Below are 72,089 nucleotides of genomic sequence, written 5' to 3'. Positions count from 1 at the left end.
TAGCATGGTCTTGTGAGCTAGACCTCCACTAACGGCGTGACCCAGGCATAGTCTTATGGGCTAGGCCACCTCTAGTGGTGCGGCCCATGTCTTGTCCTGTGGGTACCGGGGGTCATATCCCCACAACTAGTCCCTGAGCACCTTGTATCCGCTGAGCAACACCGTCTTGAGCTTGTTCGAGCTATCCAACTTGCTGCTGATCATCAGAAACAGGTGTCTGACTAGTTTATCTAGGAGCCAAGCTGTTGAAGCGAGTATCCAAGCAGTTGAACAGGCATCCGAGCAGTTGAACAGCCATCCGAGCAATTTTTGAGCAGTAGGAACATCGTCTGAGCAGTTTCATTATGAGCAAGCCTAGACTTACTCGAAGCTAAGGTTTGCCAGAAGGATGTAAGGGGCTCATGATAAAATTTTTGAAGTTTCCATCTTGGATGAAGTGTGCCCACTTAGGTTTTGGGCGCCAAAGTTTGATGCTTAGCGTCGTTGACTTAGCCAGCTCGGCGGAACGTAGTCACTTTGTAGAAGATTAAGTTGAAAAATAGGCACATTCACCATGAGGTGAAGTGTGCCCACTTAGTCCACGAGCCTAGCAGTAGGTGAAGTAGTCACGTGGTGCCAGAGTCCAAAGTAGTAGTCTTCAGGTGCTTAACCAGTCCCTAGTATCGCTGGAAACTAGTGTAGAAGTAAATACAGTCATCGTGAGATTACGTGTACACACGTAGTCCTTGAGCCTGCTGGAAGATTAAGAAGAAATTTTGTAGTAGGGTCAGAGAAAAAAATATCACGTCGTAGCACACTTAGTATTGAAAAGCAGCTTGTATTTGTCATGGTGTAACGCAAGGGCCCACCAGGCCCATGCGGTGGCCCAACAGAGTGCGGAGATATCAGAGGAGAATACGGTGCGGTGGGTACAGAGACATCGGAGGGGATCACAGCATGGCCGGTGCGGTTTCCCAAAAACCCTGGAAGGTAGAGGGTCAGGGGTTGAACCATTATAAATAGCGCCGCAACCCCAACGCACATTCCCCACTTTCTCTCCGCCACTTCATATTCTTCGATGCGCCTTCACCGCTCCGCCTAGCAACTGCTCTGCCATTAGAGCAACCACAAACACAATCCTCATCTTAGCGGTGAATCGGCGAGATGGCACCTAAGAGGAACCGCGACGGCATGAGTAGGAGGCCACGCGAGCTCAATCGCACCGAGGAATGGGTGGTGTCCATCAACAACGAGGCAGCGCTCAATCAATTGGTGGAGGATGGCATGCTTCCTGATAGGGTGATGGCAGGATGGCTTCCGCCTTGTGGTGAGAGCTTTCCTCCTCGCCGTGGTGATGAACTTGTAGTTTTTGAAGATTATTTCTACTGTGGATTTGGCATTCCAATCCATCCGTTTCTCCACGGATTGATTGACTATTATGAGATTAGTTTGTGCAATCTGAGCCCAAATTCCATCCTGCACGTCTCTATATTCATTCATTTCTATGAGGCATATCTTGGCATTCTTCCTCTTTTCGATCTCTTCTGCCACTTCTTTTGCTTGAAAGCCCAGGAGGGATCCGGATCTAGAATCGTTGGCAGCGCATACTTGCAGCTACGGGACAAGATGGTTGGGCAGTACATTGCCACCCCATTGAACATGAATGTAAAGTACTAGGTGCAGTGCTGGTTCTACATGCCATAGGGGGAGCACTATGTGGCATGCGACATTGACTAGATTCCCATGAGCAACTCCAAGTGGTCAGAGAGACCTAGTGGCAATGGGATGGCATAGGTGATGGAGCTATTGGCACTGATTGACCGAAGAAGGGTAGATGGTATCATAGTGGTGAAAATTTTTACTTTCCAGTGGTGCTAGCCCAGCAAAGAGAGAGTGCACCCCAGATATGAGTACCGAGGAGACACAGACGGGACCCGTGAAGTACTCAAGCTGATTAACCAGGATGAAGTCATGCGGTGAATCAGGGTGTTGTTTAACCTCATGGGGCATCATAACATCGATGACCAGCAGAGGGCCTTTAGTGTAGGGTCCCTCCCACCACGGGTAAGATCTTGTCTTTTTAACATTGCTTGATCCCTTGTTTGCTAAAATTTCAATATACTCATTTGTTTTCCTGAAGATTTGTGGGTAGGATCGATCGATGTACTTCTCGGTAGTACCATCGGCTGACTGGCCAAGGTGCGTTGATGCCCGATTGAGCCGTCCTCAGCATCGATCCAGCCTAGAGGTTGGTGAGGATAGCTTGACCAACGGTGATGGTGAGGATGAAGATGCGCGGACGCCATACATCCTTGAGAAACTTTGAGGGAAGAGATTGGCTGGCGAGGAGCAATCCCCAAAACAAGAAAACCACTACATCGACCTACCAGGAAGAGAGGCCAGTGACCATTGGCGCATCCACCCATCCCCGAAGGCATCAAGTGGTGATGTCGAGCTCATCGGATGATGATGGTCAAGCGGCACCTCCACCACCGAGGGTCATGACACCCTTGCCGCCTATGCCACAAGGGGTAGAAACACGGGAGAAGCAACGGACGTGGGAGACCATAATGACAACACCTATCAAAACGCATCTAGCACCAGCAGCAGTAGCAGTTCAAGTTGCGCCATCGACAGCAGACCATTCGACCTCCGCAGTCCTTGAGTTCGTGCGAACAGCTCTAGTGACGGTGGCACAGGGGACCACCATAGTCCCCAAGACCACACGGACAACACAGGCAGTTGGGATGGAAGTGCCGGACAGCTCAAGGACTGGTCAGACCAGTCCCAAGTGTGGATGCAGGTTCTGGGTTGTGCAGTGCGAGTCCCAATTGTGAGTACTTTATACATTTAGCATATTCCTTTGACACGGTGGTATGCTTCTTAAGAGTTCTTCTTTTTTTTAGTGTGGAGTCAACAGAGGTCTAGTAGCCATCAACTGTCAATGACGGAGGGCACATGGAGGAGCCAGCAACTCTCTGTGTCGAGCAGGCATAGGTAGGGATGGTTCTGGTCACCACCACCATAGAGCGACCGTCAGTTGCAGAACCGACTGCCTCAGCTATGGAGGAGCCTTCAACAATCAGACTGACCTCTCCTGGTGGTGGATTGCATGACGAGGGTGATCCCGGTGTAGAGGAGCCATCGCATGGCCCTACAGGAGTAGGTGCAGGTCCTGTGGGAGACACCCCGAGCAGTGCGACATAGGGTTCGCCCTCGGTCACTGAAGAAGCGTCGTCTACATCGTTGCCAACGGTAGGAGAGGTGCTCGGACACTCTGGCCAAGCACGACGGCAACCTAGGTGGGCATCTTTGCTGGTGGCCACGGTGGAAATCAAAGAAATAGAGCGAAAACCCACCCCACCGCCCCAACTCCTCTGCATGGTCATTCAGTGTGGAGAAGAATTTGAGGTACTAGAGGAGGTGGAGGCGAGCGTGGAGATGAAGAAACTAAGGGCCAATCTGACATCGATGATAGGCCACATTGAGGTAACCCAAAAGAGATCTTCTCTATATTTTAAATAGCATAGACTATTAATCTATTTGCTCACTGCAGAATGTAATGAAGGTGTCTGAGCAGCGCTGGTGGCAGTTGGTGGAGATGTCCCTTGTGTTGGAGGAGAACAAAAGCTTACAAGTGATAGTGAATGACCTCCAGGCGTGCATGCTCCAAGAGCACCACCGCAGGGAAGACCTAGAGGTGAGGGTTCTGGCATTGGAGTCAGAGCATCGGCAAATGGAGATGGAGAGCCAATCAATGGCAGAGCAGCTCAGCCGTAGCACTGATTGGCAGAAAGGTAGGCCTCATGATTTTGCTTTTAGTGGTATTCAGCATTGTAAGATATCTAACTGTTGTGCATAGCATTGTAGATGGATCTCGGACCTTCCCAAGAAGCATTCGACTAGATGCAGGAGGTGAAGGAGAAAGCGGAGGAGAAGGTCAAAAAAATCTCTGAAGATCTTCGATGTTAGTGCCCTTCATGCTATTTTGACTGGTGCAGCATTGAGCACATGCTTCTCATACATCTGTTTTGTTTGTAGAATATCGGTGTCAAACCCAGGCATAGTTCCAAGTACTTGTGGAACAAGTGAAGGCTTGGGATGAAAAGTTGGTGGTGATGATCGTAGGGATTCAGCCTGTGCTGGACTACGTCAGTTTTGAGCCACCCGGACGGGTGCCTGGAGATGGTCCGTACCGGTCGATCGTGGATTGTTGCCAGATAGTATGGGTGGACTTCAAGGAGTTCACACACAGCACTACCCATGGGGCCATGGTTCACACACTCACGCAGCTGCGGTCGCACTACCCTTTAGTAGACCTTCGGTGGGTGGCATCCGGGTATGCGTAGGGCACGGACATGGAGAAGATCGCTAAGCTTGAAGATGATGCAGAGGAACTAGCAAAGAGGCTGGCCAAGGATGTCGAGCTATTCAATGAAGGGGGAGTAGCGCCCCATAGCTAAGATGGAACTTATGTAGAAACGTTGTGTGATAGTACTTGACAATTTATGATACCTTTATGTTTATATTTGATATAAACCATCCTAGCAGTAGTGTATAGCTGAGTCCCCAGCCCTAGCTATCCTGTTAACCGGAATGCAAGGCATAAGGACCGTGTGTGTGTGGGAAGAATAGGACATTGCTAAGGAACTATTGCCGACCACCCATGACGTAGAGGTTGAACGCTCATGCACACGCAGGGAGAAGTCGGAGATAGGGTCTTTTCTAGAGGCGTCCGAGCATCAACCTGTTTGCTCAGGCATTTGCTTTTGATGTAGTTGGCATGTCATTTTTAAGATGTCGTACGTGTGAACAAGATCGCTTAGAAAAAAGCACAGAGATAACAATATAGAGAATTATTAGAACAAAAATGTTATTGAATACTTGAATACAAATGGTACATATCTTTGAAAGGAGACCCTTCAAGGGTAGAAGCGCCTAAGGAGATCGATGTGCCAAGAGTTTAGAACATCTCTCTCATCCATGTCCCATAGCCTGTAGGAACCTGGTCAAGTGACCGCCTTGACGATGATGGGGCCTTCCTAGGGTGAAGATAGCTTGTGCATCTCGTTAGTCTTCTGCTTCTTGTAGAGCACTAGATCCCCAACCACGAAGAACCGATCATTGACATTACGGTTATAATATCTTCATACACTATCAAGGTACTTTACTATTCGGACACATGAAACCAAGCGCTCTTCTTCTAGACTGTCCAACTCAATGAGCCGAGCTTGGTCAGAGTCTTCTTCATTGTAGTTCTCCACCCTAGGAGCTCGAAAGGCAACATCGGCTGGCAAAATGACCTTGGAGCCAAAAACCATGAAGTACGGGGAGACGCTGGTGCTGTGACTGGGATAGGTCCTTAGCCCCTAGACCACAGCTGGCAATTCCTTAAGCCATTTGCTAGGGTGCTTCTGCTCCTTCGTGTAGAGCCTTTTCTTTAACATGTCGAGAATCATGCCATTGGCACATTCAACTTGGCCGTTAGCCGTAGGGTACGTGACCGAGACGTATTTAGCTAAGATGCAACTTTCATCACAAAAGTCCCAAAAATTGGTGCCGGTGAATGTGGAGCCTAGGTCAGTGATGATGCTATTTGTAAGGCCGAACCGATGAATGATGTTGTCAAGCAGCTCGGCCACCTTCTTCGCTGTGGCTTGGACCATGGGTTTGTACTCGATCCACTTGGAGAATTTGTCAATGCAGATGTAGACCTAGTGGAAGTCCTCCCGGTGTGGGCTTGAAGGGTCCGATCATGTCGAGTCCCTAGCATGCGAAGGGCCAAGACATGGGAATCGCTTACAAGGACTGGGCCGGGACATGGATTTGCTTGGCGAAAAACTGACAATTCTCACGCCGGTGAACGATGGCCTCGACATCGGCAACTATAGAAGGCCAATAGAAACTAGCTCAGAAGACTTTACTGACTTGTGTTCTAGATGCTGTGTCAACAGAATATCATCGGCAGTCCTCTAAGGGGTATCCCACGAAGGTAGATTGATCGATAGAGATGCGTGTAATCGAGAACAAGAAGGCAATAGAGACACACGAGTTAGATAGGTTTAGGTTGTTAGTATGACATAATACCCTACTCCTATGGTCTGTTGGATTGTATTGGCTATCGTATGATATTGCGTAAGTTTGGAGGGGGTCCCTGCCCACCTTATATAGTCCGGGGGTAGGGTTACAAGTCGGTTAGATCTAGGAGATAACCGGAAAGTAATAACAGATTACTGGAATCTTGTAATCATATGTATCCTAACAGATCTCATAGTATCTTTAGGATATCATCCTAGTGTCTTGCGAGAGGCGCTGAGCAGCATCGTGCCCTGCAAGGCTTTATCTTGTGGGCTAGGCCGCCCCTAGGGGCGCAGCCCATGTGGTCTGCCATGGGTATCTAGGGTTGTACCCCCCACAACTAATCCTCGAGCACCTTGTATCCGTTGTGCAACGTCGTCTTGAGCTTGTCCGAGCAGTTGCGAACAAAGCCGAGCAGTCAAACTCATGGTCCGACCACCGTGATGAGTTGCCGAGTAGTTGTGAGCCATCACTGAGCAGCGTGAACCGTCACCGAGCAGCGTGAACCATCGCCGAGCAGTGTGAACCCAAGTATGGCTTGCCATATGGGTGTAAGGTGCTCAAGTTTAGAATCGAAATTTCTTTCGTAGTGGACCAAGTGTGCTCACTTAGAGTCTGGCCATGAGTAAGGGAGATAGTCTTCTTCAGCTTTAGGAGGTGCGGAGTCTTCCAAATTAAAGCAAACACACTCACCGCAAGGTGAAGTGTGCCCACTTAGTCCCCGAGCCTAATAGTAGGTGATGTAGTCATGTGGTGCTAGGGTCCAAAGTAGAAGAAAAGTAGAAGACCAGCCGAGCAGGTAGCCAGTCCCTAGGCATAGCCCCAAAATGAGAAAAGCACATTCACCGCTAGGTGAAGTGTGCCCACTTAGTCCCTGAGCCTAATAGTAGGTGCCATATTCACGTGGTGCTAGGCTCAGAAACAGTAGTCATCAAAGAAAGTTCCTAATGCGGTGAGGATCCAAGTCGTATTGTTGACGGAGTCCCCGAGCCATAAGTGGAAATTTTGGAGAAAACAAATCGCGAAGAAAATACTAGAGTAATGGCTGTACAGTAGTAATTACTGAGCCATAACGGTTGGCGGAGAAAGTTGGCAAATATTCGATGAGCAGTAACAAATTGCGAAGATAAATGGGCAATACGGGCCGCAGTAGCACAAAAGCCTAGGTAACAGCCCACCACGCTGTTGCAGAGAATTCGAAGAGGCGCAAATTGTGGGACCGGTTTCCCAAAAACCCTCAAATACAAAGGTGGGGGTGCTTTATAACTGCGCCACCGCACCCCACGCTCCCACCTTTGCCACTTTGCCATTTCATCTTCCTCCTTAGCTCTCACACTTCTAGATTTATATCCACACGTGCTTTTGCTACCAACCCCAATCTAGATCTGAGAGATGGCACCGAAGAGGGGAGCTGTGAACCCGAAGAAGGCGAAAGCCAGAGCCAGCTGTGACGAAGAGTGGGTGCCATCGCGCATAGGGGAGGCGGAGCTCAATAGATTGGTGGAGGTAGGCGTTCTTCCTAATCGCGTCACCACCAGATGGTGGCCAGCCCTTGGTGAGCCCTACCCAATGCCTCATACCGATGAAGCTGTAGTATTTGAGGACTACTTTTGGCGTGGATTAGGATTTCCTATTCATCCATTCTTGAGGGATTTGTTGGAGTTCTGGAGAGTCAGTCTATGTAACCTCCACCCAAACACCATATTGCACATATCTATCTTCATCCATTTTTATGAGGCATATCTCAGAATCCTTCCCCACTTCAACCTCTTTCATCACCTGTTCTAGCTGAAGAAGAAGGGCGGCGGTGGTTCCAAGGTGGTCGGCGGCGTGTATCTTCAGCTACGCGATGGAATGGCGGGTGAGTACCTTACTATGCTGCTGAACATGTCACTGAAGGGGTGGAACACCAGGTGGTTCTACATGAAGTAGAGCCACCCTGCCATCCGCTACGACGCCGACCACATCCCAGAGAGCTAGAAAAGCTGGTCGGAGAAGCCAAGCAGTGCCGATATGGAGTAGGTGAGGGAGCTCCTTGACCTAATAAAGGGCATGAAGACCAATGGTGGACTGGTGGTGGCGAGCTTCATAGTGTGCCGCGTCTAGCCCTGCAAGGAGAGGGTCCATGTGGGCTTTGACTTCAAGGGCGACATCGATGGCACCCGAGAGAGGACAGAGATGATGTTGAGGGACGATGTGCAAGAGCAGGCCACAAAGCTATTCGCTCCATTTGCCTTGTTCAATGTGTCAGGGATGATGAGACCCTTTAATTGCAAGAACCCACCCCCTCAGGTAAACATCTCAATTGTGTGTTCCTGATCCTTTTTTATCCTGTACCATTGCCGAGTAGTGAACTGATTCAATTATGGAAAGATCCATTCATAGGAACGAGTGGTATACTTCTCAGCCATGCCAAGGGGCGATTGGCCATAGGCAGTAGACGCCCGGCCACCAATGCAGCCTGAGGAGGGTGCCGTCAGCGCCTCGTCAGAATCTAGAGGCATCGACACTAGTCAGACGGAGATTACCCCTTGATGTCAGAGAAAGTCTAGGGGAAGAGGGCAGCGGCAGATGAGCCAGCCCAGAAGAAGAGGAAGACAGTGGGTGCTGTCCCTGCAAGCCAGGCGGCATCTCGCTTGGCGACGACCAGACCACTCGAACATGGGTACCGCGATGTTTGAGTGGTCGGATGACGACGAAGTTCTAGTGGCTCCTCCACCGAGCATGAAGGCGCCTCCACGCACCACGCGTGCGGAGGAGCAATCGAAGGGAGGGGAGGGAGTCCCCGGATAGTAGGCGATGGGAGTCCGCGAGCAGCAAGCATGGGGAGTCCTAGAGCGGCAAGCGGAGGAGAGGCCGATGGTGGAGACTACAAGACCTCCACCCCAAGGCACGGGAATCAACCCCAAGGTCATGCCTAGGGGCTCAGGTAGGCAGCGCCGGTTTAGAAAAGTGTACCGACAGGCCGACACATAAGTATCCTTGCCTTTGAGTTATTTTGCTGTCGTATCCTTATCTCTTTCAGTGATTGACGAGCCAATTTAATGCAGAGCGAGGCGTACGAAGGAATTGAATCCATCCGCCCAGACCGGAAAGCAGCCAGGGGCTAGTCTTGGCATGGAGGCGACGCCGGTAGATCCCATCCCGGAGTCCCTGGGTGCTCGGTAGCCTGCAAAGGAGTCAACTGCCACTGCTGATGTACTTGGCGGCGGTGAACGGTTGGCATCGATGGCGGATGGGTCAGCAGCGATGCCCAGAGCAATGACGGGCACTGCCAGGGCTTCAGAGGCGGTTGCTGGAGTTGATGTCGCCGCGCTGAAGTCTAGAGCAGAGAAGCCTGTGGTGCTCAAGGAGCCGTCGGTGCTCCCTAAGGTGTCAGAGGGCGTGGTTAGACATGCTGTGTGGCCATGGAGCCCCCTGGTGGTGCCGCTAGCTACGGAGGAGGAGGAGGAGGTGGAAGAGATTGAACATGAGGAATCACGACCACAACTTGTCTGAATCCTCCACAAGCGTGGTGACGAAGTGGTGGTCATTGAGGAGGAGGACACCACCAGGGAACTCAGAAGACTAGAGTCCACCCTGTCAATGGCGGTGAAGCAGATTAAGGTCAGTATTGCATTGGCGATGACCATCTATGTTGTTAGAGACTAGAGTTCTTCATAATCTTGTTGCTTTTATAGGGCATAGCTCGGACTACTGAACAACGGTGCCAGCTGATCAAGAGGATGGAGCCCCTCACCGAGGAGAATGAAAAGCTAAAGGAGGCATTGAAACTCATGGAGAAAAACATCCAAAGGGAACATTGCGAGTGGGATCTTGCTGAATCCAACGCGCGGGATCTGGAATACTAGAAGGGCGTCCTATTCGAGCAGCTAGCAACCACGTTTGAGCAGCTACAGGGCAAGTCTAAAAAGCTAGAATGCAGCTCTGAGCAGGTGACGAGTCTTTCCACGCAACTAGAGCGAAAGTCTGAGCAGCTCAGGATCGTCTCCGAGCAGAGAAAAGGTATGGCGTATCGACAATTTTGCTTTGCATTGTTGAACAATCATATTATTGCTAACGATAGTTGTGCTTGTAGAGCAAGATGCAGAGCTTGGCTAGCTACGCCAAACCATCGAGCAACTCCGAGAGGAGAAGGCGAAGGAATCAGGGTGAGCGGAGAAGCTGGCCAAGGAGCTGAAAGGTGAGTACTTCATGGTCGGAGTTATTGTTGGGATAATTTCCTTGCTTGATGGAACCTTGTAATGCCTGCAGACTACCGTCGGAGGGTCAAGGCATAGTTTGATGTGCTAGAGCAGGAGGCCAGAACCCAGCAGAGCAAGCTCAATGCCATAGTTGCTGGAATCAAGCTGGTGCTCGACTGTGTTGACCTAGAGGTGGCTGCTTAGCCCGATGGTAGGCCACCACGTCCGAACACCATCATCGAGAGGTGCAAGGCGGTGTGGGAGAACTTCAAGAGCTTCAACCACGACGCCACTATCACCACTGTTACACATGCCCTAGTGGTGGTCTGGTCCCACTATCCAGCCATTGACCTTCAAGTGATAGGGGCTGGATTCACCAGAGGGATAGAGGCGACGGAGCATGAGCAGTTGGAAGATGAGGTGGAAGACACAGCGAAAAAGTTGAACGACAACGTCGACCTATTCAGCGAGATGGACGGCGATGGCGAAGCCCGATGATCTGCTCAGAGAACATGCTGTAATAACTAAATAGGGTAGTTAAAACGCGCAAGGGCGCATACATTTATGTATATGTATAAATGTTGACATGTGCATGTTTATGCAGTTTGCTAGTATTGCGGTGAAGAAATCATTATAGTGTTAACCCTAATGCAATTATATGTAGTATAGGTAGCGTCCGAGCAGTTAGTTCATTACTGAACTCTTGGCCTTGGCTAGCCCATAGTCCATAACGTCGAGCGCGGAGCCCGTGCACATGTAGGAGGAATAGGCATGACCAAGGAACCGCAGTCGACCACCCATAACGCAGAGCGCAGAGCCCGTACCACGTGTAGGGACAGATCGAAGACTGGGTCTTCTCGATAGAGAACAGAGCAGAACGTGCGCTGCTCGACGGTTGGTGAAATAACTTGGAGATATACATAGTATAAGTGGCGTCTGAGCAGTTAGTTCTTTTACTGAGCTCTCGGCCTTGGCTAGCCCATAGTCCATAAGGTCAAGCGCGAAGCCCATGCACATGTAGGAGGAATAGGTGTGACCAAGGAACCACAGCCGACCACCCATAACGCAGAGCACGGAGCCTATAACACGTGTAGGGAGAGATCAGAGACTGGATCTTCTCCATAGAGCATAGAACAGAACATGTGTTGCTCGGTGGTCAGTGAAATATTTTGGAGATATGGAGAAACATGGCGAAGCGTTTATGGCGATCACATATTAGAGTTCGTTAAGGAGTAGCTTAGAGCTTGGTGACCGCAAGTGGAGATTAAATCATAACAAAAAAATAATGGAGACAAAGTATGGTGATGAAAACTTTATTCATTATGGAGTGGAGAATACATATCTGGAGCATTTCAAGAATAGAAACGTATAAGGTAGTCAATGTGCCATGAATTGGGGACATCTAGTCTGTCCAAGTCACATAGCCAGTAAGACCCTGGTCGGGTAACCTCTTTAACTATGTAGGGCCCCTCCCAAGGGGAGGAGAGCTTGTGCATCCCATCGGTTTTTTGCTTTCTACGAAGAACGAGGTCACCGACAGCAAATGAATGACCTTTGATGTTGTAGTTATAGTATCTCCGCAAGACTTCTAGGTATTTGGCTATGCGAACATAGGTGATCAGGCGTTATTCCTTGGCTCGGTCGACGTCCTCTGTCCGAACAGCTGTGGCTTGCTCTTCATCATAATGTTCTACCCTAGGTGCTCAGAAGGCAATGTCCGCTGGTATTATGGCTTCTGAGCCATAGACCAAGAAATATGGAGACACACCGGTGCTACAACTAGCTTGAGTGCATAGTCCCCAGACCACAGCTAGTAACTCTTTGAGCCATCTGCTCGGATGCTTTTCTTCTATCCGATATAGCCTCTTTTTGAGGGCATCAAGGATCATGCCGTTCGCCTGTTCAACCTTGCCGTTGGCTCTGGGATGGGCAACGGAGACATATTTGACGGAGATGCATCGGTCTTCGTAGAAGTCCCAAAAATGATGACCAGTAAATGTAGTTTCGAGGTCGGTGATAATGCTGTTCGAGAGACTAAATCTGTGGATGATATCTTTAAATAGCTCGACTGCCTTCTTTGAAGTAGCTGAAACAAGCAGTTTGTATTCGATCCACTTGGAGAACTTGTCGATGGTGACATACATGTACCGGAAACCACCTAGCGCTGGCTTGAAAGGCCCGATCATGTCTAGTCCCTAGCAAGCAAAAGGCCAGGAAGCTAGGATAGTCTGCAGTTCTTGTGCCGGCACGTGGATTTGCTTGGTGAAAAATTGGCATCCTTCACAACATCGGACAAGGTCTTCTGCATCGGAGATGGCCATGGGCCAGTAAAAACTAGCTCAGAAAGCTTTGCTGACCAGGTTTCTTGAGGCCACGTGGTTGCCGCAGGAACCAGAGTGAATTTCGAGAAGTAGTTTCACTCCTTCTTGGGTGATGCATTTCTACAGTATCCCTTCCTTGGCACTTTTCCTCATCAAGTTCCCATCCACCAGCACATAATGCTTGCTTCGACGGATTAGGCATTCAGTTTTAGTCTTATCGGCGGGTACTTCGGCGTTGGTGAGGTACTTGATGAACTGTTCCCTCCAATCGACGGCCGATGAAGGTACTATAAGTACCAGCTGCTTAGCAGGGGGAAATTCTTGAACTTCCTTCTCTTCCTTAATGGATGGTGCCAAAAGATCTTTAACGAAGACCCTAGGTGGAATCACGGTGCAAGAAGAGCCTATCTTGGATAGGTGGTCGATGAGCTGATTTTGATCTCGTACCACGTGGTGGTACTCAATACCGTAGAATTTTCCTTCAAGCTTCCTAATTTTGATACCGTAGAATTTTCCTTCCAGCTTCCGAGGTCGATGATATGCATCCATCTTTTCACTAGAGCAGGACCAGTCTTTGTTGAGCTAGTTGATGACCAGCGCAGAGTCCCCATATACCATGAGGCATTTGACGTTGAGCTCAATGGCTATACGGAGTCCGTGGAGACACGCTTCGTATTCGGTGGCATTGTTGGAGGCCGAAAAATGTATTCGGAGAACGTATCGGAGCTTATCCTTGGTTGGCGTAATGAATAGAATGCCCACGCCTGCACCATTGATGTTGAGGGCGCCATCGAAGTACATCACCTAGTGCTCGGGGGAAGTAGCGGTGATGGGCTCTTGGATCTTGGTCCACTCAGCGATGAAATCAGCGAGCGCCTATGACTTGATGATAGGCCTGCTTCTAAATTCGATGGAGTAAGTGCCGAGCTCGACAACCCACTTGATGATGTAGCCGTTGGCCTCTTTGTTGTGGAGAATGTCCCCTAGAGGGAACTCAGTGACCACGGCGATCTTGTAATACTCAAAGTAATGGCGGAGCTTGCGCGATGTGATTAGAATAGCATATAGCAGTTTCTAAACTTGAGGATAATGAGTTTTGGGCTCGTTAAGGACCTCGTTGATGAAGTGGATCGAATGTTGCACCTTATAAGCATGCCTAGCTTCCTTGCGTTCGACGACGATAGCTGTGCTAAAGACATGAGAAGTGGCGGTGATGTAGATCAGTAGAGTTTCATCTAGTCGAGGCACCGTCATGATCGGAGGCTTTGTTAGAAACAACTTGAGCTGCATTGAAAGCTGTATCTGCCTCCTTCAACTAGGAGAAGCGCTCGGTGGCCTTGAGGAGTTTAAAGAACGATAGTCCCTTTTTTGCTGAGGCACAATATAAAGTGGCTTAGAGCAGCCATGCAGCCTATAAGCTTCTGTATGTCCTTTATGTAGGTCAGACGTTTCATGTTGGTGATGGTAGAGACCTTGTCAGGGTTGGGTTCGATGCCACAGGGCGCTGACGATGTAGCCCAGGAGTATACCGGATGGAACTCCAAAGATGCACTTTGAAGGGTTCAGCTTCCATCAGTACCTTTTCAGGTTGGCGAACGTTTCTTTGAGGTCGGCAATGAGATTATCAGCGGTCTTGGATTTGACGACCACATCGTCGATGTAAGCTTTGATGTTGCGGCCGATCTATTGATCGAGGCACATTCGGATGACCCTTTGGTATATCGCCCTGGCGTTCTTGAGTCCGAAGGACATGGTGGTATAGCAGTACGCACCGAAAGGCATGATGAACGATGTCTTGATCTAGTCTTCTTCCTTGAGGGAAATCTGGTGATAGTCGGAGTAGCAGTCGAGGAAGGAGAGCAGTTCGTAGCCAGCAGTGGAGTCTACAACCTCATCTATTCGTGGCAGACCGAAGGGGTCTTTAGGGCAGTGTTTGTTAAGATCAGTGTAATCAACGCACATTCTCCATTCTTTATTCTTTTTTTGAACGAGAATAGGGTTTGCTAACCACTCAGGATGATACACTTCTTTTATGAATCCGACAGCTAGGAACCGTTTTATTTCTACCCTAATAGCCTCCTTCTTGTCTGGCGCAAATCATTGGAGTTTCTGCTTGATCGGTTTGGTGGTCGGCGAGACATTCAAGGAGTGCTTGATCTTCTCCCGTGGTACCCCCGGCATGTCTACAGGTTTCTAAGCAAATACGTCGGCATTGGCACTTAGGAAGGAGACGAGCATGCTTTCCTATTTGGGGTCGAGGTGAGACCCAATCTTCACGGTCTTGGAGAGGTCATCGAGGCCGAGGCCGACCTCCTTGGTTTCTTTGGATTTGGCGGAGGCACAAGGAGGCTCCAGCGATGGGATCTCTGGATCATCGGCGGGCACCGTCTTGGTGTTGGTGACCACACTAGCCATCTAGATGGAGAGGTCGGTGGCTTCGGCGAGGGCAAGACTCTCTATCTCATAGGTGTAGGTGATGGAGAGGTTGGCCCGCAGGGCCAGGACTCCTACAAGCGAAGGCATCTTTAGCACCAGATAAGCATAGTGCGGTACAGCCATGAACTTGGCCAGAGCTGGCCGACCAAGTGTGGCGTGATAGGCGGTGTTGAAGTCAGCGATGTAGAAGTTGATGTGCTCGAAGCGGTAGTTGCTTGCCGTGCCAAACTATACTGGTAGGGTGATCTCTCCAAGCGGCTTGGATGCCCTACTAGGTACCACACCCCAGAAGGAGGAGTCAGAGGGTGTAACACCCTAAAATTAGCTACTTTCTAAAAGAGTAAAATAATTTCTGTTAATTATTTTGTGCTCATAAAAACATAGGGAAAAGAATTTTTTCTTTAAATTAAAATCCAACATAAGGGTAGCAACATGTTTGCGCATACATGCTGTTGCATTGGTACTTTTATGATGAGTCGAAAATAAATTCAAATCTCAATCTTTAAAATATAATTTTCAAGTAGTGGTTTAAAAAGAATTTGAAAACTTACAAAAACAAAAGTTAGATAAGATGCTTTGTTTTCAAAATTCTAAGGCTTGGAAAAGGTTTTAAGACGCGTTAGAACGATGCCTCTCTTTCTTGGAATCTTTCCAACCTTTTTTGGGATTAAATTCTTATTTCTTGGAGCTTTGTTTTTTTCCTCGATCAATTCAAAAGTCTTTTCCAGGAGCTAAAACCACTTTGGTTGTGTTCCTTATCCTTCCATCTATCCCCAGAATTTTTTTTAGTATTTTTCGGAGCTCAGAGATATTTTTCGGAGCCTAAATAGTAATTCCCGACTTTCGGTAATTATTTTAATTTCGAAAATCAATATTTCCTAAAATATCTTCACTTTTCAAAATCTCCAAACCCTGCGTATATATATATGCCGGTGTAGTCCTCGATGCGTGGATTCTAGAAGTACGATCCGTTTCCCCAGCCGTCGCTCGTAGCCTCCCAGATCTAAAGCCGAAGTTCTACATCGCGTTTCCGACCAACTTTTCCGGCGAACCTTCGGCGAGCGTTTCCGGCCATCTCCGGCGTCCTCCGCGGAAACCGTCACCACCACGAGGTTCGTCTTGATCTCCTATATGCCGTCATGCCTTCATTTTCACAAATACGTGATCCACTCATCGTTTTCTAAATCTCCCAGTTTCATCTCCGGCGAGAAACCTCCATTGCCGACGAGGTTGACCTCGCTTCCCTGTGTTCTTCGTCGTTTGGGGTCCTTCCCCGGCCATCCCTTCCCACGGTGCCGCCACCCCCTGGTGCGCCATGCATCCTGGGGCCACAGCTCCATGCCCAGGTCAGCAGCCGCCGACCCGGCATGGGCTGCGCGTGGTTGGAGGCGGCCAGCTTGCCCTGGCCGAGTGGGCCCCGCCCCGCCCCTCGTAGCCCTGGGCCCCTACGCCGTGCGGTCCCGTGCCGCCACTGTCTGGCCGACCAGGCAAGCCTCAGCCAGGCCCTCCCTCCCCATGCAAGCCGGCAGCAGCAATTAGCCATGACCACATACGTACTGCACGCGAAGAACATAGAGGTAGAAGATGAGGTATTCATGGTTTTGCCACTGGTTTGTAGTCTCCGTAGTTTATCCATTTTAATTCCGTTTTAAGTTATTCAAATTGTGTTAGATTCGTGTCGCCGAAATCTACGGGGTAGAGTTATTATTTTTCATATCCCATGTTTTTTATTTTGATTCAATTGCGCGAGTTTCATCGTAGTGTGTGATACGTGTTAGCAGCGTCATCCAATATAACAAATGTTTCTGAATTTTAAATAAGGTATTAATTTAATTTATATTTATTCAATAGCTTTTAATTAAAAGCAACTACATAGGGTTAACTTTGATCTTGTCGTGTTAAATCGTGCCAATGTAAGGTACGCGTTAGTAGCAACGTTTATCATGTCACATGTTTATAATATTATAATTTAAATATTAATTTGATTAATGATTATGTAAACATGTTTCTAAATGATAGCAACCAAGGACAGTATTCACCTTTTATAATTACTTGTTAATTAATGTCAACTTAAATATGTATTTATTAATTATAATTTGCCTAGTTTAAACATGATTTATATAAAGTTAGTTAAGATGCTTTCACATGCATTTTTCTCTTGCAAAGTTAAAGTTTAATTTGATTAAATGATGCGTGCATGTTTATGTATAAAATATGACTAGTTCAACTCAGCTTTTAAAATAAAATGTGATTTTATATAATCTGAATTAATATGCTTCATATAGTTTTGCTCAATTAAAATAAATCAAGCATATTTTCGGTTTTCTGCTACCGGAGTATACGAGCCTAGGTAGCCTGTCCCTTAGCTCTCTGTCCCAGTCAGTTTGAGCGAGCTCAGCTGCCCTTGCTCCTGCTGCTGCCGAGAGACCTGCCATCCAGTCCACATGTGTATGCCTACGTACATCACGCAAGGCATGGAGGCTCACATGCATATGGGCAATTAACGTCATCCCGTGCCCTGTTCCAGTTAGCTGTTCCAATTAGCTTGATGACATCACATGACATCATGTATATGTTTTATGGCCGTTTTTATAGAAAAACAAATCCAACAATACTATAGAAATACACCACTTACAATCAATAATTGATCCCCACCATTTCTTCGTTCTAACTCCGATTTGATCCGTTCAACTTGCGCTAGGTTCGTAATTTCATAATCTACATGTTAATACTACAGTTAAGTAGGTTTTCAACTTTTCAAATTCGTGATTAGATTTAATCTATTATTTTATGAAAAAAAATCTTGTTTATTTCATATCTTTTGCGTTTTAACTCCGTTTTAGACCATTCAAGTTGCATTAGATTCATAGCGATGAGATCTACATGTTAGTAACAGTGTTTACCATATTACTATTTCTGAAATTTCATGGTTTAAATTATATCTTGATTAATAATTATGCAACTAGGTTTTATAAATAGAACATGATCTATTTTACTTTAGTTTTATACTTCAAATCTAAATTTGACTTAAATTATAATATCTATAAAATATCTTATATATGTTTTTATATAATTAGAACACATGAAACTAATAGTTTTATGAGTAGATCTTTCGGTAGATGTATCTTTTTCACCGTAGCTCCGAATTAGCGTGCTTTTCGCGTTTGTGTGTTCGTAGCAATGCGTAGAATCGTATTTCAAACTCTTTTACTTATTTTTCTATGATTGGTGTACTGTTCTAATTTACATCTATTGTTTGCTTCGTGTATGATTGTATGGATGCTTCTGTGGTGCTTTATGATTAAGTCCAGTCGGTGAGATATACGTGGTGATCCAGAAGAAGAAGAAGAACGTTGAAGATTAAAGCTTACCGAAGGATCGGTGTTTTAAGGCAAGTATAGCATGGGATCTTCCTTGTTCTCCTATTCACCATTAATCACTTAATACATATTGCATGTGTCTACCTTGACTGCCACTAAGGATTTCCTAGTCTTTTGTACTTGTGCCTTGACACCTTTCGGTTATTGCATTGGGTAGTTTTGCTAGTGCTCAACTACAACCATGATCTTGTAACTTGACTAATGGAATATGCAATAAACATTAAAAGATGCTTCTTAGCAACATGGAACAAGAGGGCTAGAGCATTGGGCTATTTTATGGTGCTCTAGATTCCTCTCCCTAAGGACTTATCTGTAAGTGATCATCCGGGACTTACAGTACAACTATGAGGGCTACATGGCTCTGGCTTTAGCTCAGTATGAGGACCTTTTCTAGCTTGTTAGTGGTTACCTTTATTGGTGTAAGAATGGCTTGACGAATCAGGTATAGGACAGCCTCTACTCTTATATGTATAGCCGTGATGGAATTGTGTCATTTGACAGGGGGGTTCCTAGATCTGTTTGCCGAGTGAATCTAATAGCCCTAACTTGTTAGACAAACCTTTGAAAGGCTTCATAGTGAACCCTACCGACCTTCCTTGGCAGTGGGTTAAGAGGCTGATCACCTCGGGCGAAAGAGTAAATCACAACTCACAGTGAAAGTGTACAACCTCTGCAGAGTGTAAAACTAGTATATCAGCTGTGCTCACGGTCACGAGTGGCCTTGGAACCCTTACGGACTAGATGATGAACACTAATGATATAGATGATGAAGATGCTCACTAATGGTTAATTTTTATGCTATTCATTATTCATGTTTACCTGATCATGTGTTTATGGGCTTGTGATACACTTGTTGCTACTCGATTGCTAAAATCATGACTTATTAAAAGCTAATTGCAGTTAAACCAGTGTCAGCCCTTTGAGCCTCATGAACCCCATGTTATATTTGTTGAGTACAACATGTACTGACGCTTGCTTTACTTTTTAAACCTTTGGAAAAATCCTGGATGGATACCAGATTGCTAGAGTTTGGAGGAATTAGGCTTGTGGTCAACCAGTCAGTTGTCCCTGTGGAATTGGAGTCTTTGCCTAAAGATCGGAGTTGTCTTTCCGCTATCTATACTCTGAGGTTATATTCTTTATACTAATACGCTATGTATTTAAGCATTGTCTTTTGATATTACTCTTATTTATAGCTATATGTGAGATTTGACTTCCTAGGCTCACATATGGTGTGTATCTGGTTTTGTTCTTAAAACCGGATGCTACAGAGTGGTATCAGAGCAATGCTGACTATAGGATGCAAGCCTAGTTAGAAATTGGCCGTCTTAAGGTTTTGAAATTGCTATAAAATCCTTGTTCTATAAATCTTGATATTTTCTTCTCTACTATATATCTATCCTTGATATTTATCTCCTCCTTGCTGCTTGTTTTGAGCCTTTGTTCTCATCTTCACACCTTGATTTGATATGCTTTTAGAACTGTTCCTCACCACTTTCTTGCATAATCTGAAGATAAGTCTTAGGATTGTTACCCCTGGTACAATGAGGATGATAGTATCGCAAGTTGAGTCAATGATTGAATTGTGCATCTTTATTGCTTGTTGAATTGTCATTATGCTTATGATTGTTTTGAATCTTTGTAATGATTGCAATGATCTTGTTGGGTGTTCCCACAATTTCATTTAGTTTATAGGCCTTAAGGTATAAGGATCAATAAAATAAATAGTTGGGCTATGGTTTTCTTCTAGTTCTCCCTATCCTGTCCTTTCGGAGCAGTCTGCACTCTTCGGCTTATATCTCTAATCTTGGATGACAAAAAAATCATGAGAAAATTTTGGACAATAGTATACATCAATATCTTTCTCTGAGCGTAAGAATTAGCCTGATATCTATTTTGGTTATGGAGATACGAAAATCACAAGCCGATGCATCTGTGCTGTTTGGAACCCAGAACAGTTTCTGTTGTGAACTAGTTTTCGACCACATAGACTGCATAATTTGGAAAAGTGTTCTATAAGGAAGTTGTGGAGAATTTTATAAGATTTCCAACGATATAAGCTACAACTTCATTGGATTAAGCAGAATGGGAGTTAGATCTGTTTTACTGCACTGCTTGTTTTTCATCTCGCGAGGAATTCCAGATTTCTTGTTCTTGTCCATACACAAGAGTCTCATTGGGATGTCAGGACGTCATGATACTAGTTAGCTCCTCTAGAAGAAGGTGCAAACTACCCTTTTTGTGTCCCCTAGTTTATCTTTTCTTAAGGGGGATAGCCAAGTTGAAGAATTTGTAAGATGAAGTATCCTACGTTCTAGTTTGCACAGCGGAAGCGTGGTGGTACTCAAAGATGTGAGAGAAACTCAGAGTCTCAATGAAGTTTGATTAAAGGTTCAAGAGAGGTTGAAGTAAAACCTATGTATTAGCTTTGTTAGATCCAGACAAGAGTTTTATAGCTACAATGATGCTCCTTGTCAAAGGTGTGGGATGTGTCCTTAAACCAGAAGAAAAGTAGTGGCTTGTTCATTAAGTCAACTAAGGAAGTGTGAAATGAACTACCCAATATGCACCTGGAGTTATCCATTATGGAGCATGGTGGTAATATCTTCTTGGAAGTAAAAGTGTCATCTAGGAGGATCACAGGAAACTATAGGACATCATCACTAAGTTGGTCTTGAGCTTGTGATATCCTCGTTGGAATGAAATTGACTACTGACTTGGAAAAGTGCTATCACTTGGAGAAGCAAAAGTCATGGCTGATGATCTTAGCAATGGAGAATTATGCTAAGAAGGTTCGGGTGACACCAAGGATCAAGAATCGTATCCCAAGTTCGAGCTACTTAACCAGAATCATTAATGTTTTGAAGATTGGAAGTAGAATTTCTTGCTGACCAAGAGATTTGTCAGGCTTCGTTGGAAGATGGATATTTTAAGAAAGAGAATTGATAGTTTGGACTAAAAAGTAAAGGTGGCTTAGTAATTGGAGATACCTGAAAGTTGTTCAAGGTACCTGTCAAAATCTTGGAATCAGTTTAGCAAGATACTTAGAGTAAGATTGACAGGTATGCAAAGTAAAGTGGGATCCTTATCGAGAAGATGGAATTACACGAGGAAGTAAAGAAGAATCCAAAGACGAAGTATCCCTATCTCTCAGTCGACATCTTCCGAATCTCGAGGACGAGATTCATCTTAAGGGGGTAGAATTGTAACACCCCAAAATTTGTCACTTTTGAAAATAGTTAAAATGATTTATTTGTGAATTTTTGTGCACATGAAAACATAGGAAAATAAAAAAAATCATTAATTTAAAATTTATCATAATGTAGAAATGTGTTTGTTGCATTCATGCCAGTCGCACCTCGTGTTTCTATGTGCAAAATGTGTGTTTTTTTATACGTTGAGAAGACGAATATCTATCTCTAGGAATTTTCCAGCTTCTTTCTGGAATTTAATTCCTACCTCCTTCACCTTAATCTTTATGTTCCATGTTCCCAACAATCTTTTTATGAGCTCCAAATACTTTATTTGGGTTCATCATGTTCCAAAGTGTCTCTGAGAATTTTCCCCGAATTTTCGGAGGTCTCGGAGTATTTTTCGTGGCTTAAATATTAATTCTGGACTTTTCTAGAATTATTTTATCCATGAAATTAATTAATTCCAAAAACAATAAATCTCTCATTTTTCCAACGCTCAAAGCCCATATGCAATATTCCTAGTAATTCTCAAAGGCCCGTGCATTTATTTACTAATGGGCTTTAATGTTTATTTAGGTCCATTAGGGCAGGCAGATGGTGCAACGTCAACTAGTACCATATCGCTAGTTGACGGGGACGTGGGGAGTTTTTCTCCCTATATATATCTACCAACCCCTTGAGCAAAGCATACCAAAACTACCGTATGGGGAGCCCCTAGTTTGGGAAATCCCTCGTGTAGTAAATTATATTTTTCCCTCCTTCCCTTGCCGTCGTCGTCGCCGTCGCCATCGCCATCACCGTCGCCGCCGCACTGCCCGTTCGTAGTTGTTCGTTGGTAAGCATCCCCACATTTTCCTTCCTCTTTGTTAATTACACCATGCCTGTTGATTACCTTTGCTGCAAGCTGCTTTTCCATGTGTGATATACGTCTACATGCCAACCATGATCTATACCGCATAATACACAAGCAATCACGCCACCATCTCTGCCTTGCTGCCGGCCATGCATGCATGTTCATCACGTCCAGGCCATTCTTTGGTTCATCTCAATCTCTTGTGGCATATAGCACTGATCTCACCTCCGCCGTTGCAGCTCCTGTGCCAAGCCGAAGTAGCTCCTGTGCCAAGCCGAAGTAGCGGAGCCGCCGGCCATGCGTTGCCTGGCACCATGGGGACGGCCCAGCCGGGCGAGAGTGGGCTCTTCCTCTGGTCGGCCAGCAGGCCAAGCTCCTGGGCATGGCCCTTTTCCTTCCATGCGAGCTCCCTGTGCAGCAGCAGCCATGACCATGGAGGCCACGATATTGCCGAGCTCTTGTAGAAAGCCGTCGTCACCATTTAGTTGGATGAGCCTAGCGAGCGGTCAGCTGCTGCGACTGTTGGTCTAGCTCCAAGAAAACGCCGTTGCCAGCGAACCTGTCCGTCGACCAGCGCTGGTGAGTCTCAACAAATACTCCTTGTTTCTTTGGTTCATGTCCCGATGTCATTTTAGCCTGTAGTTGCTGCGTGCGTCATCTAGTTTGGCCATAACCGTGGGTAGTACTGCAAGTTCTGCAAGGCATGCTACCGCTCTGCTGCATTGCCGCGCACCGCTGTTTTCTGCTATCGGAGTATATGAGCCTAGGTAGCCTGTCCCTTAGCTCTCTGTCCCAGTCAGTTTGAGCGAGCTCAGCTGCCCTTGCTCCTGCTGCTGCCGAGAGACCTACCATCCACCATGTCCACATGTGTATGCCTACGTACATCACGCAAGGCATGGAGGCTTACATGCATATAGGCAATTAACGTCATCCCGTGCCCCGCTCCGGTTAGCTGTTCCAATTAGCTTTGACATCACATGACATCATGTATATGTTTTATGGCCGTTTTTTTATAGAAAAACAAATCCAACAATACTATAGAAATACACCACTTACAATCAATAATTGATCCCCACCGTTTCTTCGTTCTAACTCCGATTTGATCCATTCAACTTGCGCTAGGTTCGTAATTTCATAATCTACAAGTTAATACTACAGTTAAGTAGGTTTTCAACTTTTCAAATTCGTGATTAGATATAATCTATTATTTTATGAAAGGAAATCTAGTTTATTTCATATCTTTTGCATTTTAACTCCGATTTAGTCCATTCAAGTTGCGTTAGATTCATAGCGATGAGATCTACATGTTAGTAACAGTGTTTACCATATTACTATTTCTGAAATTTCATGGTTTAAATTATAACTTGATTAATAATTATGCAACTGGGTTTTATAAATAGAACATGATCTATTTTACTTTAGTTTTATACTTCAAATCTAAATTTGACTTAAATTATAATATCTATAAAATATCTTATATATGTTTTTATATAATTAGAACACATGAAACTAATAGTTTTATGAGTAGATCTTTCGGTAGATGTATCTTTTTTACCGTAGCTCTAAATTAGCGTGCTTTTCGCGTTTGTGTGTTCGTAGCAATGCGTAGAATCGTATTTCAAACTCTTTTACTTATTTTTCTATGATTGGTGTACTGTTCTAATTTAGATCTATTGTTTGCTTCATGTATGATTGTATGGATGCTTGTGTGGTGCTTTATGATTAAGTTCAGTCGGTGAGATATACGTGGTGATCTAGAAGAAGAAGAAGAATGTTGAAGATTAAAGCTTACCGAAGGATCGATGTTTTAAGGCAAGTATAGCATGGGATCTTCCTTGTCCTATTCACCATTAATCACTTAATACATATTGCATGTGTCTACCTTGACTGCCACTAAGGATTTCCTAGTCTTTTGTACTTTCGGTTATTGCATTGGGTAGTTTTGCTAGTGCTCAACTACAACCATGATCTTGTAACTTGACTAATTGAATATGCAATAAACATTAAAAGATGCTTCTTAGCAACATGGAACAAGGGGGCTAGAGCATTGGGCTATTTTATGGTGCTCTAGATTCCTCTCCCTAAGAACTTATCTGTAAGTGATCATCCGAGACTTAGAGTACAGCCGTGAGGGCTATATGGCTCAGGCTTTAGCTCAGTATTAGGACCTTTTCTAGCTTGTTAGTTGTTACCTTTATTGGCGTAAGAATGGCTTGACGAATCGGGTATAGGACTACCTCTACTCTTATGTATATAGCCGTGATGGAATTGTGCCATTTGACAGGGGGGTTTCTATATCTGTTTGCCGAGTGAATCTATTGGCCCTAACTTGTTAGACGAACCTTTGAAAGGCTTCATAGTGAACCCCACCGACTTTCCTTGGCAGTGGATCAAGAGGCTGATCACCTCGGGCGAAAGGATAAATCACGACTCATAGTGAAAGTGTACAACCTCTGCAGAGTGTAAAACTGGTATATCAGCCGTGCTCACGGTCACGAGTGGCCTTGGAACCCTTACGGAATAGATGATGAACACTAATGATATAGATGATGAAGATGCTCACTAATGGTTAATTGTTTATGCTATTCATTATTCATGTTTACCTGATCATGTGTTTATGGGCTTGTGATAAACTTGTTGCTACTCGATTGCTAAAATCATGACTTATTAAAAGCTAATTGCAGTTAAACCAGTATCATCCTTTTGAGCCTTATGAACTCCATGTTATATTTGTTGAGTACGACATGTACTTACGCTTGCTTTACTTTTTAAACCTTTGGAAAAATCTCGGATGGGTACCAGATTGCTAGAGTTTGGAGGAATTAGGCTTGTGGTCAACCAGTTAGTTGTCCCTATAGAATTGGAGTCTTTGCCTGAAGATCGGAGTTGTCTTTCCGCTGTCTATACTCTAAGGTTATATTCTTTATACTAATACGCTATGTATTTAAGCATTGTCTTTTGATATTACCCTTATTTATAGCTATATATGAGATTTGACTTCCTGGGCTCACATATGGTGTGTATCTGGTTTTGTTCTTAAAACCGGATGCTACAAGAGTTTGAAAAACAAAGCTTAGGGTATTTTCCTAAGTTTCCAATGATTTGAAAATGGTTGGGTTTATTTCAAAACCTTAAAAACATTTATTCAAAAGAGTTTCAAAACATGGTTGAAATATTTTATTGAGTTCTAAACATAAAACATATTTTGAAAGCTATTTCAAAAGGAGTTGAAAAAGAAAATTGTTTGGTTTTGATTTAAAGAACACCCTCAAAATGCATAAAAATGACATAGCTAGTTCCATTCTAAGATCTTCGAAGCTAACATATGGATATAAGATCATTGTAACAATTGCTTGATAGATGGACAGAATCGCAGAGTAGCCACGTGTGATCATACAAGGTGGTATCAAGAGGTGTTGGGAGTGAAAGTCTCAATTGAAGTATCTTCTTGCTCTTCTCTCCGAATCTTGGGACGAAGATCATCTTAAGGGGGTAGAATTGTAACACCCTAAAATTAGCTACTTTCTAAAAGAGTAAAATAATTTCTGTTAGTTTTTTGTGCTCATAAAAACATAGGGAAAAGAAAATTTTCTTTAAATTAAAATCCAACATAAGGGTAGCAACATGTTTGCGCATACATGCTATTGCATTGGTACTTTTGTGACGAGTGGAAAATAAATTCAAATCTCAATCTTTAAAATATTATTTTCATGTAGTGGTTTAAAAAGAATTTGAAAACTTGCAAAAACAAAAATTAGATAAGATGCTTTGTTTTCAAAATCCAAAGGCTTGGAAAAGGTTTTAAGACGCGTTAGAACGATGTCTCTCTTTCCTGAAATCTTTTCGACCATTTTTGGGATTAAATTTCTATTTCTTGCAGCTTTGTCTTTTTCCTCGATCAATTTGAAAGTCTTTTCTCGGAGCTAAAACCACTTTGGTTGTGTTCCTTATCCTTCCATCTATCCCCAAAATTTTTTCTAAAATTTTTCGGAGCTCAGAGATATTTTTCGGAGACTAAATAGTAATTCCTGACTTTCTATAATTATTTTAATTCCGAAAATCAATAATTCTAAAAATATCTTCACTTTCCAAAATCTCCAAACCCTGCGTATATATAAATGCCAGCGTAGTCCTCGACGCGTGGATTCTAGAAGTACAATCCGTTTTCCCAGCCGTCGCTCGTAGCCTCCTAGATCTAAAGGCGAAGTTCTGCATCTCGTTTCCGACGAACTTTTCCGGCGAACCTTCGGCGAGCGTTTCCGGCCATCTCCGGTGTCCTCCGTAGAAACTGTGACCACCACAAGGTTTGTCTCGATCTCCTATATGCCATCATGTCTTCATTTTCGCAAATACGTGATCCACTCATCGTTTTCCAAATCTCACAGTTTCATCTCCGGCGAGAAACCTCCATCGTCGACAAGGTTGACCTCGCTTCCCTGCGTTCTTCGTCGTTTGGGGCCCTTCCCCGGCCATCCCGGCCGACGGCGCCGCCGCCCCCTGGTGCGTCGTGCGTCCTGGGGCCACAGCCCCACGCCCAGGTCAGCAGCTGCCAACCCCTCCTGGGCCTGCGCGTGGTTGGAGCCGGCCAGCTTGCCCCGGCCGAGTGGGCCCTGCCCCGCCCCATGTCGCCCTGGGCCCCTGCACCGTGCGGTCCCATGCCGCTGCTGTCTGGCTGGCCAGGCAAGCCTCGGCCAGGCCCTCCCTCCCCATGCAAGCCGGCAGCAGCAAACAGCCATGACCACGTACGTACTACACGCGAAGAACCGAGAGGTAGAAGATGAGGTATTCACGGTTTTGCCACTGGTTTGTAGTCTCAGTAGTTTATCCGTTTTAATTCCGTTTTAAGTGATTCAAATTGCGTTAGATTCGTGTCGCCGAAATCTACACGGTAGAGTTATTAGTTTTCATATCCCATGTTTATGAATTTATTTTATTAAAATATTAATTGTGTTATAATTAATTAATCGTTATTTAAGAAAAATCGATTTAGGTTTTTGATTTTGATTCGATTGCGCAAGTTTCATCGCAGTGTGTGATACGTGTTAGCAGCGTCATCCAATATAACAAATGTTTCTGAATTTTAATATAAGGTATTAATTTAATTTATATTTATTCAATAGCTTTTAATTAAAAGCAACTACGTAGGGTTAACTTCATTCTTGTCGTGTTAAATCGTGCCAATGTAAGGTACGCGTTAGTAGCAACGTTTATCATGTCACATGTTCAAAATTTTATAATTTAAATATTAATTTGATTAATGATTACGTAAACTTGTTTCTAAATAACAGTAACCTAGGACAGTATCCACCTTTTATAATTACTTGTTAATTAATGTCAACTTAAATATGTATTTATTAATTATAATTTGCCTAGTTTAAACATGATTTATATAAAGTCAGTTAAGATGCTTTCACATGCATTTTTCTTTTACAAAGTTAAAGTTTAATTTGATTAAATGATAATTAAATGATACGTGCATGTTTATGTATAAAATATGACTAGTTCAACTCAGCTTTTAAAATAAAATGTGATTTTATATAATCTGAATTAATATGCTTCATATAGTTTTGCTCAATTAAAATAAATCAAGCATATAGGCTTTTTCTCTCTTTTATAATATAAAATCCTGATAGTCGTTTCTTTTTAACGATAGTTCCGTTATCGGTGATTCTTGCGTTCTCGTGATTGTAGCGACGATCCCTCTCTTTTAGTATATTGTTTTAAAGCTTTTGGTTATGATTGGTGTATTATTCTTAGTTGTCTTTGCTTTGTCTATTTGTATGTCTCCTTGTGCTTGGTGTTTGTTATGAGTAGAAGTGAACCATACGTAAGCATTGGAGACCAGAAGTTGAGTGCCAGAAGCTGCAATATTGAAATATAAAGTCTAAAGATTCTCTAAGCAAGTTTAAGGCAAGTATAGCATATGACCATCCTTGTTACCTATTCACCTTTAATCACTTAATTCATATTGCATGTGTCTACCTTGTTGCTAATAAGGATATCCTATATATTTGATATCTTGTACCTTGATACCTTTGAGATATTGCAATGGATAGTTTTTGCTAGTGCTTAACCAAAACCATGATCTTGTAACTTGATTAATGGTATATGTAATAAACATTAAAATATGACTTTTTAGTAATATGAAAACAGAGGGCTAGGAGTGTTTAGCTATTTTCTTCAGATTCCTCTCCCTAAGGACTTATCTATAAGTGATCATCCGGGACTTACAGTACAGCTGTGAGGGCTATATGGCTCTGGCTTTAGCTCAGTATGAGGACCTTTTCTAGCTTGTTAGTGGTTATCTTTATGGTGCAAGAGGGGCTCCAATAGGTATGATCTCGGCCTACCAAGAGGGTGCACTTTGTTAGTCACTCCTTGGAGAGGGGTTTATGCTTATTGATGGGGAAACCTTAGTAGCCCTAACTTGCTAGACGAACCTTTGAAAGGCTTCATAGTGAACCCTACCAACCTTCCTTGGTAGTGGGTCAAGAGGCTGATCATCTCGGGGGAAAGGGTAAATCACGACTCATAGTGAAAGTGTACAACCTCTACGGAGTGTAAAACTATTATAACAGCCGTGCTCATAGACACGAGCGGCCTTAGAACCCTTATGGAATAGAGATAATCACTAATGGATAATTGTACCAATGATTAATTGTTTATGCTATTCATTAATCATGTTTACTTGATCATGTGTTTGTGGGCTTATGGATAAACTTGTTGTCAGCCAATTGCTAAAATTGTGATAATCAAAAGCTAATCACAGTAAACCAGTGTCAACCTTTTTTAGCCTCATGAACCCCATGTTATATTGCTGAGTACGATATGTACTTATGCTTGCTTTACTTTTCTATACTTTGGATAAAAACCCCAGATGGGTACCAGATTGCTAGTCTAGAGGAGTTAGGCTTATGATCAACCAGTCAGTCATCCCTATGGATTTGGAGTCTCTGCCTAAAGATCGGAGTTGTCTTTCTACTGTCTATACTCTAAGGTTATATTCTTTATACTAATACGTTATGTATTTAAGCATTGTCTATTGATATTACCCTTATTTGTGGCTATATGTGAGATTTGACTTCCTGGGCTCACATATAGTGTGTATCTAGTTTTGTATTTAAAACCGGGTGCTACAGAGGGTGTGAGATTTGTTATCCCGAGGCCCAGCTCCTTTATGGCTCCGGCGAAGAGGAGGTTTAGAGCGCTCCCACCATCGACGAGCACTTTTCTGAAAAGCACTTTCTAGACGGTTGCATCAAGGACGAAGGGGAAACACCCTGTGTAGGGGATGTCTGCCCACTGGTTGGCCCTGCTGAAGGTGATGGGGACCTTGGACCAGGGACAATAGCTGGGGTTGGTAGCGACGTCTTCTGCATTGACGGTGAGCACCTGGTGGGCGGTGAGTTTCTGTTCTCTTCTGCTCTTGATGGAGGTGAGGCCCTTGAAGATGGTGGCAACCACCTTGTCATGATCCTGGAAGGCATTGTTGTTGCCCCCAGGTGGCCGGTAGCCTCTAGCTCCGTCATTACTGTCGTCGTCTAGCTTTTTATCCTAGAACTCCTTAGCCAAGCCGAGGCAGTCCTTCATCTTATGCTTAGCATTCTTGTGGAGAGGGCATGGGCCATCGAGGATCTTCTTGTATTGCTCGTCATAATTGTGCTTAGCGCAAGGTTCATCAACGGTGGCGACGATGTGGTTTGGTCAGCGGCGGTGATATTGACTAGACTTGGATCCTTCTGACCGATCACGACCACTATCCTGATGGTGACTGCGGTCGTCGTAGCGGTGGTCGCTGTGGCACCGATCGTCGGGGCGATCGTGCTGTGGCGAGTTGGGCGATGAGTGCCCGCATCCTTGTTAAAGCGCACTTTAGCTTCTTCGGCGTCGGCATACTGGTTGGCGGTCGTAATCATCTCGCCAATCCCCATGGGCGGCTTGTGGTTGAACTTGGAGTGGAGATCACGGTGATGGAGTCCTTGAACAAAGGCGGTGATTACCTTAGCTTCCATGATGTTGGGAATAGAATTCCTCATCTCGAAAAAGCGTCTGATGTAGCTATGGAGGAGCTCAGACGGCTTCTGGTAGATGCGATTTAGATCATGCTTGGTGCTCGACCGAGTAAACGTATCCATGTAGTTGTTGGTGAAGACCTTTTTTAGCTCTTTCGAGGATCTGATGGAGTCCAGGGCAAGGCTTGTGAACCAGATCATGGCGGTTGGTGTGAGCATGATGGGAAGATAGTTCACCATGACACTGGTATCTCCTCCGACGGTGCGCACAGCAGTGGCATAAGCTTGTAGCCACTGTGTGGGGTTCATCCTTCCCTTATAGGGCTTGACCCTAGTGATTTCGAAACCATGGGGCCACTAGAGTGTTTGGAGTGCCATCATGAATGCTAGGGGCCCTTCAGGGTTGTCGGCGCCATGATCTGCAGCATTGCCAGCATTGAGCGGCTCGAGAGCTGAGTCTAGGTTACCGAACTCTTGCTCGTACTCTTGACGGCGATGTACTTCTTCATCATGGTGACCAAAGCGGCGCTCATCGATACGTCGTCGTGCATCTCAGAGATTATTGAGATGCACTCGGACGTCCTAATCGACCTCCTAGTTGTGTTGGCGAAGGTGTTGCCCTTAGCTCCCCCTAGAGGGGTTGCCTGTCGTCGCGGTGCTGGTCAGTGAAGCGACTTAAGCAGCGATCGGATCTTGGCATGGCTGATAAGCGAATTGAGCTTGTGGAGTATGAAGGTCTCTGATCCTGGTGGATCTCGTTGACCTAACAATGCGCTGCTTTAAGCATGGCGGTGACCTTGGCGACCTTCGGTGTCTGTGGGAGCCGAGCGAGCTCGTTGGCGGCCACGGCCAAGTTGGTGCTTGGGGTCTTGCAGATGTCATGGCCGTCAACATGGACAAACTCATCATCGAGGTTGCGTTGGAGTTGGCGTGGCCTTCCTTGTGAGTCGAGCTGAGCCTCGGCCATCGCAAGGATAGCCTCATTTGCTTGGCACTGCGCACGGTTGACATTCCTGTTGACATGGGTGGCGCGGTCCTCCTTGTTTCCCCTTCTTGTGGGGGGCTATCAACGCTGACGTTGAAGATTGTGCCTCCACCGAAAGGAGGGAAGGGAGATTGCTCGGAGGTGGTTTCGGTGATAGTCTCCATAGAGCCCTGGAACTTAGAGTCTGGATTCTCCTCCAGGATGGTTTGGAGGGATGCTCTAGGGCATCAACTAGCATGTAGCATGTTGACAGTCGACAGCAGCTGGTCGGCGATCTGGTCAGCGAGAGGATGGACATCTCCAACCTAGTCGGTGAGTTTGCCCCTTAGGGTGTCTTGATAGGCGACGACGATGTTGGTGAGCCTAAAGGGTAGGGCCATAACCCCTGTAGTTTCCCAAGCAGCCTCCAATAGATCAGGATTGAAGGGTGGTCGGTGCTGAACCAGAGTGGTCAGAGCCGATTCTGTGATGGAAAGGCAATCGGTGAGCTTTTGGCCGACCTGATCAATGGATGCGATTAGATCATCATTGTTGATTCACCTCCTCTGGTAGTGAGGGAGCGGGCGGTGAGTTGTCGATGAAGATGACCTTGGAGGTGGTTTCGAGATCGGATCTGCAGTCACAGGTGTTGGGTTGATTGGCGCAGTATGGATCTGCATCGGCTCGATGAGCTCTCTAACTCTATTAATGTTGATGATCCATGAGATCGATTCAACCATGAAGATCTAGCTAGGCTATGGGAGGGACGAAGAGCCTACAGAACGTACCATCTTGTTCGATGTAGAAACAGCATGCACACCCCTACCTGGTGTGCCAACTGTCGATAGAATATCATCGATAGTCCTCCGAGGGGTATCCCATGAAGGTAGATTGATCGGCAGAGATGCGTGTAATTGAGAACAAGAAGGCAACAGAGACACACGAGTTAGATAGGTTTAGGCTATCAGTATGACATAATACCCTACTGCTGTGGTCTGTTGGATTGTATTGGCTATTATATGATATTGCATGAGTTTGGAGGGGGTCCATGCCCGCCTTATATAGTCCGGGGTAGGGTTACAAGTTGGTTAGATCTAGGAGATAACCAGAAAGTAATAACAGATTACAGGAATCATGGAAACATACGTATCCTAACAGATCTCATAGTATCTTCAGGCTATCTTCCAAGTGTCTTGCGGGAGGCACCGAGCAGCGTCGTGCCCCGCAAGGTTTTGCCTTGTGGGCTGGGCCGCCCCTAGGGGCGCAGCCCATGTGGTCTGCCGTGGGTATCCAGGGTCGTACCCCCCACAGGCTGCATGATTGCCGTAGGTGCCAGCGTGGATCTCCTTGAGTATCTTTGCGCCCTCCTCCATAGAGACGCACTTCTGAAGTAGCTCTTCCTTGGCATTCTTGTGATATAACTTCCCTTCAACTAGGATGTAGTGCTTGCTATGACAGGTGAGGTGTTCTCTCTCTATGTGGTCGGCTAGGACATCTGTCGTGGTGAGGTATTTGATGAAAGGTTCCCTCCAGTCACTGCTCGGACCAGGGACTACTACAACCAATTGCTTGAAGGGTGGCTTTTCTTCAATGCCTACTTGCCCCTGCTTGGTGGATGGCATCACAATGTCTTGGATGAACACTTCGGTGGGAACTTTGGCCAAGGTCGACCCTAACTTTAACTAGCTCATCGGTTGCTTGATTGTTAGCCCAGACCACATGGTGGTACTCAAGACCGTAGAACTTGTCTTCTAACTTTCTTATCGCAGCGCAGTAAGCATCCATCTTCTCGTTGGTGCAATTCCAATCCTTGTTGAGCTGATTGATAACAAGGGTGGAGTCTCCATATACCTAGAGGCATTTAACGCTGAGCTCGACAGCTATACGGAGACCATGAAGTGCCACCTCGTATTTAGCGGTATTGTTGGATGCTTGGAAGTGTAGGTGAAGAATGTATCACAACTTATCCCCTGATGGTGAGACAAAAAACATGCCTGCCCTAGCCCCATCGAGGTTGAGAGACCCATTGAAGTACATTGTCCAATGCTTAGGATGGTCGATCGGGATAGGGGTCTGCATATCTGTCCACTTGGCGATGAAGTTGGCGAGTGCCTATGATTTGATCATGTGGTGAGGCTTGAAGTCGATGGTATATGTGCCGAGCTTGACCACCCATTTAATGATGTGGCCGCTAGCTTCCTTATTTCGAAGGATGTCGCCGAGTGGGTACTCAGTGACTACTGCTATATGGTAGGCATTGAAGTAGTGATGAAGCTTCTAGGATGTGATCAGGGACTCGTTTAAGACCTCGCTGATGAAGTAGACTGGGCGCTGGACTTTGTATGCATGTCCGGCCTCTTCTTGTTCAACAACGATGGCAGTGCTAACTACCCGATTAGTTGCTGCAATGTAGATTAGCAGAGTTTCATCCTTTTTGGGGGCGGTTATGATCGGAGGTGTGGTGAGGAATCGCTTGAGCTCGGCGAATGCCTTGTCAGTGTCTTTTGACCAGACAAATTTCTCTTGAGCCTTAAGCAACTTGAAGAAGGGGAGTCCCTTTTCACCTAGATGAGATATGAACTGACTTTAGGCCGCCATGCACCCTGTTAACTTCTAGACGTCCTTGACACTGGCCAAAGGCTTCATGTTGGTCACCGCCGCTATCTTCTCTAGGTTGGCTTCGATGCCACAACGACTAATGATGTTGCCTAGCAGGATACTCGACAGAACGCTAAAAATGCACTTGGTCGGATTCAGCTTCCATCTGTACACTTTTAGGGCTTTGAAAACTTTCGATGAGGTCGATGATGAGAGTGTCAGCAGTCTTAGTCTTTACCACTATGTCGTTCGACATAGGCCTCGATGTTCTTCCTGATTTGGTCCTTAAGGCAGCACTAGGATGGCTCTTTGATAAGTCGCACCAGCATTCTTGAGCCCAAAGGACTATGGTCGTGTAATAGTAGGTGCCGAAGGGCATAATGAATGACTTCTTGATCTGGTCTTCTTCCTTCAACGTGATTTGGTGATAACCAGAGTAGCAGTCTAAAAAGCACAGGAGCTCACAACTGACTATAGAGTCGATGACCTCATTAATGCGAGGTAACCCGAAGGGGTCTTTAGGGCAGTGTTTGTTGAGATCGGTGTAATCAACGCACATTCTCCATTCTTTATTTTTTTCTTACAAGAACCGGATTGGCTAACCACTTTGGATGATACACCTCTTTGATAAAACCGGCAACTAAGAGTCAGGTTATTTCCACCCTAATGGCCTCCTTTTTGTCCTACATGAATCGTCGAAGCTTTTGCTTGATCAGCTTGGCGATCGCCTAGACATTTAAGGAGTGCTCGATCAGCTCTCGAGGCATGCCAGGCATGTCCATCGGTTTCCATGCGAACACGTCAACATGCTCCCGTAGGAAGCTGATGAGTGTGTCTTCCTATTTGGGGTTGAGGTCGGCCCTAATCTGAGCAGTCTTGGATTGGTCGCCGGGGATGAGGACCACTTCCTTTACCTCCTTGGACTTGGTTGTTGCCTAGGTAGCCTCCATGGTTGGAATCTCTAGGTACTATAGGGAAATCTATCATGAAGACGCGAGACAATCCTACATGCGGATGGAGATGCCAGTAGCCTCGGTGAGTGTGAAGCTTTCCTTCTCATAGGAGTAGGCGACGTCGAGGTTGGCGTGTAGGGAGAGGACCCCCTGCTCCGTCGGCATCTTCAGCACCAAATACGTGTAGTGCGGCATGGCCATAAACATTGGCTAGAGCTAGTCAGCCAAGGATGGCATGGTATGCCCTATTGAAATCAACAACCAGGAAGTTGACGTAGTCAACACGAAAGTGCTTGGCAGATGTCGAATTAGTACTGGTAGTGTGATCTGTCCTAGAGGTTGGGATGCTTTACCTGGAATGATCCCCTAGAACAGAGAGTCCATGGGGTAAGGTCTTCTTTCTTGATCCCTAGCTCCTCTAAGGATCCAGCAAACAGGATGTTGAGGGCGCTCCCTCCATCGATGAGGACCTTCTAAAAGCGCATGTCCTTGATAATAGTATCCAGGATGAGCGGGAAACACCCTAGATATGGGATGTCCGACCACTAGGTTAGCCCTGGTGAACATGATCGGGTGCTCCGACTAGTCGAGGTACTTGGTATCAGCGATAGGGCCATCATATGTAGCGACTGACATGACACATTAGGCTACAAGCTTCTACTCAGTGCTTGTCTTCTAAGATAGCTCTCCCACCAAAGATGGTGGTGACGGTCTTGGTGGGGTCCTAGTAGGTTGGGCCCTTGTTCTTGCCTCGTTCTCCACCTTGACTGTCTTCGGTCTTGTCGTCATCGCGTCATGGCCTTTTTGATGATTTGTTGCCGAGCGCTGTCTTTAGGCTTCTGCACTCCCACATGGTGTGGTTGCCATCCTTGTGGATAGGGCATGGGTTGTCCAGCAACTTGCTGAAGTCAGCATCATAGGTACGCTTGGCACAGGAGTTGACGGTGTTGATGGAGTTATTAGACTAGCAACTGGTGGCCTTGTCTGCCTCTCGAGCCATCTAGGCAGTCATCATGCTGGGGCTCGTAGTCATCATGATAGCGGTCATGGTCGTTGCAGCGGTCTTGGTCATCATGGCGGCAGTCGCGGTCATTGTAGCGCCTGTCATAGTGATGGTCATCGTCACGGTGTTGATGGTGAGGAGAGCGGGCAGCCCGTTCAGCTTCCTTGGTGTTGGCATATCCATTTGCCATTTGTATTAGCTCATCGATGGTTGTAGGCCTCTTGCGGTATAGCTTGCCATGAGTTGCTCATGCCGGAGCCCTTTGGTGAAAGCGGCGATGGCCTCGGCATCGGAGATGTTAGGAACGGAGTTTCTTGTTTTCGAGAAGCATCTAATGAAGTCGCGTAGGGATTCCCTGGGATACTGATGAAGCTTCTCTAGGTCGAACTTGGTGCCAGGCAGTTCACACGTAGCCATATAGTTGTCGATGAAGGCTTTCTTAAGGTTGTCCCAAGATCAGATGGAGTTCTCCCATAGGTTGAGGAGCTAGTTGTTCATAGACTAGTTAAGCATGATGGGTAGATAATTCGCCATGACGTCCTCATCTCCGCCTATGGCTCTCACGGTGATCTCATATAGAGTTAGCCACTGAGCAGGGTTGGCCTTTCCATCATAGGTGTTAACACCGAGGACCTTGAAACCCATAGGCCACCAGACAGCTTGGAGCCTTTCCATGAAGGGGTGGAGTCCTAATGCTTCGGTGGGAAGTTGAGCTTGGCAGGCAGCAAATCCCTCATGTTCGGCATCGAATTGCCAGTGATGCTCCATCTCTGCATCGTAGCGTGCAGCCCTACTATTTTTGATGCAGGCTACAGGGCATCTGTGCTAGCATTGATGTGGTCATGAAGATCATGAGAGGGAGGTTGATTGACCTCCTGGTTGCGATTGCCGCCACTGACCTCCCTGGGGGCACGATGGATGGCTGTTGTCGCTGTGAATGAGCTTCATGGTTGCCTCTAGATCCTCTATAGAGGTAAGGACCCCCAGCGTGAGGTTGGGGCCCTTCGGTGCCATGGTGCTAGCCTCCTCCATCACTGATGAGAGCGGTGGCTTTGAGTTGAGGCGGTGGAATAGGATAGGGCATCGTTCTGAAAACTCATTGACTTGGACCTACAGCCACTATGATATGCGCTCGAACCTTCTAGACCTCTAGAGTGTGAGGGAGTTTGTCGAGCTCATTGAACGCGATGGCTAGATTAGCGCTTGGAGTTTGGTAAACTGGCTAGTCACCCACCATGTCGAATACCTCCTCCAGATATTGTTGATGACAGGGTGGACCACGACCATCCTCATGGGCCTCTTGGGCTTCTTCTGCATCTCGGCAACATTAGCGATTGGCGTTCTTCGGTAGACGAGCCACATGCTCTTCAGTGGTTTTGGCATCCTTGGAGACGCTATCATGGCTGACGTGGAAAATCACACCCTCGAACCTTAGAGAGAAAGCAGGGCAGCTTAGCTCGGTCTAAGTTGAGCCCTTAGAATAGTCATCAGGGCTCTCATCTAGAATGTTATGAAGAGATCTAGTTGGGAGAGAGGGATCATCCAAAAGCTAGTAGAGAGCCACCATGTCAGTCGGGTCAATCATGTAGAGGTCGGTGACATGGTCGCGATTGACATGATCGACAAAGAAGTGGTGGATGGCATTCTGGTACATGGATCCCACACCCTCTAGCCCAAACGGATAGGGCTTCAGTAGATCCTTCATCGGGGCCTCGTAGTCATCTAAACGTAGGCCAGTAGCAGGAAGTGGTTGGCACCGCACTGTTCACCCTTCTGGAGTAGCCGTGATCACCAGATCGGAATCTAGCCACCTTGAATGGTATGGCTGAGCAGGTCGGTCGGTTGCAGCGGCTTGGTGATCTTGGAGTGTGGGAAAATCATCACTCGCTCTGGATTGATCTAAGACCAAATCCATGAGGAGCTGACATTCCATTAAGCGGTCCATGACGCAATCGATAGATGCGATTAGATCATCATTGCTAATGGATCTCCTAACCCAGTGGTGAGGCACCAGGATCGGAGATGTCATTACAGGTGTTGGTGCGATCGGTGCATGTTGGTCCCGCACTGCCTCCATGATCTCTCCGTTGCCGTCTAGGCCGATGACCTAGATCATGGATCCGACCGTAAAGATCTGGCCTGGCTCGGGAAAGGCCATGGAGCTTGGGAAAGTGACCATCTGATTCACCATGGATTCATCACGCGCACCCCCTACCTAGCACATCACTATCGACGAAATATGTCTAGCAGTCTACCGAGGGGTATGCCCACGGTAGTTGATGAATCAGAGGAGGTGCGCGTGAGGGAGCCGAATGGTGACACAGAATGCAAGAGACAGCGATTAGATAGGTTCGGGCCATTGACTTGATGTAATACCCTACATCCTATGTTTTTATGGATTGTATTGCTTATGATTCGATGAAAATGAGAGGGTACCCTACCCACCTTATCTAGCTCAGGGGGTAGGGTTGCAGATCAGTTGTTTCTATCCTGATCTATTGTTTCTATCCTAATCGATTTTACAAGATAGGAAGTTACAGATATTGTGGGATCTAGTGTATTCGAGTAGGTCTCCTAGATCACCGGAAATCTTCATGCAGTCTTGCGAGGCACGCTAACCAATAACACGCCTTGTACAACGTGGTCTTGTGAGCTAGGCCTCCACTAACGGCGTGATCCAGGCATAGTCTTGTGGGCTAGGACACCTCTAGTGGTGTGGCCCATGTCTTATCCTGTGGGTACCAAGAGTCATATCCCCACAAGCTCTAGCTAGCATGGCACCTTTGTTACCTAATTAGGATCTTTTGTAAGGTGCTTGAACTTAGTTAGAGGGGTGTAGTCTTCGTAAGACCGATTAGTTTTAATTCCACATTTGTTTCGGTTAGCCATAGTGCTTCAGTTTTAAAAAGGACTATTCACCCCCTCTAGTCTGCCATCTCGACCCTACAAGTGGTATCGGAGCCACAATCTCTCATTTGTGGTCTTCACCGACTTGAGAGGATGGCGACTTATGGGCTAGATATTGATTGTCCACAAATTTTTGATGGCACACACTTTGCACGGTGGAAAAACTTGGATGGTCAATAAATTTTAGTTTATTTACCCTCAAATGTGGTGGATCGTAGATGTAGGCTTTTCTCATGTGTTGGATGAAAAATGATCTAACTCAAGCACAAGAGAAATGCCTAGATCTTGAGATCCAAGCTACTAACATTTTCTATAGATCTTTGCATGATAATATCTTTGGAGAGATCATGGATATGAAAACTGCCCATGAGATTTGGACATATCTCAATGGAAAATATGGAACGGTCTCTAATGATGATGATGGCTCAATCTCAAGTGATGCAAATGATGATTCTTTTTCAAGCACACTTGATGATGGTTCATGCTCCGGCTATGAGAGTGATGCTTCTACAAGCCCATCACCATCACCACATTGCTTCTTGTCACAAGGTGACATTAAGGTATCTAGTGCTAATGTGATTGATAATGTTGATCCATGTTATGATCTTGTTAGTAGACTCACTAAAGCTTTAGAAAATGAGATGGCAAAAACAAAGAAATTGAAAAATCAACAACAAAAGCATCTACTTTATGTTGTTACTTGTTCACATGAGGAGCTAAAATTGAATCATGAGGAGCTTAGTGTTGCTCATGACAACTTGATACAAGACCATGCTTTTCTCACTAATAAGCTTTCCAATGAAGACATTAAAACTAGTGAGAGCTCATCACATGGATTAGATGATGTTACTAACCCTTGTGATGTAGGCAAGAAGAATGTATCTACCTCTTGTGATGATCTATTAGCTATGCCATGTTCTTCACATATAGATACTTGTTCTACTTCTATGTCTTATGAGACTAACCTTTTGAAGGAGAACAATGATCTCAAACAGTGAAGTGAAGAAATTGAGCAACAAGATAGAGAGGTGCTACAACTCAAAAGTCACCTTTGAGCATATGTTGAAGAATCAAATAAGCTATGGTGACAAGGGTGGCATGGGATTCAACAAGAGCATGACAAAGGGTGAAAGAAAAAGAGAAAGAAAGATGAAGAAGCAAGAAAAGGAGAAGCTATCTCATTTCATGTGGTTCAAATGCCATGAAGTGGGACATCTTGCAAATGGATTGCCCCAATGAAGAAAAGCTCAAGTTGAAGAAAGAAGAAGAAAGGCTCAAGCATGTCAAATGCTTCAAGTGCCACACTTGGGGACATCTTACCTCAATGTGCCCAACCAAGAAATTGGTGAAGCATCAAGAAGAGTTTCAACAAAAGCCACAAGTTGAGCAAAAAATCAAGCCCCAAGATCAAATTCAAGTCAATAATGAAGATGGTGGTGACATGGAGATGATGAAGAAGAAGACAAGATAATGGGAATGGGGATCCCAATCTTCTGTCAGGTAGAGGTAACTATCGTTGTGGCAGAGAATGACACACCAATCTGGCTTCAAATCGAAAGATCGAACCCTGCAATCTTAGCACCACAACTCCTTTGGTTATCAACCGAGACACGGATCTAGTGGACCTCATGAAGAAGGCTATCCCCTGCCTACGCATTGAAGAACACAAGCAAGAACAAGAAAGAAAACAACCAAATTGCAGATGAATGACTAATCTCACGATGGTGGGGTCTCACAAACCGATGAATGGCGAAACTGTTCTTGACAGATTAATCTAAGCAAAACCCAAAACCCTAATGAGAGTGATGGCGGTATAATATAGAGTCTTGGGCGTCACCCCCTAGACGCGCCCCTAATGGGCCCAAACATGATACACAGTCCAACGGACCAAAAGACGGTGTCGCAGCACCCTGACAGATTCTGGATGCTGACTTGTTTCAATGATTACCATTGATTCCGAAGGGATTTTGACATGTGACCACTTGCATTGGCTTTCTTAGCTAATTAGCTTTCCATCCATATGTGGATCATCGAAAATGGAGCCCGGACGCGCCCGTGTGACCAGTTTTATGACTAGACTGGTCTTGGAACCCGAGATGGGCTCCAACTTCAGTTGGACTGGGCCTCCACCATGAGAAAGATGAATTGGATGCCCATGCTGGACCTCCTCCTCTCCTTGGCTTGTATGTGATGGAGTGATGTCCTCGTCATGACCCTCTCCTATGTTCCTAAGCAAGATAACATCATTAGGTAGTAGTCTATTCTCAAAAGTATGAAAATGATCGCTTAAGAACGAGCTCACCTCTAAATTGAGTTGACGCAATTGAGCTTGGGTCATTGGACCTTGCATAACTGGTTGGAGGATCAGCTGGGTACATCCAAAGGAGTGATGTCCTCATCATCCTCCCCCTCTTGAAACTGAGTCATCCTCGACTCAAGCTCATCTTCTTCTCCCAAATAAGGTTTCAAATCTGCAATGTTAAAGGTGGGACTAACCCTAAACTCAGATGGCAACTCAAGTTTGTAGGCATTATCATTTATTTTCTCAATTATCTTATAAGGACTAGCTGCTCTTGGCATTAATTTAGACTTACACAGCTCAGGAAATCTATCTTTTCTCAAATGTAACCAAACCAAATCACCCGGTTCAAGTTTAATTTCTTTTCTACCTTTACTACCAGCAATTCTATACTTTTCATTCATTCTTTCAATATTTGCTTTAGTTGTCTCATGCAACTTACGAATGAAATTAGCACGCTCTCTAGCATCACTATGTGTTCTCTCAGTGGTAGGTAAAGCCAAAAGATCAATAGGAGCCTGGGGGTTAAAACCATACACTACCTAAAAAGGACTTACCTTAGTGGTGGAATGTTCCGCCCTATTATATGCAAACTCCACATGCGGCAAACACTCTTCCCACATCTTGAAATTGTGCTTCAAAATTGCTCTCAACATGGTGGACAATGTTCGATTCACTACCTCAGTTTACCCATCAGTTTGGGGATGACATGTTGTAGAAAACAACAGCTTGATCCCCAATTTATTCCACAAAGTGCGCCAAAAATGACTCAAGAATTTTACATCACGATCTGAAACAATAGTAGAAGGCATACCATGCAAGCGAACGATTTCTTGAAAGAAAAGGTCAGCAATATGAACAACATCGTCGCTCTTATGACAAGGAATAAAATATGCCATCTTAGAAAAATGATCAACCACCACAAAAATACTATCCCTCTCCCTCTTAGTCCTTGGCAAACCCAACACAAAATCCATAGATATATCAACCCAAGGAGTAGAAGAAACAGGAAGAGGCATATACAAACCATGTGGGTTCAACCGTGACTTAGCTTTTTAACATGTGGCGCACCGAGCCACATACCGTTCTACATCTCGCCTCATCCTTAGCCAAAAAAATGTGTGGACAGCACCTCCTCCAGTCTTCTTGGCACCAAAATGTCCCATCAATCCGCCTCTATGTGCCTTCCTACAACAACAAAAGACGAACGGAGCCAACTGGAATGCATAGGTGGTTAGCTCTAAACAAAAACCCATTATTGATCATAAACTTGTTCCATGTATGTCCCTCTCTACTAATTCAGCAACACGTCCTTAAAATTAGGATCAAGCGCATATTGTTCTTTTATTGATTCAAGCCCAAAAATCCGACAATCATGTTGGGATAGCAAGGTATATCATCTAGACAAAGCATCAACAATCACATTATCCTTCCCTTTCTTGTGTTTGATAATATAAGGAAAAGATTCAATAAATTCAACCCATTTAGCATGCCTACTATTTAGATTATGTTGAGAGTGAAGATACTTAAGCGATTCATGATCAGAATGAATAACAAATTCTTTAGGCCACAAATAATGACACCACATCTCTAAAGAACGAACAAGTGCATACAATTCCTTATCATACATGGAATAATTCAGGACAAGGCCATGTAATTTTTCACTAAAGTAAGCAATGGGTTTACCATCTTGCATCAAAACACCCCCAATGCCAACTCCACTAGCATCACATTCTAGCTCAAAAGTCTTATCAAAGTTTGGAAGTTGCAGCAATGGTGCGTGTGTGAGCTTGTCCTTCAAAGTGTCAAAGGACTCCTCATGTGCCTTTCCCCAATGAAACACCACCCCTTTCTTCGTCAACTTATGCAATGGGGCAGCAATGGTGATGAAATCTTTGATGAAGCAGCTGTAGAATCCTACAAGACCAAGAAAACTCCTCACCTGCGTGATGGTTTGGGGAACTGGCCAGCTCTTTATGGCTTCAATTTTCATCTCGTCCACCTCAATTCCCTGTGGAGTTACAACATAGCCAAGAAAAGAAACTCAATCCGTGCAAAAGATGCACTTCTCAAGGTTACCAAATAATCGTGCATCACGTAAAGCATTAAAAATAGCACATAAGTGATCCATATGTTCAACAAAAGACTTGCTGTAAATCAATATATCATCAAAGTAAACTACCACAAAACGACCAATAAAAGCTCTTAAAACCTCATTCATTAAGCGCATGAAAGTGCTAGGTGCATTTGTCAATCCAAAAGGCATTACTAACCACTCATACAACCCGAATTTGGTTTTAAATGCAGTTTTCCATTCATCTCTAAGTCTCATTCTAATTTGGTGGTAGCCACTTCACAAGTCAATCTTGGTGAAAATTATAGAGCCACACAACTCATCAAGCATGTCGTCTAGCCTAGGAATAGGATGACGATACCGAATAGTAATATTATTAATGGCTCTACAATCAACACACATACGCTAAGTTCCATCTTTCTTAGGAACCAAAAGTATAGGAATGGCACAAGGACTAAGACTTTCACGTACATACCCACGGTCTAGAAGGTCTTGGACTTACCACTGAATTTCCTTAGTCTCCTTAGGATTGGTTCGATAGGTAGCACGGTTGGGCAAGGTTGCTCCTGGAATCAAATCGATTTGATGCTCTATCCCTCTCATAGGTGGCAGCCCCGGGGGTATCTCAGCTAGAAAAATTTCCTCATACTCCTGCAAAAGGTTAGTGACAGCAGGAGGCACCGAACTAACAATATCATCAAGCGAAAACATAGCTTGTTTGCATACCAAAGCATAGCAAATATCATCATCAGAAATTTTAGCAAAGTCACATTTTGTTGCAAGCATAACACCACCCTTCAATTTAATCCCTCGGCCTTAGAAATAGATGTAGACTTATCATTTTTAGGTGGGAGAATAGAATTAGCAACTTGCTGATTTTTAGATTGAACATCATTCAAACTAGCAACGCGTTCTCTATCAGCTTGTACAATTTAAGCAGGGGTCAAAGGTACCAAAGTAATTTTCTTTCCTTTATGCACAAAAGTGTATTTATTACTTCTACCATGGTGTGTAGCATCATTGTCATGTTCCCAAGGATGACCCAATAAGAGTGAACAGGCTTGCATAGGTACCACATCACAATCAACAGAATCAACATAAGAACCAATGAAAAATGAAACTCTGCAAGTTTGTGTTACCTTTGCTTTTCCAGAATCATTTAGCCACTGAATATGGTATGGATGTGGGTGCGGGCATGTGGTCAAGCCAAGCTTCTTGACCAAATCAGAACTCACCAAATTATTGTAGCTACCTCCATCAATAATGACAGTGCTCGATGGTTGCTGATGATGAAGAAAATCTAGAACAAGTTATGGCGTTGTAGCTTCTCAGGTTGCTGTACTTGTGTGCTAAGCACCCGCTATACAATGATGTTCCTATAGGCTGTTGTATCCTCTTCACCAAGGACTTCGCCTGTCCTCCTCATCTATATCTTCGTCTTCTTCATCTTCAATGTCAGAGGTGCTGATGTAACCATCTTCTGTAGCAATGTATGCCCGCTGACTTAGACAGTCCTTCTACACATGGCCAATTCCATGGCAGCGGTGGCACTGAATACCCGAAGTGCATCCCATTCATGCAATGGATGAGCACTCTTAGTAGGCACCTACAAAGAATTTTTACCTGAATCTGAAGGTCGTGTGGGAGGTGCCTTAGGTGTAGCAGTAACTCTAGAGGCTGCTGGTCGCTTGCTCACTGGTGGAGGTGCCCGAAAAGTGGTTGGCTTGGTCAGCCCCAAAGATGGTGTTGAGCGTGGCGTGTATGTGGTGCTGACCTTGCTCTTGCTCTGCTGTTCACGCCCCTGCAATTCCTTTTCTACAAGCATAGCGAACTGAAACAACTGGTTGATAGTGTGAATTTCTTTATAATCAACAATGTCCTAAATCTCGCGCCTCGAACCCAAATAGAAACGACAAATGGAATCTTTGTTCCCCTCCACAACACTACAACGCATCAATCCCTTTTGGAGCTCACCATAGTAATCCTATACAGATTTCTCTCCTTGTTCTAAATGCATCAATTTCTTATGCAAGTCTCTATGATAAGATGGAGGAACAAAACGATCATGCATAGCTATCTTAAGTTCTTCCCACGTACCAGGTAAAGCATCCTGTGCAGCTAGCCCATTCCACCAAATAATGGCAAAGTCCTTAAACTCACTAGTAGCTTGTCGAACTCTATGTTGCTTAGGCACAAGGTGGGCACTAAACTTTTGTTCTACCGTCATCTCCCAATCAAGATATCCCTCAGCATCATAATGACCCAAAAAAGATGGTATTGTGAACTTAATCTTAGCATAAGGATCATCGGGCACACGATGATTATTACCTTGATTGTGGTGGACACCACCCATACCTGTTGTGTTGTGGCGAAGACGTCGTCATAATCTTGCTTGTCGGAAGGCCGCTCGATCTATGTTCCCATTGGCATTATACACCGTGTCTTCTGGCAAGAGACCATCGGTGTTGCTGTCGGAGACGTCGTTGTTGACCGCCACAAAGGTTTCCAACTCAGTAACCTTGTCGGTTAGCATGGAAATTCATTTGTCCAATCTCTCCATGTTGTTGCCAATGTTGAGTTCAATGAGTGCGTCAGTGACGGCCTTCCTGACAGTCTCATTCATCCTTTTTTGGGCATTCTCTACAGCAGCTTGCAGTTGCTCTTGGCTGACACACTCGTTGAAATCCTTGGGATTGTTATCTCCAGTCTAATCATCTCCTGCCATTGTAAACACAAAAACATGAACAAATAGTGAAAGTTATCCCTACCAAATGACTAGTGGTGTCACTTTTCATAGCAAGTGGAAGCGTCTTACCAAGCTCTTACAAAGTTCTTACCAACGAAAGTAGTGGACGGTATAACCGACGGCTGGTTCATGATACCTATGAGGCAGTGGTACTAAGATTGCAAAGGACTTTTTCTGTACTGATCTGAAGAGTTTGTGGAGCTTGGAAGGCACACAAAGAATAATATGTATATTTGGCACACAAGTCAGTAATAGAAAGTAATGCTGAATTATAGTACAAAGTACTTGTTCTCATTGCTGGTCTAAAATGTTCCAAGTGTCAGGTGTGTGACAAACAAATATGGTGGATAGCAAGAGCAATACGAACAAGGCACCAGACAGCACACGCTAACACAGCTCACTTTGGCCTTCTCTATGTGCTCCTTTAGGTATTGTTCCTCTTTTGCCCCTCTCTTTTCTATTTTTTGGGCTGTTGTTGTTTTTTTTGGGAAAACTTTGACTTTTTCTTTTAATTTTTTGATATTTTTTCACTTAGGAGCACAAAAGAAGTAACCATAGAAAATATGAGCTTAAATAAGTGAAAGGCGTGGCCTATGAAAAATTCAGAAGACGTGCTCAAAATTGACAAAAAGCTTGTGACCACAAAAAGAGAATCTTGTGGCCAGTTTTTGGCCAAAATAAAAATTTTCGACCCCAACACAACGAGGGACGAACGGATCTAAAATTTTTTTGTGATCGATTTTGATATACGGAACATCGAAATCCGAGTTCATATGCGAAAACTAGACCAGTTTTGAGAACTAACTCCGAATTATAGGACAAAACAGGAACAATACACGCAAAATTGGTCACGGCAGCAAGGATTTGATGGAAACGATGGGGAAAAACACACAAACTAGACTCTAACATGACCTAATCAGCAACAAAACATCGACCAGGACACAAACTCAACACGACGGACTCTGAAACTAAAATATGCAAAGGCTATGGCGCGGAAGGTCTAGGACTGGAAAAAAATGAGTATGGCACTAGACTATAGGACGAATGCAAAACACTCAAAACTAGGGGATAAATGTGAACCTAACGGTACCACTTAATGGGGACAGGGATCCTGATCTTCCGTCAGGTAGAGGTAACTATCGTTGTGGCGGAGAATGACACACCGATCTGCCTTCAGATCAAAAGATCAAACCCTACAATCTTAGCACCACAACTCATCTGGTTAACAACCGAGACATGGATCCAGTTGACCTCGCCAAGTTGGCTATCCCCTGCCTGTGGAATGAACAACACAAGCAAGAATAAGAAAGAAAACAACCAAATTGTAGATGAATGATTAATCTCACGATGGTGGGGTCTCACAAACCGATGAACGGCGAAACTATTCTTGACATATTAATCTAAGCAAAACCCAAAACCCTAACGATAGTGACGGCGGTATAATATAGATTCTTGGGCGTCACCCCCTAGACGCGCCCCTAATGGGCCCAAACACGATACACGGTCCAACGGACCAAAAGACGATGTCGCAGCACCCTAGCAAATTCTGGATGCTGACTTGTTTCGATGATTTTTGTTGATTCCAAAGGGCTTTTGATGTGAGGCCACTTACATTGGCTTTCTTATCTAATTAGCTCTCCATCCATATGTGGATCATCGAAAACGGAGCCTAGACGCGCCCGTGTGACCAGTTTTATGACAGACTAGTCCTGGAACCCGAGATGGGCTCCAACTTTAGTTGGACTGGGCCTCCACCATGAGAAAGATGAATTGGACGCCCATGCTGGACCTCCTCCTCTCCTTGTCTTGTATGTGATGGAGTGATGTCCTCGTCATGACCCTCTTCTATGTTCCTAAGCAAGATAACAACATTAGGTAGTAGTCTATTCTCAAAAGTATGAAAAGGATCGCTTAAGAACGAGCTCACCTCTAAATTGAGTTGACGCATTCGAGCTTGGGTCATTGGACCTTACATAATAGTTGGAGGATCAGTAGGTACATCCTAAGGAGTGATGTCCTCATCACAAGAAGAGGAGGAAGAGCAAGGCATCTAGCTCCTATTCAAGATGCCAAGATGATGAGCAAGAATCAAGAAGATAAAAGAGATTTGGCTCACATCAAGTGCTACAAGTGTGGAGACATGGGACACTTTGCCTCGAGGTGTCCTACCAAGCTTGAGAAGAAGGCGGCGAGTCATGGCACAATGGGGCTCAGCGGCGCTCCTAGGGTCTCTTCGCATCCCGGCGGATGTGGTAGGGGCCTAAAGGCGGTGTCTTGGCGCTCATCGTGGCCATTCTAGGTTCGGCAAGGTGATGGCAATAGATGGCGGTGCAGAGGCTAGTGTGGCGAGGTTGCCATGTAGCCTTGGCCTTGATTTAGCTCTAAGCGGGTCCTAGGGACAATAAGAGGGGCGGCGCCGGTGACCAAAAGTCATGGCGGAGTCCGTTCGGCAATCAAGGGCACTGGCGGCAATTCGACGGAGGCAGTGGCCTCAGCGAACTAGGGCATGGGTAGGCTTCTAGTGCCACCATGGGCTCTGCTAGGTGTGTGGGGTTACGGTGGAAGCGCTCGACCAGTCCTTGGCCAGTGATGCGGCCGACATTGACGGAAACAACCCCGACACGGCAACAATCTAGCGCACGGCTGCGCTGGCGTCGTGGGCTTGGCTGGATGGCCTAGGGCTCCTTCTCGGCTATGGATAGGTCCTAGGGGTGGCTCTCAAGAAGGTAGACCCGTGTGTGGCGATCTCGAGGCCTCTACTGACCTAGCTCAGATGGAACGATGGCTCGCCGTGGTGGCACTCTGGCACGGCGTGCACGTGAGTGCAGGCGCGCTGGCATGGGCGTTCCTGAGCCTCCAAGTGGCTTAGCATCACCGTGCTATGACCGGTGTGGGTGTGCATGCACGTGTAGTGCTTGGTGACGACCAAAGGCGTGACCTTTGGCCCTCCCAAGTGGTGGAGGCCATGGCGGGTCTCACCGGTGAAGGCAGAGAGTGCGGCGGGGCTCACCATAGGGCTCGAACGGGGCTAGGATGGCGGTGCCATGGTGAGGTGATGCCGTGGTGAGTCAGTGAAGTGCAGGAGGAGCTGCGTCATCGGTGTAGTCGTTTGGGGCGACGTCCTCCGCTCCGGCGACCATGGTAGAGCTCCGGTGGGGTGGTCCTCGTCCCTTCTTCCTTCTCCCTCCCTCTCTAGTCCCAGTGGGTGTGGTCTAGGGTGCCACCAGTGGCGGTGGGGGCATGGTAGAGGTGCTAGGTCACGGGGTGCGGCTTATATAGCCGAGCTTGGTTATGGCGAGGCGGCGGATGGTGTACAACGCACGGGGGGGGGGCACGTGGCGGTGATCATGGCCTCAGGGCTAGGGTTTGGGGGTGCGGCAGAGGGGCGTGGGAGCTTTGGCGCCTCCAATTTTGAGAGCGGCAGCGATCAAGGGCTGCTGGCAGGTGACGTCGGCATTGTCATCACGGTGGGGCCACGCCGGTGGCATCATCAGGGAGAGGGCACAAATCGGTGACATGGCGGCCATCCAAGGGGGGCATCTAGGGCGGTGGTTTGCGTGGACGGTCACGATGGTGCGGTCGCCCATCGAATTCTCGCCGGTGTGCACGACGCGAGCGCGGGGAAAAGCAGAGGAGGGTGAAAAGAAGGGGATGACAAGTGGGTCACATGGGCCCACACATCAGCGACCATGAGAGATGGAGTGGGCAGCGTCGGTGGCGTAATTTGGCACGGGCAGCCTTCGCCAGGTGCAATAGGCGCGCGCATGGCTAGGGCTTGCTGGGGCTCGAAGTGGAGTAGTAGGCCGGGCCGGCGAGAGCGCGGGGTGGAGTGGCAGGTCAGGCCGACTAAGGGCGTGGGCTCCCTTTCTCTTTTCCATTTACACTCCCTTTCTAATTCCTTTTCTATTTTTCCTTTCTACTCTTTAGCACCTATACATGTATACATGTATTCCATATATGTATACCTCCTTAATGGGGTCCACCTAGGGTCAACTTAGGGGGTTCTAGGTCAAGCCTGGGCCTGGGCCCACACACACAAATATTTATTTCAAGGGTGGATCAAGTTTTAATTATCATCACATAAAATCAATAAGAAGCAACTCATGACTTGGGTTAATGTAAATGCTCATCCATCTAGATATAGGTACTAATGGGCAACTAGGGTGGCTTCCTAGCATGCATCACTCATCACACAAGGATTTCTAGAAAAGTTTTTTAAAGTTGGGATTTTTTGGGTTGTTGGATTTTCTGGGTTGTTACACCTAGCTAGCTAGCTCAATGTGTGATGAACAAAGTACTATTGTGATCCCTGTGTTGATATGTGTTGTGTGATGAACATACTACTGTGATCTGTGTTGATGAACAATGAATTGTTATTGTGATGTGTTTGAAGCTAATTAAGTGAAGTGATCTGTGTATGTCATTTGATTGTGAAGCTGTTGTGTGATTCTGTGCGAACATGTGCGATTCTGTGTTGTGGTCGCGTCTCTGATAAGGGCCAGAAAATAGATGGGTGTAGACTACAGACGCATCTATAGTAAGAATAATACTACAAACACGTGTAGACTAGCGGCGTCTGTTGGTACACTTATACTACAAACGCATTTACAAAGTTGCTGTCTTTAGTATGGTTCTTACTACATATGCGTGAAAAGAAAATGTGTTTGAAGTAACTTCTTACTACAGGCACATGTTGACTTTACTACAGACACATGTGAAGAAAACGCGTCTATGAGAAGTTGTTACTACATACGTGTGTTGACTCTATTACAGACATGTCTTGACTTTACTATAGATGCATGTGAAGAAAACACGTCTCTGGTAATTTATTACTACATACGCGTATTGACTCCACCAATCTGTCCTATAAGCAAATCACATTAAGTATCACAGACTTGTTTTGGTAACATGCGTATGTAGTACAATCTTATTATAGACACGGATTTACCCGTCTGAAGTAAGTGCTTATGGGAAACGTGGCGCGTAAAACCGCGTCTGTGATGTGCTTTAACACGTGTCTGTAATCAGCTTTTTTTAATCAGCTTTTTTTTACATAGTGAGATGCCCTAAGAGTAGCTACAGCTTTGGTGTTTTCTTCTTTGACATCTCAATCTCATGTCCCTGGTGTTGATTTGCTCCTTTTTTACTTGCAGCGCTGCTCAATCTTCCCTTGTCAGCACCACCAGCAGGTGCTCGCCATTACAAACACATTTACACTAGCGGCCGGTGTAAGGCTACCACCGGTGAAGATACGTTTGTACAGGCGGATTTTAAATTGACGCCAGTAAAAAAAGTTATTTTTACTAGCCTTTCACACAGGCGATTGAAAAAAACGGCAGTACCAACCTAAAATCAACCGCCAGCGCAAAAAAAGGTCTAGGTGTTAGCAATCAAATGCTAACACCACTGGGGAAAGCCTTTGATTTGATTAAAAAAATCGGTTTGCAGTGCTGCGCCTGTTTTGCTCAGCCAGAACGTGGACTCTGCTTGACACTACCTTCTATTCCTAACAAAGCCTCAGTAAGGGATTAACCGAACAATACTTCTGGTGCAACAGAATTTCTTAAAAGTATTAATTGTTCCCAGAAATTTAATGCAACATCATCGAAGAAACCGGGGCACCAACCATAGAAATATCTCAAAAGCGACATAACGCAGTATCACATCTCGACAGCTATCATGTATATAATCGAAACACGTTGAACATAACGCAACATTGAAGCTTAAATTTTCAGTCTTTATGCTGCACTTGACTCCCATCATCAGCTTGCTGCAATTGGCTCATCAAACATCCTAAGTTGCCACCTGATGCTGCATCCAAAGAAATAGCACAAACCTATACACTACTACAAAAAGTTCATCACCGTCGGTTCCAGACCCCTCTTCACCGATGGTTTTGGCTCCTCGGCAGTGAAAGTCGGCGGTGATGAGGACAGGTCATTACCACCGGTTGGGAACCCGCAGTGATAGGTTATCACCGTCAGTTCGTGTTACCAGTCGACAATGATTAGAATTTACAGAAATCACAAAAATGGGTAAAAAAATAGCAAAAAATTTGTTTAATCCTAGGAAGGCCCCACCAGCCACTCACAAGTCACGCAATTTTTCACGCGACAATCTGCGCAGCGCGCGGTGCTGGGATTCGAAACCGAGACATCTGCCCTCACATGTAGCTGCTCTAACCACTCCTGCCCCTAAGTCACTTGTATTTATATGGCATATTCATTCCCCTGGTATTCGCTTCTCCGGATTTTTGAAATGAATATTTAGGACCTTAAATGACTTCAGATGAAAAAATCATCAACTTACAAAGTTGTTGTTTTAATCGAGATCCACAACTTAATGTTGGTCGTTTGGCCAAACGATGTTGTTTGAATAATTTGAATTTCAATGTGTGGGAACTTCAGCCATACTTTTGGGACCTCAAATAATTTCAAATGAAAAAGTCATCAACTACAAAGTTGTAGTTCTCATCAAGATCTAAAACATTGGTTTTGATCAATTTTCCATCCGAGGTCGTTTGAAAATTTTGAATTTCAAAATTTTAGAACTTCAGATATAATATTTGAGACTATAAATGATTTCTAATGAAAAAACTGTCAACTACAAAGTTGTAGATCATAGCGATATCTACAACTTTGGTTTTGATCAGTTTTTCATCTGAGGATGTTTGTACAATTCAAAAAAATTGAATTTTAAAATTTAAGATCTTCAAACAGAATTCTAGTACCGTAAACAATTTCAAATAAAAAAGTCATCAACTACGATCTACAACTTTGATATAAAGTTTATTTTTATCTGACTTTGTTTGAAAAAGTTACAAATTATATTGTGCTACAGCATAACTCGTCACCACCGGTTCGTATTACGAACCGTTGGTGTCGGTGTTTCGGATCACCGGCTAGTAAATTTGTATTTGCGCGTCTAGCCCGACTGGTGTGCTCGGAGGACACAAGGATTTATACTGGTTCGGGCAGAATGTTCCTATGTCTAGTGTGTTGCTGCTCGTGTTACCGGCACTAGTTTGTAGTAGGGGTTACAAACGGGCGAAAAACAAAGAAGGTCCCAAGTCTCTGGTGGAAGGATTCAAGAGTGCTGAGAGTTGTTTAGCTGTGTGCTCGTTTTGCTGTATGTTCCCCCTCCTCCCCGTGGAGCGTCATGCTTCCCCTTTTATAGGTGAAGGGGAAGGCGCAGGTGATAGAGAGAAGGAAGAAGAAAAGCCGGGGAGAAGAAGGCCTCCAGGGCTGCCGGGTCCTTCTTCTCCTTCAGGCAAGTCCCGCCGACGCTGTAGATGGTGATGGGGATGGCCCCACGTCGGGCTCCTGTTCACCACTGGTGCCATGCCCCGGCGTCATCAGTTAGTCGTGGCGTCCCATCTCATCCCGGCGGATGACATGGTGAATCGATGTGCCGGTCAGCGGCCGTACGAGGAGTAGGCAGCGAAGTGACCAAAGGGGTCGGGCGACACGGGGCCCGTGCCCAAGGGGTCGGGCGAGACGGAACCCGTACTCTTGGGGTCGGGCGACACGGGGCTCATGCCCAAGGGGTCAGGCGAGACGGAGCCCGTACCCTTGGGTTCCGGTGACACGGGGCCCGTGCCCAAGGGGTCGGTCGAGACTGAAACACGTCCTCAATTACTAGGCGAGTTGTCGTCTGCGGTCCTCAGATCCCTTATTTGGGTATCCCTAATACCGATACCCAACAGTTGGTGAACTGATTTTCACCGCCGGTTGGTACCACAAACCGGTGGTAAAAATGGGTCAACCATCACTATAGGTTGGTAACACAAACCGGCTGTAATGATAGGTTATCACCACCGGTTCGTGTTACCAGCCGGCGGTGATAATCGCCCTCATTTTCACCAATGGTTCGTAACACGAACTGGCGGTGAAAATCATTTCACCAATGGTTCGCCGGTTCGTGTTACCAGCCGGCGGTGATAATCGCCCTCATTTTCACCAATGGTTCGTAACCCGAAACCGGCGGTGAAAATCATTTCACCAACGGTTCGTAATACAAACCAGCGGTGATAAGTATCACCGCCGATTTTTAGCAAACCAACGGTGATTATCAATTCCGTAGTATTGATATGATGCGACAACAAGTCAATCAACTTTCATTTTAGGGAAAGCAACCGACAATTTGATACATTGATGACATCATACAAAGCTTCCATCAATATGGTTATTATGAACTCAACCACCCCAACAGGACTTGCCATAATTTTCAATTAACAATATCACTGTTACTTAAGCTATTAACCTCAATTTCATTAACTATCATGTTAGCCAAGCCATTGACTTGGTGTAGCCACGCTTCCTCCTCCTAAGGTATGAATTGAACAGGAGTGTTCTCAACCGTCACGTACCAATTTAAGACCCAACGAATCACACACCGATCTACCACCAATGCACTAACAACACCATTCAGGGAACCGGTAGTCATGTAAAAATAGTGTAAACAATAGTAATAAAGTGCATCAGATAAAATAAATAAAAGCAACTGAAGAAATAAAAAAAGAGCTTTACAGAATAAATAGGCAATGCACTACATCTAACAAAAAACAGGTTTACATAATTCTTTTAGTTCTTTTCAAGGATCTAGTCTGATCAGCTACAAATGAAATATGCAGTATCTGTGTTTATAAAAGGAAAAACAGTACTTCTATATGGCCCCAGTTCGCTTATCTTAAAAATGGCTTGTTCGGCTTATTTTTTCAATCCGGAACAGTATTTTTCTCTCATAATAATTCAGTCGGAACAGTATTTTTTAGCCAATTTCAGTCAAGTGTCAAACCAGCGAACAAGCATGTAGTTAGTAGGTACTAGGTCCATAACGAGATGCGACAAGAAAATGTTGTGCTGCGGCAACTACAAATCAGTACTTGTGACATGTAACATGCTAATATAAAGAAATGATTGAGATTGGTTCACATTCTTATAATACTCCCTGTATTCCCGAAAGAATCAATTCCTAGAAGATTTAGGACACATTAGTGTGGCAAAGAAAAGACCATGCTACCCAAGTTGCACCATTTACTCTTGTACATTAAGCGATGATTGTCTCTTTGGTTCAACACTGATTGTCTCTTCGGTTCAACATGGCCTTCTTCTTCCTCCGAGTCCGGCACCTCAACATGGCCTTCTTCTACCTCCGAGTCCGGCACTCGCCATCTTCGATTCCTGGGCTTCCAGACCGGATCTCGCCGCTGCCTTTGTCGCCGCCGCGTCCACGAGCAATGTCGCTGCGGCCGTGGAATAGGGCGCTGCGCCCACGACAACTGATGCTGCCGCACATGCCTAGATCCCGCCATCACCACCGCCGCCGACGCTGCCGAGCCCGCCATCGCAAGCACGGCTAGGAGCACCGCCGCCATGCGCATGCTCCAGATCTCGTTGCTCCATTGTGCCACGGCCATCTGCTATGCGAGGAGGAGGAGGATCCGTTATATGGACCAAGCGCCATTAACGTGGTCTCAGGGATTGAAGATTTTTGGGGACTGTGGAGATTGTGGATTGGAGAGTTCGGGGCGGCGATGGTGGGGAGAAGGACGGGAAATTTCCGGTCAACCTGAGGAAGAGGAGAGGGTACGATGGTGGGGAGAAGGATGCGGTTAATGCAGGAGAGAGAGGGGGGATGCTTGGCTTCCATAAATGACGAGGGTGAACTCCGATGCGGGCCGGTTGCGTGTCCACGGCAAGAATCGATTTATTCGTGGACAAATTTTTGGCCTAGGGCCTTGTTTAGTTCCCTTCAAAATTCTAAGTTTTTTCACTCTCTCTCCATCACATCAATTTTTAGTCATTTGCATGGAGTATTAAAATCAGGTAAAAAAAATAACTAATTACACAGTTTAGTTGGAAATCACGAGATGAATCTTTTGAGCCTAGTTAGTCCACGATTGGACAATATTTACCAAATAAGACGAAAGTGGTACTATTCATCTGGTTGAAAAAACTTTCAATCTAAACATGGCCTAGGAATCGATTCTTTCGTAGGATAAAGGGAGTATCTATATAGGTGCATTCTTGAGTGCATAGCGTATCCAAGGTTAGATTTACAGCCAATCAGTTATCCAATCAGACCCCGTTTAGATTCCAAAAAATTATGCATAGTATTCGTCACATCAAATCTTGCGGCACATGCATGGAATACTAAATGTAGATGAAAAAAAAAACTAATTGCACAGTTGGATGAGAAATCGCGAGACGAAACTTTTGAACCTAATTAGTCCATAATTAGACACTAATTGCCAAATACAAACGAAAGTGCTACGGTAGCCAAAATCCAAAAATTTTTGGATCTAAACGGGGCCTCAGTTGCACCTTGAAGACACAATTGAATCATATCACCAGGAATTCCATGCTAAAGTCTAAAATAAAATATTACCTGGTGTAGCCCGAGCATTGATATAACTTGATATACTACTAGGGCAATATGCATGGGAGCGGCCCAAGTTTCTTTCAGTGCTGAACTCAGCCAGTGATTGTATTTTTTTTGCCCTTAATGTCAACAGCAAGAACTTGACCTTCGTCAGCAAGTAAACAGCACCATTATTATCCAGGCTGAGGACAGGTTGACTTGTGTGGAGGTTTTTGAGTTTCTGCTCTCTTCCTTCTTGTTTTACATGGAGCAATCCAGATTGCAGCAATTGCCACTGCATTGCTTCGTCGATATCGATGTGAGAAGCCTTGGCTGTGCAGTCCAACTGCCAGTCCTCCCAAGCACCACTGATCTTCCTGTTTGTATATGTGGAGGGCTCCCAGTCATGGACTCCAAAGTTAAGGTGCCCAGTTTCAGGGTCAAGCATTGGAAGGCCATCAATATGAACTTCTAATTCAACCATCCTGAGGCAACCTTGAATAACAGCAATGCCCCGATTTGGCTTAGGGCAGCCTTCAATCCCCTTCCCGTGATTGACCAAGGACCGTGGCAGCGGCAAGGTTACTCCACAGAGTGTGGGGCTGCTGCTGAGCACGTCAGAGAACAAGATTCCACGCCAGAGATCGACCCAGCCCATTGTGCCACCTTCACCTCCGAGGGTGATAACCGTGGTTGTAATATGCTGGTTAAGCCGAACAGCATTCGTGGGGTTCTTGATCGGGAACGGTCTCTGATGTGTCACTATTGGCACCTTGCCGAAAGTAGTCCAGGCCCACAATTCGGACATGAACAAGTGAAGGTCGAACCCGTGCATAGTAAGAGACAGCACAGCGATGGTGAAGTGCTCACCGCGAGGAAGGAGGCCAACTTCGTCGTCATGGAAGGGGCGGGGCTTGGGGAGCAGCCGAAGCGGCGGGTTTTCGGCCCGGTAGATGAAGTAGTCGCCCTTCTCCCGCGACGTGACGGTTGGGCAACCGATGCAGATGCGGAGGAGGAGGAAGCGGTCCACGGCAGAAACGGTATGGGCATCCTCCAAAAAGAGGTTAGGGCCTAGATCGGGGCAGTGCATGAACAGGTGGGACGGGACCGGTGGGTCATCGGGCCAGATGGAAACCTTGATGGATTTCTTGTTAGTTGTGAAGTCTTCTACAGTGGTGCCGTTGGGGCATTCGCCGATGTAGGCACCGGCATCGAAGAGGATCCAGGACCGACGAGAGGATGCCGATGAATTGGTTATTGGTCGGCGGCGGTAGTGATGGTGGCCATGGAAATTTTTGGATCCAGAAACAAGAAAAGTCAGGGACGTTCCTTCTCTTCTCTTACGAAGTAAGGAGAAGTGCCGGTCTCATATCAGAGGCTATACTTGGTGGAGGCCATCGAACTAGAGCCCGGTGGGTTGGGTGTAGTTGGATCGATTGGAGGAAGAGGAGGCGATGCGCCATTACAAACACATTTACACTAGCGGCCGGTGTAAGGCTACCACCGGTGAAGATACGTTTGTACAGGCGGATTTTAAATTGACGCCAGTAAAAAAAGTTATTTTTACTAGCCTTTCACACAGGCGATTGAAAAAAACGGCAGTACCAACCTAAAATCAACCGCCAGCGCAAAAAAAGGTCTAGGTGTTAGCAATCAAATGCTAACACCACTGGGGAAAGCCTTTGATTTGATTAAAAAAATCGGTTTGCAGTGCTGCGCCTGTTTTGCTCAGCCAGAACGTGGACTCTGCTTGACACTACCTTCTATTCCTAACAAAGCCTCAGTAAGGGATTAACCGAACAATACTTCTGGTGCAACAGAATTTCTTAAAAGTATTAATTGTTCCCAGAAATTTAATGCAACATCATCGAAGAAACCGGGGCACCAACCATAGAAATATCTCAAAAGCGACATAACGCAGTATCACATCTCGACAGCTATCATGTATATAATCGAAACACGTTGAACATAACGCAACATTGAAGCTTAAATTTTCAGTCTTTATGCTGCACTTGACTCCCATCATCAGCTTGCTGCAATTGGCTCATCAAACATCCTAAGTTGCCACCTGATGCTGCATCCAAAGAAATAGCACAAACCTATACACTACTACAAAAAGTTCATCACCGTCGGTTCCAGACCCCTCTTCACCGATGGTTTTGGCTCCTCGGCAGTGAAAGTCGGCGGTGATGAGGACAGGTCATTACCACCGGTTGGGAACCCGCAGTGATAGGTTATCACCGTCAGTTCGTGTTACCAGTCGACAATGATTAGAATTTACAGAAATCACAAAAATGGGTAAAAAAATAGCAAAAAATTTGTTTAATCCTAGGAAGGCCCCACCAGCCACTCACAAGTCACGCAATTTTTCACGCGACAATCTGCGCAGCGCGCGGTGCTGGGATTCGAAACCGAGACATCTGCCCTCACATGTAGCTGCTCTAACCACTCCTGCCCCTAAGTCACTTGTATTTATATGGCATATTCATTCCCCTGGTATTCGCTTCTCCGGATTTTTGAAATGAATATTTAGGACCTTAAATGACTTCAGATGAAAAAATCATCAACTTACAAAGTTGTTGTTTTAATCGAGATCCACAACTTAATGTTGGTCGTTTGGCCAAACGATGTTGTTTGAATAATTTGAATTTCAATGTGTGGGAACTTCAGCCATACTTTTGGGACCTCAAATAATTTCAAATGAAAAAGTCATCAACTACAAAGTTGTAGTTCTCATCAAGATCTAAAACATTGGTTTTGATCAATTTTCCATCCGAGGTCGTTTGAAAATTTTGAATTTCAAAATTTTAGAACTTCAGATATAATATTTGAGACTATAAATGATTTCTAATGAAAAAACTGTCAACTACAAAGTTGTAGATCATAGCGATATCTACAACTTTGGTTTTGATCAGTTTTTCATCTGAGGATGTTTGTACAATTCAAAAAAATTGAATTTTAAAATTTAAGATCTTCAAACAGAATTCTAGTACCGTAAACAATTTCAAATAAAAAAGTCATCAACTACGATCTACAACTTTGATATAAAGTTTATTTTTATCTGACTTTGTTTGAAAAAGTTACAAATTATATTGTGCTACAGCATAACTCGTCACCACCGGTTCGTATTACGAACCGTTGGTGTCGGTGTTTCGGATCACCGGCTAGTAAATTTGTATTTGCGCGTCTAGCCCGACTGGTGTGCTCGGAGGACACAAGGATTTATACTGGTTCGGGCAGAATGTTCCTATGTCTAGTGTGTTGCTGCTCGTGTTACCGGCACTAGTTTGTAGTAGGGGTTACAAACGGGCGAAAAACAAAGAAGGTCCCAAGTCTCTGGTGGAAGGATTCAAGAGTGCTGAGAGTTGTTTAGCTGTGTGCTCGTTTTGCTGTATGTTCCCCCTCCTCCCCGTGGAGCGTCATGCTTCCCCTTTTATAGGTGAAGGGGAAGGCGCAGGTGATAGAGAGAAGGAAGAAGAAAAGCCGGGGAGAAGAAGGCCTCCAGGGCTGCCGGGTCCTTCTTCTCCTTCAGGCAAGTCCCGCCGACGCTGTAGATGGTGATGGGGATGGCCCCACGTCGGGCTCCTGTTCACCACTGGTGCCATGCCCCGGCGTCATCAGTTAGTCGTGGCGTCCCATCTCATCCCGGCGGATGACATGGTGAATCGATGTGCCGGTCAGCGGCCGTACGAGGAGTAGGCAGCGAAGTGACCAAAGGGGTCGGGCGACACGGGGCCCGTGCCCAAGGGGTCGGGCGAGACGGAACCCGTACTCTTGGGGTCGGGCGACACGGGGCTCATGCCCAAGGGGTCAGGCGAGACGGAGCCCGTACCCTTGGGTTCCGGTGACACGGGGCCCGTGCCCAAGGGGTCGGTCGAGACTGAAACACGTCCTCAATTACTAGGCGAGTTGTCGTCTGCGGTCCTCAGATCCCTTATTTGGGTATCCCTAATACCGATACCCAACAGTTGGTGAACTGATTTTCACCGCCGGTTGGTACCACAAACCGGTGGTAAAAATGGGTCAACCATCACTATAGGTTGGTAACACAAACCGGCTGTAATGATAGGTTATCACCACCGGTTCGTGTTACCAGCCGGCGGTGATAATCGCCCTCATTTTCACCAATGGTTCGTAACACGAACTGGCGGTGAAAATCATTTCACCAATGGTTCGCCGGTTCGTGTTACCAGCCGGCGGTGATAATCGCCCTCATTTTCACCAATGGTTCGTAACCCGAAACCGGCGGTGAAAATCATTTCACCAACGGTTCGTAATACAAACCAGCGGTGATAAGTATCACCGCCGATTTTTAGCAAACCAACGGTGATTATCAATTCCGTAGTATTGATATGATGCGACAACAAGTCAATCAACTTTCATTTTAGGGAAAGCAACCGACAATTTGATACATTGATGACATCATACAAAGCTTCCATCAATATGGTTATTATGAACTCAACCACCCCAACAGGACTTGCCATAATTTTCAATTAACAATATCACTGTTACTTAAGCTATTAACCTCAATTTCATTAACTATCATGTTAGCCAAGCCATTGACTTGGTGTAGCCACGCTTCCTCCTCCTAAGGTATGAATTGAACAGGAGTGTTCTCAACCGTCACGTACCAATTTAAGACCCAACGAATCACACACCGATCTACCACCAATGCACTAACAACACCATTCAGGGAACCGGTAGTCATGTAAAAATAGTGTAAACAATAGTAATAAAGTGCATCAGATAAAATAAATAAAAGCAACTGAAGAAATAAAAAAAGAGCTTTACAGAATAAATAGGCAATGCACTACATCTAACAAAAAACAGGTTTACATAATTCTTTTAGTTCTTTTCAAGGATCTAGTCTGATCAGCTACAAATGAAATATGCAGTATCTGTGTTTATAAAAGGAAAAACAGTACTTCTATATGGCCCCAGTTCGCTTATCTTAAAAATGGCTTGTTCGGCTTATTTTTTCAATCCGGAACAGTATTTTTCTCTCATAATAATTCAGTCGGAACAGTATTTTTTAGCCAATTTCAGTCAAGTGTCAAACCAGCGAACAAGCATGTAGTTAGTAGGTACTAGGTCCATAACGAGATGCGACAAGAAAATGTTGTGCTGCGGCAACTACAAATCAGTACTTGTGACATGTAACATGCTAATATAAAGAAATGATTGAGATTGGTTCACATTCTTATAATACTCCCTGTATTCCCGAAAGAATCAATTCCTAGAAGATTTAGGACACATTAGTGTGGCAAAGAAAAGACCATGCTACCCAAGTTGCACCATTTACTCTTGTACATTAAGCGATGATTGTCTCTTTGGTTCAACACTGATTGTCTCTTCGGTTCAACATGGCCTTCTTCTTCCTCCGAGTCCGGCACCTCAACATGGCCTTCTTCTACCTCCGAGTCCGGCACTCGCCATCTTCGATTCCTGGGCTTCCAGACCGGATCTCGCCGCTGCCTTTGTCGCCGCCGCGTCCACGAGCAATGTCGCTGCGGCCGTGGAATAGGGCGCTGCGCCCACGACAACTGATGCTGCCGCACATGCCTAGATCCCGCCATCACCACCGCCGCCGACGCTGCCGAGCCCGCCATCGCAAGCACGGCTAGGAGCACCGCCGCCATGCGCATGCTCCAGATCTCGTTGCTCCATTGTGCCACGGCCATCTGCTATGCGAGGAGGAGGAGGATCCGTTATATGGACCAAGCGCCATTAACGTGGTCTCAGGGATTGAAGATTTTTGGGGACTGTGGAGATTGTGGATTGGAGAGTTCGGGGCGGCGATGGTGGGGAGAAGGACGGGAAATTTCCGGTCAACCTGAGGAAGAGGAGAGGGTACGATGGTGGGGAGAAGGATGCGGTTAATGCAGGAGAGAGAGGGGGGATGCTTGGCTTCCATAAATGACGAGGGTGAACTCCGATGCGGGCCGGTTGCGTGTCCACGGCAAGAATCGATTTATTCGTGGACAAATTTTTGGCCTAGGGCCTTGTTTAGTTCCCTTCAAAATTCTAAGTTTTTTCACTCTCTCTCCATCACATCAATTTTTAGTCATTTGCATGGAGTATTAAAATCAGGTAAAAAAAATAACTAATTACACAGTTTAGTTGGAAATCACGAGATGAATCTTTTGAGCCTAGTTAGTCCACGATTGGACAATATTTACCAAATAAGACGAAAGTGGTACTATTCATCTGGTTGAAAAAACTTTCAATCTAAACATGGCCTAGGAATCGATTCTTTCGTAGGATAAAGGGAGTATCTATATAGGTGCATTCTTGAGTGCATAGCGTATCCAAGGTTAGATTTACAGCCAATCAGTTATCCAATCAGACCCCGTTTAGATTCCAAAAAATTATGCATAGTATTCGTCACATCAAATCTTGCGGCACATGCATGGAATACTAAATGTAGATGAAAAAAAAAACTAATTGCACAGTTGGATGAGAAATCGCGAGACGAAACTTTTGAACCTAATTAGTCCATAATTAGACACTAATTGCCAAATACAAACGAAAGTGCTACGGTAGCCAAAATCCAAAAATTTTTGGATCTAAACGGGGCCTCAGTTGCACCTTGAAGACACAATTGAATCATATCACCAGGAATTCCATGCTAAAGTCTAAAATAAAATATTACCTGGTGTAGCCCGAGCATTGATATAACTTGATATACTACTAGGGCAATATGCATGGGAGCGGCCCAAGTTTCTTTCAGTGCTGAACTCAGCCAGTGATTGTATTTTTTTTGCCCTTAATGTCAACAGCAAGAACTTGACCTTCGTCAGCAAGTAAACAGCACCATTATTATCCAGGCTGAGGACAGGTTGACTTGTGTGGAGGTTTTTGAGTTTCTGCTCTCTTCCTTCTTGTTTTACATGGAGCAATCCAGATTGCAGCAATTGCCACTGCATTGCTTCGTCGATATCGATGTGAGAAGCCTTGGCTGTGCAGTCCAACTGCCAGTCCTCCCAAGCACCACTGATCTTCCTGTTTGTATATGTGGAGGGCTCCCAGTCATGGACTCCAAAGTTAAGGTGCCCAGTTTCAGGGTCAAGCATTGGAAGGCCATCAATATGAACTTCTAATTCAACCATCCTGAGGCAACCTTGAATAACAGCAATGCCCCGATTTGGCTTAGGGCAGCCTTCAATCCCCTTCCCGTGATTGACCAAGGACCGTGGCAGCGGCAAGGTTACTCCACAGAGTGTGGGGCTGCTGCTGAGCACGTCAGAGAACAAGATTCCACGCCAGAGATCGACCCAGCCCATTGTGCCACCTTCACCTCCGAGGGTGATAACCGTGGTTGTAATATGCTGGTTAAGCCGAACAGCATTCGTGGGGTTCTTGATCGGGAACGGTCTCTGATGTGTCACTATTGGCACCTTGCCGAAAGTAGTCCAGGCCCACAATTCGGACATGAACAAGTGAAGGTCGAACCCGTGCATAGTAAGAGACAGCACAGCGATGGTGAAGTGCTCACCGCGAGGAAGGAGGCCAACTTCGTCGTCATGGAAGGGGCGGGGCTTGGGGAGCAGCCGAAGCGGCGGGTTTTCGGCCCGGTAGATGAAGTAGTCGCCCTTCTCCCGCGACGTGACGGTTGGGCAACCGATGCAGATGCGGAGGAGGAGGAAGCGGTCCACGGCAGAAACGGTATGGGCATCCTCCAAAAAGAGGTTAGGGCCTAGATCGGGGCAGTGCATGAACAGGTGGGACGGGACCGGTGGGTCATCGGGCCAGATGGAAACCTTGATGGATTTCTTGTTAGTTGTGAAGTCTTCTACAGTGGTGCCGTTGGGGCATTCGCCGATGTAGGCACCGGCATCGAAGAGGATCCAGGACCGACGAGAGGATGCCGATGAATTGGTTATTGGTCGGCGGCGGTAGTGATGGTGGCCATGGAAATTTTTGGATCCAGAAACAAGAAAAGTCAGGGACGTTCCTTCTCTTCTCTTACGAAGTAAGGAGAAGTGCCGGTCTCATATCAGAGGCTATACTTGGTGGAGGCCATCGAACTAGAGCCCGGTGGGTTGGGTGTAGTTGGATCGATTGGAGGAAGAGGAGGCGATGGGGTAAGGGGGAGAGAGAGGCCTTTACATGGATGACATCGTCGCTACCTTTCATCCGTGAGAAAAAGTCCCACAACAAACCCTAGCGGGGAATTTAAATTTTTGTCATCGCTATGGTTGGCACTCGTCCAGTTGCCGACCTTAGTTTGGCAATTACAAATTTGCCACATCAATAGTTCAAAATGCATTATTTTTTCACTTTTGGCGTCGTAGCAGTCCAAATCACTCTTTCAACGTGGATCGGGCAGTTGAAAAGACCTTCTTGCCCCTAGCTCCTTATCCTCTCGGTCGGGCCCGCACTCAGCTCATTCCCCACCCTTAGCTGCCTCTTTGACGTTCTCCTCTAGCTCCGTGTCGACTTCGACGGCGATTGTCCACTTCGGTGATGACGGTGCCCCAAGCCTGCTCCATCAAATCTGATGGATCTACACTTCCCACAGGTGCTCCCAATGCAAGGAAGGCTAGTGAGGTCATTGCCCCTTATTATGCATGCAACATTGGTGATCTAAGGTTAGGGTTCCATGGGGATTCCGCGTTCTTGCCCTGAACTAGTTTGCTTTCTTTTCCTTCATAGGCGAGTGATGTAGTAGGTGTTCAATCCGGATCTATGACAATAGATTCTGCCAGTTGCTCCCCTTGGTAAGTCCTGGTCTTGCCACTACGGCTAATAGATTACACAAGCTAGGTATCTGTCTAACTATGGAATGTTTTTATGTTTACATTCATGCCAAGATTGAACCTTGCAAATGCGTTTAGAGTAGTTCTGAAGTGTGCCAAGTATACCGCTAATGTTGAATATGGTTTGATAGAAATGGTTGAGCAAGAGCATGAGTTGTGGGTGGATAGGAGCAGTGGTTATAGTCTAGCTCAGTTCTATGATGATGTGGCTACAAATATCATCTAGGGGACCTAGCCAGACATTGTCACTTTGCAAAGAGACATAGCAGGAATGGACAGTTCCCATTCCTGCTATGACTAGTGAACTTCAAAGAGAGATAGGAGAAGCTACTATTCCTATTAATGATAGAGAGCCAACTGAGCCTGTGTATGATTGGGATAGGGACTGTCCTAATATGTCTATTGGCACACACTATCCTTGTATGTATGATTTTAGGTTGGCAGTTAGACAGCATGCCATAGTGAATGAATTTGAGGTTGGCACTAGGAAGTCTGACACAAGCAGGTTCAAGGGATTCTGCAAGGTAGCAGGATGCCCATGGATTGTTAGAGCTAGGACTCAACATGCTAAGAGTGTCAGGGTACTCTTTTTATCTAACTATTAATGTTTTAACCATGTATTTATGTTGTGTGAATTTTGTGATTAGCCCGAGAAGTTCTCTAATACTCTATGTGTTTGTCTATGTAGATTCAAAAGAACAGTTTTGTCCATAATTATGCCTCTAGAAGTAGGGCTCTTGGCATGATGGCTTCTATTGCTTGGGTAGCAGAGAGAGCTATACCACTACTGAAGAGGAAGCCAGCAATGGGTGCTAGTGCAGTGAGGGAAGAGCTCGAGGACAAGTACAAGATTAAAATCAACTACCAAATTGTGTGGAATGGTAGGCAAAGAGTAGCAAACAAGCTTTTTGGTAAGTGGTCTGATTCATATGATTGGTTGTTTAGGTTCAAAGCTAAGGTAGAGTTGAGATCACCTGATAGTGTTGTAGAAATAGATACAATGACAATTGGTGACAAAGTTCACTTCACTAGATTCTTTTGTGCATTCAAGGTTAGCATAGATGGGTTCTTATATGGATGTAGGCCTTACATTAGCATTGATTCCACTCATTTAAATGGGGAGTGGAATGGACAAATGCATGTAGCTCTAGCATTAGATGGGCATAATTGGATGTTTCCCTTAGCATTTGGTTTGTTTGAGTCAGAAACCAAAGAAAATTGGATATGGTTCATGGAACAATTAGGAAAATCAATAGGCCCACTCCCAAGGTTAGATGTATGCACTGATGCATGCAAGGGGCTTGAAGCAGCAGTGAAGCAAGTGTTTCCTTGGATAGAGAAAAGAGAGTGTTTCAGGCATCTCATGGAAAACATGAAGAAGTACTACACTAGAGAGGTTTATGGCAAAAACATGTGGCCTGCAGCTAGAGCCTCCCCACATAGGTTCAAGTATTTTTTATAAGGTTTTGGCAGCAAGCCCTAGAGTAAGTAACTGGCTACAAGAACTTCACAACCTACTATGGGCAAGAAGCAAATTCAGTGTAGACATCAAATGTGATTACATCAGTAACAACCTTGCTAAGTGCTAGAATGCTTGGGTCAAGGAGTTCAAGGATCTGCCTCCACAATGTCTGGTAGATACTATAAGGGAGAAGACAGCGATATTGTTTGAGAAAAGGATGAGAATCTCTAGGGCTTATCCCTTGGCATACTACCTATTGTCATATGAACTGAATGTAGCATCCAAGGGGTTAGGCCACCTCAAGGTCACCAAAGGCCACCCTGACCAAGCAGAAGTCACTGAGATTTATAAGGATGAAGAGGTGAGGAGGCATTCTATTTATCTAACTCAGATGGTGTCTACTTGTAGAGAGTGGCAAGTTACTAGGAAACCTTGTCCACATGCTCTAGTTGTCATCACTACTACTAGGCAACCAGATATGGACAAGTTTGTGGACAGGTACTACTCAGTTGAGAAGTTCCAAGCAGCTTATGAAGGAATTGTCCCCAACATAATAGACAAAAATCAGTGGCCAGAAGTGGATAAGGGATTTCATCTACATCCTCTAGTTGGACAAAAGAGAGGGCCAGACAGACAAAAGAATCTGAGGACCAAACCGGTAGTTGAGGGAAGTGGAAAGGCCACCAGTGCAGACATGTTAAATGTCAAGGATGTGGTGAATATGGTCATAGGCAAGGTAACTGGAAGTGTCAATTTACAAGAACTAAGAAGAGGTACCACCCTCACATTATTTCTTCATGTTTGTTCACATGAGTACCACCCTGATTTTGTTTTTCCTTAATGTAGGAAGAGAACTAAGAAGACAATTGTTAAGCCTAGGAGGAAGAAGGCAAAGAAAGACATTCCTCCCCCTGAACAAGCCACCCAAAGGACAAGAGCAGCAGTTACTAGGGAAGCTGCAGTTAGGGCCAGGCTAGAAGCAGAAGAAGCTGATGCCAAAGGTAGAGCAGCTCTGGAGGCTGTAGAAGCAGCAACAACGGTAGCCAATAGAAAGCTCCCAGTTGAAGGCCATCCAGTGACTCTAGAGATTAATCTTCTAGCTCTATACTAGCAAAGTTTGGGTGCATATCATGGGTGCATCACATTGGATAATGACATTGTCAAGTGGGTTAGTGAAGATTATGGACCCCAATTCCCCCACCCATGATTAGGTAACTAGATTTAAATTCTTGCAATCTCAATTAGCATCCAGTTCCTTTTATGCCTAGGTTTGCATTTGCACGTCTAAATTCTTGTCATGCATACACTAGGTATATCATATGGTAGGATTGCTCAGTTTCACTCTTAACCCTTGGAGCAAATCTACATGGTTTAAATTTCTTAGGAGCACGACACATAGCTCATTTTAATTGGTTTATCTTATATGTGTCGAAGTCCAAATTGTAGATGACTTACCCCAAATATCACCAATAAAAATGATTTTCACCTTCAAGTGGTGTCATCTTTTAAGTGATATTTTGACCTTAAAAGTCAATGTGCATGTCTCCTACAAGTATTCATGCTTGTATGCACACATGGGAGGTTACTCTACAAGTTGGAAGCTTTGAGACTAACACTTGCTTAAAGATTATCATGTGTGTAGTAGTCTCACTACAAGGAGAATGGAGCCCTAGAGATAGGCATCATGCCTTCAAAAGCCTACAATTTGCATCAATCCAAACGGATTTCTACATGTGGTATCTCTAAACCGATGTCATTATGTTATTATTCAATTTGGAATCTTTATGCTTTCTCCATACATTATATAGATTAAACTCCTTTGTGCATTAATTTGCCAGTTATGCATATGCTTTGTCATCCACCACATGTATGCATACACTTAGGGGGGGGGCTTAGTCTATGTAATGTGAGTCAAGTTTTGTGATCAATTCCTTTCCTCATACAAAGGATCACAAAATTTGACCCTCCATTTTGCTACTAATGTCTTTCTTTTCGGTGTTTGATTCCAAAGGGGGAGAATGTGTGGGACCAAAAGCAAGCCCAACCCAAAATAAATACCAAAATCCACAAATTCAAAAATTTTGAAGCTTTCAAATGGTATCAAGCATACAAGTGATTTTGGTTATGGGAGATTGAAAAGAAATGGGGGAGAACCTCATTTCGGGAGAAGGTCAGAGAAAGGGAGGAAGTGGGTTATGGAGTTAGGGGGAGACTCAAGTCTATGATACCACACAAGGGGACATTGGCAAGGGCAAGATAAGTTTTCAAAAGATCCATACAAGTAGTATCTTTTAGCATCATATGATCTTACCTTTGCATTGCATCCTAGCAAGTAGATTGCATTCTAATTTTTGTATTTATTATTTGCCTGCTTTGGTCATGTGGTCATCAATCACTAAAAAGGGGGAGATTGTAAGGAAAAAATGGACCCCATGGTCCATTTAGTTTGGATTTTGGTGTTTGATGATCAACATGACCATTTGAACTAATATTGTTTGTTAGTGTTTTTGGATATAGTTCAAAGGATGCAAAGTGGACTTGGACTTAGGCTAAGTGGTGATCCGAATGATCAACACCTCAAGGAAGACCTTAGAAGACATATTGAAGACCTACAAGTACAAGCAAGAGTCCAAGACACAAGATGGAAGAAGCCTGGACAAAGACACGCAAAGAAACGGAGTCAAAATAGTGTTGGACAGCTATAGTGTGTGTCAGCAAAGGGTAGTTGCATCCAGGGGCACCAGACACCAAGGTGTACATAGAACGGGCGCACCGCCCCATTCGAGCAGAGAAGGTTGCAGCTCGGGTTGGAACAACCATAAGGCACTAGACAAGTCTGGTGTGCACCAGACCGATGCACCGGACGAGCACTATTCCAACGGTCGGCAACAGCTAGCGCCAATGGCTAGGTGCGGAAGGGCACTGGACCTATCCGATGTGCCGCACCAGACATGTCCAGTGCCTGTGTAGAAGTTGCAACATATTCCAACAACTAGTTTCCAATGGGGAGGCTATTTATACCCCATTGGCCAGCCATTCGAGGTGTGTGGGAGTTGGGAAACATACCAAGTGAGTTGAGGCTCCACTCTAGTGCTCTCCATATGCATAGTGCTTAGTGAAACACTCAGTGATTAGTGTAGGTGCTTTTGCAAAGTGCTTAGGCTAGTTAGACCACCACTTATGTGCTTGCTCTAGGTTTGGGCCTAGTGTTTAGTGAGGTTTGCATACCACTTGCTCATAAGGTGCAACTTGCATGCACCGTTGTTGTACTCGGAGGGGCTTGTAGTCTTGCGAGACCACACCACCCGTGTTTGTGGTGTGACTGCCACCATGTACCGGAGGGAACGAGGCCTACGGTGGTTTGGCCGGAAGCTCGATAGTGAAGACGACGGGGAGCGGTCTAGAAGAGGCTTGCCGGAGACCCATTTGTGCATGGGGAAGACCTAGGGTTATCCATGGAGTTACCCGACCAGGAGCTTGGCCCTTGCGAGGGCTTCCTTATGAGGGGCTCCAACAAGGACTAAGGGGAAGCTTACGTGCTTCTCGATACCTCAGAAAAAATACCACATCGTGGAATGGGAGTTTGCATCTCTATCACCCTTTACCTTCCGCATTTACAATGTGTACCTTGATTGTGTGCTTTATCTTCCTAGCTTAGTTGATAAGCTAGTTGATAGGATTGGAACCTAGGTTGCATAACTCTTTCGCGGTAGATATAGCAACACACCTAGCAAGACCTTAGTTGCACATCTAGATAGTTTATCTTTGTATAGGTTTTTCTTATGTTGAAATTAGAGACTATAGTTAGAAATAGTTTTTAAGTTGCCTAATTCACCCCCTCTTGGGTGTCACGGTCCCTAAAGAGTTGATTTGGATATAAATGAGTGTTCGACTGCACAACCGAGCAAAATGATATCCATTCCAAATCAATTATATTTCAAGAAACTAGTCTAGTTGTCGCAAAACATAGGAAACACAAGAAATTAGCTAGAATTGACTTTTCAGGGGGCCAAAGGGGCTGTGTATTTATCTAGTGATTATCGTGTTGTTCATGATCCTCAAATCATAGTTGAACTATGCTCGGTTAACAAAGAACACCTATTCACTAAAGATGAAACCCCTAAAGACAAGGAGAAAGTGTCAGAGTGCCAACCATTGGTGGCTTACGATGGTGTTGGAAGGAGCAACATCATTCAGATCAAATTCTTTGTATTTTGAGTGCTTAAACCATCGGAGGTACATATCAACCCACGTCGAATGACCCGATGACTAGCGTGGTTATGAATCCATGACAATATATAGTGCACTATAAATTAGCACCTAGACAAACATTAGAGCGTTGGGGTTTCCAAATGTTTTTTTATAGAAAGCTCAATAATTTTCACTTCTTCATTCTGATAATTCACACAAAACCCTTGGTTGGCTGAATCAATTTTCATCTTGTTGAGACCATCGAAAACCTTATATCTCTAGTGATGTTGTGAAAAAGCATCAGATCCTTACTATTGCATACCATTATTTAGCAGGCACCTGAACCATTTGAGTCACAAGCCTTTTTTCTGGTTAGTTTTAAAGATAGATAGATTATACACAAGGAATATTCTGAGAAGGAAAATGTGTGTAACATCTCTGGTGTTTTAAACCCTAACAATATGCCATGTCATCATATGCATTGCAAAACATTTTGGTGCTAGTGAAAACTTTGATATGCATTCACTATAACAAGTTTATTTTTATAATGATATGTGTTGACTTGTATGGATGAATCAATTTCAAAACATTTGTGTTGAATCGGATTTCCGAAAACCCTAATTTCCAGCATTTAATGTTACCCTGGAAAACCTAATTCAAAATCTAAGCATATTTTGGGGTTGAGCCTAAAAGGAAAAATGTAGAGCTTGTAATTTTGTACAAAGTTGATTTTTGGAGTTTTCAAAGTTGTTATATAAAATTTGAAGTAATTTGAAAAGGGGTAAATTCTTTAAGTGTACCTTTTTGAATTTAAACTTGCATTTAAAAATGTAGACTGAATTAGAGTATGGTTTTTAAAGCAAAGTTGTAGAACTTTGAATTTGGAACAACTTTTATTTTTGGAGAATTTTGAGTTACCATACAAATTTGGAAGTAATTTGGGAAATTAGATGAGTGGCAATTCGGTAAATATGATGAACGGTACCCACGGGCGACACCTCACCGTCGGTGAGCTTCTTCAGCGTTCCAGTCGCGCCCGTGGCCATCTTTGGCTTCGCGCTAGCGTGGAGAAGCTGCTGCGCGTCGTCTCCATGTGCCTTGACCACGTTATAAAGGCCGGGACGCCGTCGTCGTCGCTCTTTCTCCTTCCTCTGCTTTTCCCGTCGCCACCGCCCAACTCCGTCGAGCTCGCACCGTCGCCGTAGCGCCTTTCCAGTCTCAGCAAAGCATGTCACAGCTCTGCCTACTCTTTGCAAACCCAGCCAACCAGTCCTTGAAGACTGACTTCGATGAATTTAGCTGCGCGCCGTCTTTCTTCCTCGCGGCCGACAGCA

At 45.2% G+C, this 72,089-nt stretch overlaps 2 protein-coding genes across 2 annotated transcripts; both read right to left on the bottom strand.

Moving 5' to 3' along the window:
- Positions 1–56,353: 56,353 nt before the first annotated feature.
- On the bottom strand, positions 56,354–57,001 carry LOC136507422 (uncharacterized). The gene has a single exon (XM_066502150.1). The coding sequence runs from the start codon at positions 56,999–57,001 to the stop codon at positions 56,354–56,356; it is 648 nt and encodes a 215-aa protein (XP_066358247.1).
- A 5,977-nt stretch (positions 57,002–62,978) lies between these two features.
- Positions 62,979–63,716, bottom strand: LOC136507421 (uncharacterized). The gene has a single exon (XM_066502149.1). It carries the CDS (start codon positions 63,624–63,626, stop codon positions 62,979–62,981), a length of 648 nt encoding a protein of 215 aa, XP_066358246.1. The 5' UTR covers positions 63,627–63,716.
- Positions 63,717–72,089: the final 8,373 nt, after the last annotated feature.

The sequence above is a fragment of the Miscanthus floridulus genome, chromosome 15, assembly GCF_019320115.1.
Source record: "Miscanthus floridulus cultivar M001 chromosome 15, ASM1932011v1, whole genome shotgun sequence".
Lineage (NCBI taxonomy): Eukaryota > Viridiplantae > Streptophyta > Magnoliopsida > Poales > Poaceae > Miscanthus > Miscanthus floridulus.
Note: the sequence above shows the minus strand (reverse complement) of the source record. Positions and strands in the feature narration are given on the sequence as shown.

Excerpts from the sequence above, each read along its gene's own strand:
- LOC136507422 (XM_066502150.1), bottom strand. The coding sequence starts at position 57,001 with ATGGGCTGGGTCGATCTCTGGCGTGGAATCTTGTTCTCTGACGTGCTC.
- LOC136507421 (XM_066502149.1), bottom strand. The coding sequence starts at position 63,626 with ATGGGCTGGGTCGATCTCTGGCGTGGAATCTTGTTCTCTGACGTGCTC.